This window comes from Oncorhynchus gorbuscha, linkage group LG24 (assembly GCF_021184085.1).
Source record: "Oncorhynchus gorbuscha isolate QuinsamMale2020 ecotype Even-year linkage group LG24, OgorEven_v1.0, whole genome shotgun sequence".
Classification (NCBI taxonomy): domain Eukaryota; kingdom Metazoa; phylum Chordata; class Actinopteri; order Salmoniformes; family Salmonidae; genus Oncorhynchus; species Oncorhynchus gorbuscha.
Genome location: NC_060196.1, coordinates 19235242 through 19307330, shown reverse-complemented (window position 1 = coordinate 19307330; position 72089 = coordinate 19235242). Strand labels below are relative to the sequence as shown.

The following is a 72089-nucleotide window of genomic DNA, read 5'->3' as shown; positions in this document are numbered from 1 at the left end:
ATTTTCAAACCATTTTTGAATACTGCAGCTCACAAATGCATAGCGTGCATCAGGTAAACACGAGTCATATACAGTAGAAAACCTGACAGATTGACCAGGTGAATCCAGGTCAAAGCTATGATCCCTTATTGATATCACTTGTTAAATCCACTTCAAATCATTGTAGATGAAGGGGAGGAGGCTGGTTAAAGAAGGATTTTTAAGCCTAGAGACAATTGAGACATGGATTGTGTACAGTGGGGCAAAAAAGTATTTAGTCAGCCACCAATTGTGCAAGTTGACACAACTGTGGGAAATATTGAGAGTCAACATGGGCCAGCATCCCTGTGGAAAGCTTTCAACACCTTGTAGTGTCCATGCCCTGACAAATGTAGGCTGTTCTGAGGCCAAAAGGGGTTGCCATTCAATATTAGGAAAGTGTTTCTAATGTTTTGTACACTCAATGTAAATAGAGTTAGACCAATGTGGCTGAATGTGTCGAGTGCCACTTTTTCCTCCATAGCCCTTGCTAAGTGATAATCAACGCTTCTGCGTTGTGCTGTTCATTTCTAATAGTTTTCAAAACCTATGAAGATGTCCAGTAAAAGCAGATATGCTTTCACTGTTGACACTACAACACATGAATGCTAATCAATAATATATATTTTTTAAAGTCTTAAATTCGCTGCTGTTTTTCTTGTTCACAGTGGGTCATTTCATAAGAGAACTGTCAGAGGTGCTCTTGTATTGCATCATCAACATTACAAGAATAAAGTTCTCAAGGTTATATGGGTGCTAGCATGGTGGCCATTCTAAAACCTGGCCTAACTCGCTCTCTATATGGCTCTGAGGTAAACACTAAGGGGAAGTTTCCAACCAGACCCAGAATAAATCTATGCCTGGACTAAAAAGCATGCTTATGAAAGAATCTCCCTTGAGTGTGCTTTTTAGTACAATAGACTAGGTTTGGGCCTGGGAAACCAACCTAAACTTGCTTTTCTGTCTAGGACTAGGTTTAATCTGTGTCTAGGAAACTGCTCCAAATGTTTATTTCTGCTTAAATTACAGATACCTAACAATACTTGCAAATGTCACCCATGCTTCTTACCTCTACTCCAGGTGCCATCAGTAGATTTGTACAGCGAGTTTGACTGCCGACCTACGGTTGAAGAGGACGATTTGCGGAGTTTAGATGAGATGGAGTGGTCTCCTACGGGGCCCTGTGGTGAAATACAAAAATACAATATGACTTTATTGTCCAATGTGAGTCCGAAATGTGCATTTTTGTCATATGGTCATCATCCAAAGGTTGTGATAAGGACCAGCTAATTGATGGTGCCGTTGTTTTTGATTACAACATTGTCTGCATTATCTAACTGATCTATTTGCCACAGTTTATTATGACTTCTCCTCAAATATGTTACGATAGTGACAGATGTGATAAGTATAAATCGGAGTTGAAAAAGAACGGCCATTCCTCCCTCCCTTAAGAACTTCTGACAATCTGAAAGGACTGAGACAGGTATAAGCAACATGGCAAAAATCCCATTCTGTCCATCTGCGGCAAAGGTAGAGCTACTTTCAAAATCCATATTGCTTATACCCATCCCAAGGCACTAGGAGCTGTGTCATAGAAATTGACCACTAGTATAGATAGTAGGGATAATAAAGATGTAGACTCTTAGATCATCTATAGGTAAATGCCAAAATAAAGGAAACAAACAGTGTCTTAATTAGGTCGTTGAACCACCATAAGCCGCCAGAACAGCTTCAATGAACCTTGGCATAGTGTCTGGAACTATTCTTCCACGAGAAATTCCATCACTTTGTGTTGTGTTGATGGTGGTGGTGCATAAGTGTTCGATTGGGTTGATCTCTGGTGACTGAGACGGCCATGGCATATCGTGAAACAGTCTTTGTCACTGTAGCTCCTGCCAAACATGCCCAAACAATCACCCCTCTTTCAAAGTCACTGAGATCTCTCCTTCCCACCATGGTAGCAAAAATAATGGCCAACTGGGCCTGTCCAGCATTTTTATACATTCATTTGATTTATTTGACCTTTATTTAAATAGGCAAGTCAGTTAAGAACATACTCTTATTTTCAACGACTGCCTAGGAACAGTGGTTTAACTGCCTCGTTCAGGGGCAGAACGACAGATTTTTACCTTGTCAGCTAGGGGATTCGATCTTGCAACCTTTCGGTTACTAGTCCAACGCTCTAACAACTAGGCTACCTGCCGCCCCATACATGACCCCAAGCATGATGGGATGTCAATTCGACACCTGTGTGGAAGCACCTGCTTTCAATACACTTTGTATCCCTCATTTACTCAAGTGTTTCTTTTATTTTGACAGTTAGTGGGACAAAAAAGTATTTAGTCAGCCACTAATTGTGCAAGTTCTCCCTCTTAAAAAGATGAGGCCTGTAATTTTCATCATAGGTACACTTCAACTATGACAGACAAAATTAGAAAAAAAATCCAGAAAATCACATTGTAGGATTTTTTATGAATTTATTTGCAAATTATGGTGGAAAATAAGTATTTGGTCACCTACAAACAAGCAAGATTTCTGGCTCTCACAGACCTGTAACTTTTTCTTTAAGAGGCTCCTCTGTCCTCCACTCATTACCTGTATTAATGGCACCTGTTTGAACTTATTATCAGTATAAAAGACACCTGTCCACAACCTCAAACAGTCACACTCCAAACTCCACTATGGCCAAGACCAAAGAGCTGTCATAGGACACCAGAAACAAAATTGTAGACCTGCACCAGGCTGGAAAGACTGAATCTGCAATAGGTAAGCAGCTTGGTTTGAAGAAATTTACTGTGGGAGCAATTATTAGGAAATGGAAGACATACAAGACCACTGATAATCTCCCTCGAATCTGGGGCTCCACGCAAGATCTCACCCCGTGGGGACAAAATGATCACAAGAATGGTGAGCAAAAATCCCAGAACCACACGAGGGGACATAGTGAATGACCTGCAGAGAGCTGGGACCAAAGTAACAAAGCCTACTATCAGTGGCTGACTAAATACTTTTTTGCCCCACTGTACCTGTATATCTCTTTACAATTCTATGGTGTCTTAGCCTGGCCCCCAGATCTGCGGTCTTGCCAACTCCTACTGTATTGTCATAGTCAAGCCAAGCAACAATGTCCATCTGACAAAAACAATAGGAGTTGGCAAGATGGCACAAACAAACCTGGCACCAAGTTACCCGTTTCTGGTCCAGGTCAAAGTATCAATAAGACAACATCACGTTACTCACTTGTCGACTATGACTCCTGGCGGATGTTTTGCTAGAAGATGAAGTAGTGGGGGTGCTGGCCATCTCACCCTGGTCAATAGAGGAAAGAGAGATGGACACAGAGGAGGTGGGGGGTCTGCTAGGAGGAGTTTCCTTGTCCACGGCGACAGGCTCCGCCTCGGTTTGACTGCTCACCCTCAGGGTCCTCTGCCTGGGTTTGGGTCTGGGTGGCTCATTATCGACAACGCTGTCTGAATGGGAAAGGGATTAGACAATAATACCTAATAATTCCTAAGACTATAGCTACAAACAGATATGATAGCTGACAAAAATAAGATAACAATGAACCAATGTCGCCCACAAATTGTGTCATGACCATATCAAATACATCATACATAACATTGTGCATATTGATGACAGGAACAAGCTATGAATTGAAGGAGATTTGAAGAAACCTGTCAAGGATGCACATCTGATGAGTGGCAGTGGAGTAGCTAGCTTTCCTTTTCCTCCAGTCCCCGATTCTTTGCTCTCCACACTATTTTCAGACGGCAAGGGCAATGGGGTTTCCAACAGACCACCATTAGATGGCAGGGGCAAGGGAGAATCCCAATGGCTGTTGTTCTCTGAAGTTGATTGTAATGGGGATTCTGTTTGACTTGGTTGCGAGGGTAGGGAAAGAGGAGATTTCAATTGACTGTTCTGTGATGCCGAGGTTTCTGTGTAGCCTTGATGAGGGTTTTTAAAGTGCAGTGAGGAGTCCGAATCCTTCTGGTCGCTGCTACCTCCAATAAAGCCGTCTGTTTGTTCATTTTTATGTGGGTCAGGTGTCGCCAAATCTTGTAAGGGGGAAGTGGCCTTTCGCGTCTTCAAGAACGACACTCTCGTCGGCCTTTTACTTTCCTCCTCATCGTCCGACAGGTTAAAGTCGTTGATCTTGGCTTTGTTCTTTCCAGCCTTGAAGGTATTGATTCTCTTTTTTCTTGAATTGAGAAGTTCTTTCAACACATCTAGGAAAATAATACAAACACATGTCAGTAATTTGGTGGTCAACTTATAACAGTGTTGCCTAATGTAAAATGTAGCTTGCCAATATGAACTGATATTGTGTAATAGGGGAGATTTAAGATCACTGAAGCTCAGATTTCAAGTGATCGATGTATGTGCCACTCATTAGTATGACTAATGTCTTACCATCTTCATCAAAGTCATCCGAATAGGAGTATTGGTCACTCTTTTTTTTACTTGCTCTAGCAGAAACAGCTGCCTCCAGCTCATCCTAAGGAGGGGGTGCAACTCAATATTAGGAAGGTGTCCTTAATGTTTTATACACTCAGTGTATTTCAAAGCACTCTCAGTAGACCATTTAAAAATACTTTTGTTCATAGGCTACTTCTGTCTAATGGCCAGGATAAAAAAGACGCATCTATGCGATACTGCTAAATCAGCCTTGATTAAGAGGAGGGTAGGCTATGCTTGGTTTGGGGAGAAACCAAATGGGGGGGGGAACCAATTGTTTTGTTATGTTTCTAAATACGAGATTCACCGGCACATCTCTCCTTCAATGGACACTGCGCGCCATGGATGGATAGGCTGCACTTCTGCTCTCAAAATCCATGCCATTATCAACTGCGCTACGTTAAGACCTGCTTTTTGTGAGTCTTAACTTCTCATTAGCGCTGCTTGAAATTCTCCCTTTTGCGCTTCTTTGTAAGGACACCTCAAATATTACCACCCCTCCTACCTCAGCGCAAGCGTGTTGATGTTAGACAGGTAAATTATCATACTTGGCGTTGGAAAATTACGAAATTGTAAAACCAACGTGCATTTGACACTTGCGTCTACTTAGCGCCAGCTGAAAATTGAGGCTTAGATATACAGCACACTACCTCTTTTGTATATATATGATTTCGTCACCAACCATTTGAACTCTAACCTTTTTGGGCTGGCCAACTAGAGTCGAGACTGAGCTGGCCCTTAAAGTGTGCCAAGACACTGATTTTGATTCCGATAATTTTGGATGGGAGATAAAGCTTTTTAAATAGGAGTCATATGTGTTGCCATATGATTGACAACGGATCATGACGGATCATGACTGACCGACCCAAAAAAAACGGTCCCTCTTTCAACTCGTCCGATAATAGTTCATTTGTGTTGTACTTTTGATGGACAAAACCAGACAACGATGTACATCATACAATTTTATCCATGTTAATGTGTCTCAGTGGGGCCGAAACCTAACCCAGTAAGTTTGCCGTCTCCAAGGTACACATCAAACACCTGGTGCACATAACAGTATCACGTTAATGCAAACATTCTGACAGATTACAGATCATTTAGCCTTCGTCATGACTCTTTTGGAGTAATTTCATATTCAGTTTGATTAACCAAAGCTCTTTCTAAACCCAAATAGTCCTTGCATTTGATACAGTTTTGGAAACATATGGAACTTAACTTTCAAATCATCGATAAATTATATATATTTTAAACTACTTCACACCTTTATAGGGTTATGGTTAGTGTTCCCTCATGGCCATATCTCCATGTTACAGCCTGTGTTTACGGAAGATAGGCGGAAGACAGAGGGACCACTAGTGCTAATTAGCTTTATTTTGTGTAAAATGCAACTTTTATTTCAGCACCCAAAGAAAAGCTTAAAGTTACACAGGACAAACATAGGTACAAGGTAAGCATTAAATAATGGACATTTTTATAAGTATCGACTGATAGCGGTACACTCCGCAGACACTCATTGTTACTCCATTGAGATTTGGGCCTATAATAGAGTCGTGTTTACTAAGCTAGGCCTATACCTAGACCTATACCTTCAAGCCACAGATGAAAGGTAGGCTCTCTTTGTTCTAGGCTATGACTTAACCTCTTGAAAAAAATTATACAGTTTACCATAGAATACTATAGTACTTACTACAGAATTGCGTAGTAAAGTGTAGTGTACTGTAGAATACTAAAGCAAATACTACAGTATTATCGACTCAAAAATCACTGTAGTTAAACTACAGTAATGTTCGCAAAAACACTACAGTCCGGTTAAAAACACTACACTTGTATTATAATTACTATGGTATTCAATTTGTATAAAGGCCTACCCTGCCCATTCCCCTCCCGCATATCCCAATTTGTGCCACCCATAAGTGAGAAACCTACATACATGCCAAGTGTAGACCATATATTATGTTCCCTACAGGTTATAAAAGAGCAGAAGCTCTTAACTATCTGTTTAGATCCCAGTCCTACCTACCTACAGGTTACGGAAAATTTGCTCTTTTGGTATTTCTCCAGTAGGTTCTTTTTTATTTATTTTTTAACAATAAACAATACACATACAAACAACATCATACATCACCCCTGCCCAGACCCACGAGCACACACTCCCCATCTCCCAGAGCGCGCATTACTTTCTGCCACATGGCCTGAAACTGCACCATTTTGTTTCTCTCCATAGCCCAAGTACTTTCAATATTTAAATAATAATTCATTTGATTTTTCCATTAAGTTAATGATGGCAGATTGATTTCCATGTTTTGAGTATACGTTTTTTTTCAAGATGAGTTATGAGAAGAGAATCGTCCAACCCATCGGGTATCTCACTACACCCCCATATGGCATGTCTTGAAATATGCAGACAAACGGATGAAAAGTACATTTACAAGTACAAGTACTAAATAATTAAAGAGCAGCAGTAAAATAACAATAGCGAGGCTATATACAGGGGGTATCGATACAAAGTCAATATACAGGGGCATCGGTTAGTCGAGGTAATTGGGGTATATGTACATGTTAGTGACTATGCATAGATAATAACAGAGAATAGCAGCAGCGTAAAAAAAGAGGGGGCGGAGGGGCAATGCAAATAGTCTGGGTAGCCATTTGATTAGCTGTTCAGGAGTCTTGGGGGTAGAAGCTCCGGTACCGATTGCCGTGCGGTAGCAGAGAAAACAGTCTATGACTAGGGTGGCTGGAGTCTGACAATTTTTAGGCCCTTCCTCTGACAACGCCTGGTATAGAGGTCCTGCATGGCAGGAAGCTTGGCCCTAGTGATGTACTGGGCTGTATGCACTACCTTCTGTAGTGCCTTGCGGTTGAGGGCCGAGCAGTTGCCATACCAGGCAGTGATGCAAACCTGAGGGGGAATAGGTTTTGTTGTGCCCTCTTCACAAATGTCTTGGTGTGCTTGGACCATGTTGGTTTGTCAGTGATGTGGACACCAAGGAACTTGAAGCTCTCAACCTGCTCCACTACAGCCCATCGATGAGAACGTGTGCTTGCTCGTTCCTCCTTTTCCTGTAGTCCACAACATTCTCCTTTTGTCTTGAGGGAGAGGTTGATGTGCAGGCACCACACGGCCAGGTCTCTGACCTCCCTATAGGCTGTCTCGTCATTGTCGGTGATCAGGCCTATGACTATTGTGTCATCAACAAACTTATTGATGGTGTTGGAGTCGTGCCTGACTGTGCAGTCATGAGTGAACAGGGAGTACAGGAGGGGACTGAGCATGCACCCCTGAGGGGCCCCCCATGTTGAGGATCAGTGTGACGGATGTGTTGTTACCTACCCTTACCACCTGGGGGTGACCTGACAGGAAGTCCAGGATCCAGTGGCAGAGGGAGGTGTACAGTAACAGGGTCCTTAGCTTAGTGATGAGTTTTGAGGGCACTATGGTGTTGAACGCTGAACTGTAGTAAATGAATAGCATTCTCACATAGGTGTTCCTTTTGTCCAGGTGGGAAAGGGCAGTGTTGAGTGCAATAGAGATTGCATCTGTGGATCTGTTGGGGCGGTATGCAAATTGGGGTGGGTCTGGGGTTTCTGGGATAATAGTGTTGACGTGAGTCATGACCAGCCTTTCTAAACACTTCATGGCTACAGACGTGAGTGCTATGGGTCGGTAGTCATTTAGGCAGTACCTTAGTATTCTTGAGCACAGGGACTATGGGACAGGGACAGGTTGAAAATATCAGTGAAGAAACTTGTCAGTTGGTCAGTGCATGCTCGGAGTACACATCTTGGTAATCGGTCTGTTGACCTGTTTTAAGGTCTTACTCACATCGGCTACAGAGAGCGTGATCACAAAGTCATCCAGAACAGCTGGTGCTCTCATGCATGTTTCAGTGTTACTTACCTCGAAGCGAGCATAGAAGCAATTTAGCTCGTCTGGTAGGTTTGTGTTACTGGGCAGCTCGTGGCTGTGCTTCCCTTTGTAGTCTGTAATAGTTTTCAAGCCCTGCCACATCCAACAAGCGACGGAGCCGGTGTAGTATGGTTCAATCTTAGTCCTGTATTGACGCTTTGCCTGTTTGATGGTTTGTCGTAAGGCATAGCGGGATTTCTTATCAGCTTCCAGGTTGGAGTCCCACTCCTTGAAAGCGGCAGCTCAGTGCGGATGTTGCCTGTAATCCATGGCTTCTGGTTGGGGTATCCACATAGTCACTGTGGGGACTATGTCACTGATGCACTTATTGATAAAGCAAGTGATTGATATGGTGTACTCCTCAATGCCATCGGAAGAATCCCGGAACATATTCCAGTCTGTGCAGCTCATTGAGTGCGGTCTTAGTACCAGCATCGGTCTATGGTGGTATGTAGACAGATACGAAAAATACAGTTGAAAATTCTAGTTAGATAGTGTGGTCTACAGCTTATCATGAGATACTCTACCTCAGGCGAGCAAAACCTCGAGACTTCCTTAGAGTTTGTGCACTAGCTGTTGTTGACAAATATGCATAGGCTGCCCATTGTCTTACCAGAGGACGCTGTTCTATACTGCCGAAAAAGCTTAAAACCCGCCAGCTGTATGTTAATCATGTTGTCATTCAGCCACGACTCGGTGAAACACAAGATATTACAGTTATTAATGTCCCGTTGTTAGGATATACATGCTCGTAGTTTGTCTATTTTATTATCGATTAATTGTACGTTGGTTAATAGGACCGATGGTAAAGGTAGATTACCCTCTTGGCGACAGATCTTTACGAAGCACCCGGACCGTCGTCCACGATATCTCCTTCTTTTCCTCCTGCGAATGACGGAGATGAGGGCCTTGTCGGGTATCTCGAGTAAATCCACCTCATCCAACCCATTAAAGAAAAATGATTTGTCCAGTTCAAGGTGAGTAATCGTTGTTCTGATGTCCAGAAGCTCTTTTCGTCATAAGAGACGGTAGCAGCAACATTATGTATATGCGAAAAAACAAACAAAATAACACAGGTTCACTAATGTGAGTGGGCCATTGCCAGAGGAGAGAGAGCGTGACATTTCAGCAGTAGGTATGAAATAATGACAGACAACAGATGAACTAGATAGCCAATTCAAAACATAACTTGTAGCAATTTCTTGCTAGTTAACTACAGCTAAAGTATTGGTGTCATTGTCGCCTTTCCACCAGCACTGTAGATAGCCTAAATAATATAAACGCAACAATTTCAAAGATGTTTCTGAGTTATAGTTCATGTAAGTATATCAGTCAATTGAAATGGATTCATTAGGCCCTAATCTATGGATTATACATGACTGGGCAGGGGCACAGCCATGGGAGGGTGTAGGCCCACCCACTAGAGTGCCAAGACCAGCCAATCAGAATGACTTATTCCCCACAAAAGGGCTTTATTTAAGACAGAAATACTTATCATCGGATGGGATCAGGCACGACAACCTTCCAGTGTCAATAATGCTTACTTGCTCATTAGACATGACATATAATAGTCATTCAAATTTGGTTAAAAGTCATGGGAAATTGGTATAAATCCTTAACAGTGAATAATCAGAAGTCTCTATTGCATAATGTCATTTGTGAATTTTGGTGAACATTTTCTAATGGATCAACATGTAAAAAGACAGCTCCTAGACTTCTTTCATCCCAAGTCAAGCACAGTCTCTTTTGTATAATACATTTGCTTATTAAGTGTACATTTTCGATAACTGTAATTTCGTTATGTTCCAACTTTCTTGTGCCAACATCAGTTCTTGGTTACAATAGTTTATATTTTTTTCAAGGAGACTGTCAGTTGTATATCTTCCCTATCATATAAAAATCATTTAAGGGCGGCAGGGTAGCCGAGTGGTTAGTGTTGGACTAGTAACCGAAAGGTTGCAAGTTCAAGTCCCCGAGCTGACAAGGTCCAAATCTGTCGTTCTGTCCCTAAACAGGCAGTTAACCCACTGTTCCTAGGCCGCCATTGAAAATAAGAACTTGTTCTTAACTGACTTGCCTAGTTAAATAAAGGTAAATACATTTTCTGACTCAAATAAGATTCCCTTAAGATATTTGAAGTCTTTTGGACATGAGAACTTTTAAGATACGTAACTTTTAAGTTGCATGTATTTGAAACTATCGACATTGGTCAGTCCATAATTACTTTTTAATTGCGTCATGGAAATTCATGTATTTCCTGTTAACAACTCATTTAGGGTTTCTATGCCGGTAAATTCTGAAAAGCTATCCAAGGATTGTTCCTTAAGGTTGTGTTTTTAGGAACTGATATTGTTTGTTTTTATAATGATGGCCTACCCCGGCCAAACCCTAATGACGCTGGGCCAATTGTCTGCCGCCTTATGAGACTCCCAATCACGGCCGTTTTTGATACAGCCTGGAATCGAACCAGGGTCTGTAGTGACACATCTAGCACTGAGATGCAGTGCCTTAGACTGCTGCACCACTCGGGAGCCCGTATTCTGGTAGAATACGTTTCATTATCTGCCATGTTGTTAGTGTTCTTATCTATGAAGTTGATCATATTTAACAACTTAACTCCAGTAGGTTTCCTCAAGGAGAATCACTTCTATGTCAAATATAATAAAACAAAAACATTACAGTACATCAGCAAAAACACTCCAGTAAATACTACAATCTGCAAAAACATGACATTTACTATACTAGTTATTTTACTACGGTATTTAGTATATACTACAGTATACAGTAAATACAGCAAAAAATACTACAGTGAATACTATAGTATTTATATCATGGTATACTATAGTATTTTTTAATGTTGGTATAGGCCGTTAGGCATATAACGAGTACGTTAGTAATGCGTGCTGAGCAGAGACAGTAAAAAAACAGGTGTTGAATAAGCAGTTTATAGCTACCTGAAAATGTGTTCTCCTCGACGCCTTCGGGCTCTTGGTGTAAGCCAGTGTTGTGCTGAAGTCTTTATCTGCCATTCCTGGAAATCAAAAAGTTATTTTGAGATGCCAACCATGTGAATAGCTTAGTTAGCATTCATCATTCGCAAGCTACTGTAGCTATTTGTCTTAGACAAAACGCAATTGCCATACAAATCAATGTGACCTTGGTTATCTCTGGTTTTGAATAAGCTAACGTCAGCTAGCTCACCCAGCCCACTATCTTTCTAGGGAAAACGTGATTTAGCTAAAGCTGCAAGAAATATCCTGCTATCTCATGAAAAACAACTAACAAGATGTATGCTAACGTTAGCTATTTCATCTTTATACCTCAGTTGATTTGATCTTGTTTGTCAAGAAGGTAGTTTGTTGCTAAAACAACATGTTTCACTGAATGAGGGGATTCTCTTATACTGGCCTGGGCGCCCGGGTTTTCGTAGTTTGCAGCGGGTAAAAAACGATAGCATTCGTTTTGGAACCAGACTGCCCCCACCCAGCCGTGTCACGCGACGAACCATAGGCCGGTTCAACGCTGGCCAGGGTATTTAACAGAGCCCTGCAATTGTTGGGTCGTCACTAGTTACCACAAACACAAAGTCATACACCGTAACTAAGGAACTGTTTATGGATTACTTCCGTGTCACGTTTTTCCTCAAGGTTGGAATTTCATAATAAAGGTTCCCTATACATAAGTGTAAAACACATTCATGCAACAATATTTTATTATTATTATTTTTTTAAAGGCAATTTAAAGGAAAACACGTACACTTAATGAAGTACTTTGATCTATTTTACTTCCCCAGAGTCCGATAAACTTGTGGATGCCATTGCATGTCTCTGCGTCCAGTATAAAGGAAGTTAGAGGTAGTTTCGTCAGCCAACGCTAACAGGCATTCGTCCAATGACTAGAAGTCTACAGGAACAGTTAGCGTACTATCGGTTCCCACTGGTTACTTAATTCATTAATTCATTAGTTAGTTAATTGCTAGTTAGCAATTGCTCTAACACTACTTAGCAACTTCCTAAAAATGGTATGCACATGGACTGTACATAGAAAAAAAAACATAGAAAAATGGGATCCTAGCCCTATATGATGAATCAGAAATCAGTATAAAATGTATGATATTGAATAAATAAATAAAAATTCTAGAAGTATTGACAACAATAGCGAAGTCCCCTTATACCTAGTATCGCAAGTTTAATGTACAGTAGATTGTTATCGTTGTGATAGTCTCTTTTATGAGGTTTCTGTGTTTTACATTATAGCCATTACCATATATATGATTGAATATTATCTGCTGTTGGCTTGTGTGGATGAATGTATGTGTTATGCAACATAGCTGACTTGAAACATTGTTAAAAGCTTCAGGGCCATGGGCCTTTCTCATGATGGAAAAATACAGAAGCACAGGAACTGTCCAATGAGTTGGGGGAGGGCACATTCAGAGCGTGGGGTTGCAGAACAAGCGGTCTTTTGTTAGATAACAGGAGCCAGGTGCGAGATAACGGTATGGCGCATGAGCGCATGGATGTTCTTCACAGTAACAGTTACATCTATCAACAGAAGCGCCAAGAGGCGGGGACCCGCCTGAGCGCCTGCAATAGGCTGAGCAAGTTTAAATCACGCCCAGTCTCTACTCTGACAGGCCGGCTCCGAAGCCGGAACTACTACTGTCATCAGGGTATATTATAATATATTTGTCAGGAACAAGTCAGTTCTCTGTTTTGCCCTGCGAGTTGAGACAGAGAGCCTGTATATACGAAAATTGCATTTACCACTTCTTGCTTAGCTAATAAAAAATACATAGTATAAAATCGGTGACTCATTGTCATATTTATCCTGATACCAGATTCGAATTGACGCAATTCTAACACTTTGTGATCTTTTTGTGATTGTCTCTTATCACTTTCAAAAAGTACTTTCAGGGAAAATGTGTGGGACATCACTGATCCATACAAAATACTACATCATGTCAAGTGGTGGCCACTTTTCTGCCAATCAATCAATATAATTTTGGATAAACAGGAAAGTGTTATTATTATTCCATTTGGGAAACTCAGAATATTGCAAGCGTACTGTCATTGTTACATGTATCTGCCTTGATTTGAAGACTTGACCATTCATCATGTATCTTTACTGCTTATTCCAAGTCAGGGAATTTGTATTTGTTTTTATTAGGGATCACCATTAGCTGTCGCCACTCTTCCCGGGGTACAAACACACCATATAAAAATTAAAAATAGTACATCATAAAACATTACCACACCACTACATATCCACAATACAAAATGCATAATACCAGTACACAACAATTTTACAATGTGCGTGTGTGTAGGATTTGTGTGCTAGCGCCTATGTGCGTATACGTGTGTCTGCACCTTTGTGTGTTTCTCTTCACAGTCCCCGCTTGTATCAATTACCTGATGTGGAATAGAGTTCCATGTAGTCATGGCTCTATGTAGGACTGTGCACCTCATCTGTTCTGGACATGGCGTGTCATGTTTTGTCATAGATTGTCATGTCTTGTCCCTGTGCTTTCTCTTCTATTCGTTTCCCCCTGCTGGTCTTATTAGGTTCTTTCCCTCTCTCTATCCCTCTCTCTCTCTATCGTTCCGTTCCTGCTCCCAGCTGTTCCTCATTCTCCTAACTACCTCGTTTACTCTTTCACACCTGTCCCCTATTTTGCCCTCTGATTAAGTCCCTATTTCTCTGTCTGTTTCCGCTTCCGTCCTTGTCGGATCCTTGTTTGCTGTGCTGTGTTCTTGTTCCGTCCTGTCGTGTTTTTGCCTTCATCAGATGCTGCGTGTGAGCAGGTGTCTCTGTCAGCTACGGCCTGCGCCTAACCGAAGCGACCTGCAGTCTGTGGCCGCTTCTCCTGTTATTCCCCTCTACAGACTAGAGGATTTCTGTTAGTCCCCGTTTGGACATTTCCTGTTAAGGATTCAGGATTTGTCGTTTTCTGTTTGGACTTGAATAAACTCTGTTTCTGTTAAGTCGCTTTTGGGTCCTCACTCACCTGCATAACATGGCGATTGTGAAGAGACCTCTGGTGGCATGTGTTGTGGGATATGCATGGGTGTACAAGCTGTGTGCTAGCAGATTAAATAGACAGCTCAGTACAAATAGTCTGTCAACTCTTCTTACAAAAACAAGTAGTGATGAAGTCAAGATCTCTTTCCACTTTGAGCCATAAGAGATTGATACAAATCATATATATTTCGGGACACTGTAAAGTCCATGGCGAATAAGAGCACCTCCCCCAGCCGCCCACTGCACGACCAATAAATCTACGATAATAGATCATTTCAAGAAGCATTTTTCTACGGCTGGCCATGCTTTCCACCTGGCTACCCCTTCCCCGGGCAACAGCTCTGTACTCTCTGCAGCAACTTGCCCAAGCCACCGTCCCCCCGCTTCTCCTTCCCCCAAATCCAGACAGCTGATGTTCTGAAAGAGCTGCAAAATCTGGATCCCTACAAATCAGCTGGGCTAGACAATATGGACCATCTCTTTCTAAAATGATCCACCAAAATTGTTGCAACCCCTATTACTAGCCTGTTGGATTGGAAAGCTGCCACTGTTATCCCCCTCTTCAAAGGGGGAGACACTCCAGACCCAAACTGTTATAGACCTATATCCATCCTGCCCTGCCTTTCTAAAATCTTCGAAAGCCAAGTTAACAAACAGATCACCGACCATTTCGAATCCCACCGTACCTTCTCCACTATGCAATCTGGTTTCCGAGCTGGTCATGTTTGCACCTCAGTCACACCCAAGGTCCTAAACAATATCATAACTGCCATCGATAAAAGACAGTACTGTGCAGCCATCTTCATCGACCTGGCAAAGACTTTCGACTCTGTCAATCATTCTTCTCGGCAGACTCAATAGCCTTGGTTTCTCAAATGACTGCCTCACCTGGTTCACCAACTACTTCTCAGATAGAGTTCATTGTGTCAAATCGGAGGGCCTGTTGTCCGGACCTCTGGCAGTCTCTATGGGAGTAACACAGGGATCAATTCTCGGGCCAACTCTTTTCTCTGTATATATCAATGATGTCGCTCTTGCTGCTGATGATTCTCTGATCCACCTCTACGCATACGACACCATTCTGTATACATCTGGCCCTTCTTTGGACACTGTGTTAACAAACCTCCAAATGAGCTTCAATGCCATACAACACTCCTTCTGTGGCCTCCAACTGCTTTTATGTGCTAGTAAAACTAAATGCATACAATTCAACCGATTGCTACCCACACACGCCCGCCCGACTAGCATCACTACTCTGGACGGTTCTGACTTAGAATATGTGGACAACTACAAATACCTAGGTGTCTGGTTAGACTGTAAACTCTCCTTCCAGACTCACATTAAGCATCTCCAATCCAAAATTAAATATAGAATCGGCTTACTATTTCGCAACAAAACCTCCTTCACTCATGCTGTCAAACATACCCTCGTAAAACTGACTATCCTACCGATCCTTGACTTTGACGATGCCCTTTACAAAATAGCCTCCAACACTCTACTCAACAAACTGGATCAAATCAAATGTATTTTATTTTTTATAAAGCCCTTCTTAGATCAGCTGATATCTCAAAGTGCTGTTCAGATACCCAGCCTGTCACGCCCTGACATGAGTATTCTTTGTTTTCTTAATATATTTTGGTTAGGTCAGGGTGTGACATGGATGATGTATGTGTTTTTATACTGTCTAGAGGTTTTGTAGATTTATGGGGCTGTTTACCATCTAGGTGTTTATGTATGTCGATGGTTGCCTAGATTGGTTCTCAATTAGAGGCATCTGTTTATCGTTGTCTCTGATTGGGAACCATATTTAGGCTGCCATCTTCTTTGGGTATTTCGTGGGTTATTGTCTATGTAATGTTGCTTGTTAGCACGGTGGTTCTTTAGCAGTCATAGTTAGTGTGTTAGTGTACTTTAGTTTTTCCATCTTTTCATTAAATCATGCATTCACACCACACTGCGCTTTGGTCTACTCAATACGACAATCGTGACACAGCCTAAAACCCCAAATAGCAAGCAATGCGGGTGTAGAAGCACGGTGGCTAGGAAAAACTCCCTTAGAATGTACTCTATCACAGTGCCATCCATTTTGTCACCAAAGCCCCATATACTACCCACCACTGCGACCTGTATGCTCTCGTTGGCTGGCCCTCACTACATATTCGTCGCCAAAAATCACTGAAGCTGGAGACTTATATCTCCCTCTAACTTTAAGCATCAGCTGTCAGAACAGCTTACCGATCACAGTACCTGTACACAGCCAATCTGTAAATAGCACACCCAACTATCTCATCCCCATATTGTTATTTATCTTCTTGCTCTTTTGCACCCCAGTATCTCTACTTGCACATCATCATTGCACATCATCATCTGCACATTTATCACTCCAGTGTTAATGCTAAATTGTAATTATTTCGCCTCTATGGCCTATTTATTGCCTTATACCTCCCTAATCTTCTACATTTGCACACACTGTACATAGATTTTTGTACATTGTCTTTTTGACTGTATGCTTGTTTAGATAAGTTATATTACATAGATAGACACATTACATACAGTACCAGTCAAAAGTTTGCACACACCTACTCATTCTGGTGTTTTTCATTATTTTTTACTATTCTCTACATTGTAGAATAACGGTGAAGACATCAAAACTATGAAATAACATATGGAGTCCTGTATTGTAGTAACCAAAAAAAGTGTTAAACAAATCAGAATATATTTTATATTTGATATTCTTCATTGGCATTCTCTCAACCAGCCTCACAAGGTTGGAAATACCTGGAATGTATTTAAATTAACAGGTGTGCCTTGTTAAAAGTTAACTTGCGGAATTTATTTCCTTTATGCGTATGAGCCAATCAGTTGTGTTGTAACAAGGTAGGTTTGGTATACAGAAGATAGCCCTATTTGGTAAAATACCAATTCCATATTGCAAGAACAGCTCAAATAAGCAAAGAGAAATGATAGTCCATTACTTTAAGACATGAAGGTCAGTCAATCCGGAAAATTTCAAGAACTTTTAAAGTTTCTTCAAGTGCAGTCGCAAAAACCAGCTAGCGCTATGATGAAACTGGCTCTCACGAGGACTTCCACAGGAAAGGAAGACCCAGAGTTACATCTGCTACAGAGGATAAGTTCATTAGCGTTAACTGCACCTCAGATTGGAGCCCAAATAAATGTTGATTTATTTAGAATTCAAAGCACACTTAACCAGCATGGATACCACAGGGTTCTATAGCGATACACCATCCCATCTGGTTTGCGCTTAGTGGGACTATCATTTGTTTTTCAACAGGACAATGACCCAACACACTTCCAGGCTGTGTAAGGGCTATTTGACCAAGAAGAACAGTGATGGAGTGCTGCATCAGATGACCTTGCCTCCACAATCACCCGACCTCAACCCAATTGAGATGGTTTGGGATGAGTTGGACCGCAGAGTGAAGGAAAAGCAGCCAACAAGTGCTCAGCATATGTGGGAACTCCTTCAAGACTGTTGGAAAAGCATTGAGTGAATGCCAACAGTGTGCAAAGTTGTCTTCATGGCAAAGGGTGGCTACTTTGAATAATCTGATGAACACTTTTTTGGTTACTATATGATTCTATACGTATTATTTTTACAGTTTTGATGTCTTCACTATTATTATACAATGTAGAAAATAGTCCAACTAAAGAAAAACACTTGAATGAGTAGGTGTGTCCAAACTTTTGACTGGTACTCTAAATACAGACATACATTTTTTATATTGTTTGATTATTTGACATTCTTTTAAAATTAAGTTGTGGTCAGCATGGTAGTTTGTTCTGCTCAACAGCGTTGGTATACTGTATAAAAAGGTGTTCTTATTTTAACACAGGCAATATCAGAATCTCTGACTATGGTGTTATGTTGGTGGACAGCCCCCAGGTTAGGTACCTGGGGGTTGAGTAGGTCACAGGAGGTGGGTGGCACCTTAATTGGGGAGGACGGGCGTATGGCAATGGCTGGAGTGGAATAAGTGGAATGGTATCAAATATTTTGCTCCATTCCAGCCATTATTATGAGCCGTCCTCCCCTCAGCAGCCTCCACAGGAGTCAGTAATAATAAAGACCAAATGTAACTTATATTACCCTTTACTCTACAGAAAACCAGCTCAGCTGATTAAAATGCTCAACCTCCAGATAAACTACCTAGGTTATACTAAATATACTAACTTTACATAGGGAACCACTGAGAGACAGTGGGCAGAACAAGCAAGGAGGTGTGCAAACTATGATGAGCATGAGTTAATGAGATCCTATTGGCATATTTTAGCATGTATTTGCATATTTCCGTCAAGGAACTTGAACAACGCAATTTTTGGAAACTTTACCAAAGGGTCAAGTGTAGAAAACGTACTGCACTCTATTCACAACTGCTTTTAGTTCTGGGAACAGAAAACTGTATTGATATTGGATGTTTCATCTAAGAGAAAATGTGCAGAATGTCGGCCCAGTTTCATCTCGCCTCATCTTCTCCCTTTGCCTGCCACTGGACTTTCTCTGTGGAAGCCTCCACCGGATGCTTCAGGTTTTCCCCCCCTTCATCTGTGGTTATACCCTGTCACCTTTGGAGAGGGTTCTTCATGAGAGGATTCTGAATGGCCTAAAAAAATCTGCAGTTCTGACATAACAAACAGTCAATGTAATGTGTCACTCAATGCCTAGAATATACTGTTTATTAGGAAAACCACACAACAGATTATATCAAGAGAGATGGCAATACAGTCTACTACTAATATACTTAACCCTAAGTGCCTTTGGAAAGAATTCACATCCCTTGCCTTTTTTGTTATGTGACAGCCTGCATCAATAAGTATTCAACCCCTTTGTTATGGCAAGCCTAATTACGTTCAGGAGTAAATATATGCTTAACAAGTCACATACTAAGTGGAATGGACTCACTGTGTGCAATATTAGTGTTTAACATGATTTTTGAATGACTACCTCATCTCTGTACTCCACACATACAATTATCTGCAAGATCCCTCAGTTGAGCAGTGAATTTCAAACACAGACTCAACCACAAAGACCAGAGAGGTTTTCCAATGCCTCGCAAAGAAGGGCAGACATTGAATATCCATTTGAGCATGGTGAAGTTATTGAATATCCATTTGAGCATGGTGAAGTTATTAATTACACTTTGGATGGCGTATCAATACACCCAGTCACTACAAAGATACAGGTGTCCTTCCTTGCTCAGTTGCTGCAGAGGAGGGAAACCACTCAGGGATTTCACCTGGAGGCCAACGGTGACTTTAAATTAAAAGAAGGAAGGCTGTACAGAATAAAAATATTCCAAAACATGCAACCTGTTTGCATTAAGGCACTAAAGTAAATCTGCAAAACATTTGGAAATAAATGACATTTATTCCCTGAATTCAAAGTGTTATGTTTGGGGCAAATCCAACAGAACACATCACAGAGTACCGCTCATCATATTTTCAAGCATGGTGGTAGCTGCATTATGTTATTGTTGTGCTTGCCACTGACAAGGACTAAGGAGTTTTTTAGGATAAAAATAAATGGAATAGAGCTAAGCACAGGCAAAATCCTAGAGGAAAACCTGGTTCTGTCTGCTTTCCAACAGAGACAAATTCACCTTTCAGCAGGACAGTAACCTTCAACACGAGGCCAAATATACACTGGAGTTGCTTACCAAGATGATATTGAATGTTCCTGAGTGGCCTAATTACAGTTTTGACTTAAATCCACTTGGCAAGACTTGAAAATGGCTGTCTAGCAATGATCAAAAAACAACTTGATAGAGCTTGAAGAATTTTTAAAAGAATAATGTACAATCCAGATGTGCAAACTCTTCCAAGGCTTACCCAGAAAGACTCACTGTCCTCGATGCCAAAGGTGATTCTAAAATGTATTGACTCAGGGGGTTGAATACTTACGTAATCAAGATATATACATTTTTTGCAAATGTTAGAAATTTTCTTCCACTGACTTTACAGAGTATTTTGTATAGATCATAGACAAAAAATGACAGTTTAAATCCATATTAACCCCACTTTGTCACAACAAAATGTGGAAAAGGTCAAGGGGTGTGAATACTCTCTGAAGGCACTTGTATGTTGTTATGTATTGACATTGTTAATTACACACACAAATCTCAAATCAGGATTTGGCCTATATTGCACACACATTGTGCAATATGGTCCATGAAACTTAAATTATGTGAGTTGTTGAGCAAATTCTTACTCTTTAACTTTTTTTAAGCTTGCCATAACAAAGGGGTTGAATACTTATTGACTCAAGACATTTCAGCTTTTCATTTTTTAATTCATCTCAAAAAATGTCTAAAAACATCATTCCACATTGACGTTATGGCGTTATGGGGTATTGTGTGTAGGCCAGTGACACTAAATGTCAATTTAGATTCAGGCTGTAAACACATCAAAATGTGGAAAAGTCCAGGGGTGTGTATACTTTCTGAAGGCACTGTACATCACTATACTGAGAGCGTGTCAGATTCTGAAATGACATATCTTTGTGTTTTTAAAAAAACATTTCGTTCATGTCCTTTTTGTGCCCTTATAATGCACAACAAGCAATGAGGAAGTGAATCACAAAAACTTATCTGGACCCTTCTTTAACATGACATTCACATCAAACATATATATTTAATTCAGAAATAGGACAATTCTCCTTTAATATGATAACACTTTTTAGGTAAGTTCTGTTTGACATTTAAGGGAATGGTCTCTTGTAAACAGTCCTTTCACATCACTGGAACATTCCTATGAAAATTAACGAGCCTCGTAAGGGAACAATTCTCTAAAGTTGTTTGAACATTTGTTGTTAGCTGGGGAGCAGCTTATTAGTTGAATCATGCATGTTAGAGTAAGTCTGGTACAAAATCATGTAGTTTCTAGGAAAGATGGTGGAAAATGCCTGAGGCCAATTTCTGTGACAAGATGATTTGTAAAAGGAGATACCTAGTCAGTTGTACAACTAAATACATCTTCAGAGAGGTGCAGGGGGTTGCCATGATCAACGTTCAAGTCTTCTGTGAATAGTGTGTTAAACTGCCTTGCTCAGGGGAACAACAGATTTTTTACCTTGTTAGCTCAGGGATTCGATCCAGCAACCTTTTGGTTACTGGCCCAACGCTCTAACCACTATGTTACCTGCCTGTGATAGTGTATGGTGATATGCATACCTCCTATACAGTGTCCTTTCACAACCTCATTGACCAAGTGTGACCAGGTTTTTTGTCAGTGCACCATATAGATGAAAGATCAGAATGTATGTAGATCATGAAAATGTGTACGTGGACTTTACCATAACCATTCTTTAGCTTTCATTAGAGTTATATGATCATTTTTGTGTCAACCAGGGAAGTAGAAAAGGTAAGATTTAAGCAAATTTTGAAATTGCCACCCTAATATGCTTACAGTATAGTATGTTCAAGTTTTGGTCTGATTTCACTCTTACAGTATACAGTATAAGTAGCCTTACGAATAAGATTTTTTATTTGTGAATATCAGTGAATTTTCAGTGTATGTCAGATCAAGTACGATACTTTTCCAGTTGTTCAATTATCATTTTGATTAATGATATACTATTGAAAAAGTATAGTATACACCTCGTTCTAGGTGAAAATAAACTCTAGTACACTGGTGAGCATCCAAGAGGCATCCAAGATCACCCATGTGGTGAAATTAATAATATACACACATTGAATCTTTATGGTAAGAATATAAATACCTCATGAGCTTAGTAAAACTGTTGACCCATCATAAACCAAAATATTAGGTTGACTCTTTGAACGCATGTTTAAACTAACATTTCGATCTCAGACACAGACCCTGCATCCATTGCCCCCCCAGCCTCATTTATAAAAAAAATAGTTTGCCCATTTTGAACTGCACTGATTAAAGATGCACTCCGGGATCTTAAGATCAAGAAATGTGCAACATATTTCACGAATTGGATTCGTGTGTTTTGGCTCGTGAGCACCATTTTCAAAACTACTGACAATTGTGGCTGCTTTGCGTGATGTATTGTTGTCTCTAACTTCTTGCCCCTTGTGCTGCTATCTGTGCCCAATAATGTTTGTACACTGTTTCGTGCTGCTACCATGTTGTGCTGCTGCCATGTTGTGTTGCTACGATGTTGTTGTCATGTTGTGTTGCTACCATGCTGTGTTGTTGTCTTTAGGTCTCTCTTCATGTAGTATTGTGTTGTCTCTCTTGTCGTGATGTGTGTTTTATCCTATATGTTATTTAATTGAATATTATTTTTAATCCCAGCCCCTGTCCCCGCAGGACAGGGGCTGCCATTTGGCAGGCCGTCATTGTAAATAAGAATTTGCTCTTAACTGACTTGCCTAGTTAAATACAGAATCTTTCCAGATCCTTGATTACCTTCGTCTGCTCTTATGTACTGCCATCTTCAATTTAAACATATAGGATACTCTCGTTACCCTGGTTTATGGGATGCGCCTTCTTTGGGCGTCATTTTATAAGTTATTGTAAACCACACCAGAATGGCTGCTTCCGCTGTCAATTACTCCCTAGAGCTTACTTCATACCAGCCTATATTTGGTGTGATTGGTATGATGATTTCCTCCCTTTAATGGAGTAATTGTAGTCTAATCGGGTGTTATAAGATGGGACACACTCCTTTCATGCCATTTCGCCCTGTGGGCGGTGCTATACGTCATGATAGGTGTGGGTTTCGAAGTGCAACGACTGTCCAATGCGCGTCCACGTCCTCCTAATTCATATTTTTTTCACCGACATCACTATGGTGGGTTTATAATTTATATTAGATTATGAATCACCTATGTTACCACAGAAGGGGACCGGTTTCAAAGCTCTCTGCCCCATTCCCAGGTACGTTACAAGGTGCTTTGTCGCCATAACCTATGACTGGCCGGTAGGGTAGTCATTGTTTTCCCCCCCTGGTTCTAATTTTAATGCGTGGGGTTCAATACTGTGTTACCAGAACGCATTTTACCGCCTAAACCAAGTGAGGCCCGTTGTGACAACAGTACCCCCAGTTGGCACTGCCAATCGGGGTACATCACTGATCGTCGGAGCCCTTGTACCCAGACTGGGACGGGCTTTAGGCAGACGGTGGCACATAAACACTTTTTTTCAACCCCAAGTTCCACTGTGTTCACGGGCGTCAAAAGTGTTGTGTCTCCCACATGTGAGTTCAATGAAAAGTGTCCCGTCTCCACATTCAGACACACAGTTGTCAAGAGTGGTGGAAATGGAAGAAGAATTAATCTCTCCTAGTCCACAAGGTGGCGTCCCACACATTCAGATGGCACTTCACGGGATGCTAGCTGTCTGCTCCAACCAATGGTGCGCATGCGCAGTGTTGCCCTGGATCATACGAACAGTGATGACAGACTATTGTTGATGCGGCCCTTCCAGCTCTGAGTACTAGCCACTCACCTGGACGCATCTCGCAACCTAAGCCAGTCGAAGAGCGGTATTAAATAAAAGGAATAGATCCAAACCTCAAACTTATAGCCTGTGGAAGGCCGGGATTCCAGCAAGGCGCTTATTTCACTGGCCTTGTCAGTCGTGATTGTAGATCATTCAATCGAAGTCGCGAAAGTGTGACTCCCCATAATATGTTTACCTTGTTTACCTCTTTGAGGGAACAGTAGTTATATTCATAACGTTACGTTTTTTCTGGCACCAAAATACTTTCTACCATATGTAGAGAACTCACATGTACTCATAAGATCAGACAACATAGCAACTATTGCATAATTCAATTACTGCCAACATACTTCCAATTACTGCTAACATTAAGGAAAAGGCAGTCTAGGATAAAGTCAGAGGATGCAACAGAAAGCCTGCAAGGTTGTTTTTCCTGTACAAACGGGGACATTTTTATAATGGACCATAACCTTGAGAAGTCAGTGTCAGCGGTGACTGCATATATCAATTTCTGTAAGGGCAAAAATGGTGAAATGCTATCCAAATAACAAGCCTTGGATTACTGTGAAGCTTAAACAGACACTTAAGATGAAACAGACAGCCTTTTCTGCTGGCAACCAAGAGGAAGTGAAAACCCTGCAGAGGATAGTAAAAACAACAAATTGACCAGGCTAAGGACAACTACAAAAAGAAAGTGGAAACCATGTTCCATACAGGGAGTCTCAGGCAGGCCTGGCAGAGCCTGGCAATCCCCACCAGGTAAGCCAAGAAGAGAACTCAAGGGAAAAACATAAAGGATGAGGAACGGTTGTGTCAATGAACCCAATACTTTTTACTGTAATTTTGATTATCAAGACGAGCTGGCAGACATCTTCTGCACTCTCTTTAACAGCTCCCTCTCAGAACACATGGTTGGTTCCCTTACTCTGGAATTTGAGACCCAACCAGTACCAAAGAAGAACAATCCAGCAGAGCTGAATGACTATTGTCCTGTGGCATCCTTTTTCTGGACTTCTCTGCTTTAAACTGCATGCAGACTCGCCTTCTCTGTGACAAACTCTGCATTTAGAGCTCAGGGACTAGGAGTAGACGTCCTATCACACAGGTGGCCTTCCTGTCACCTTTATGCGTTTCCCCCATTCCCACACATTCCAACAGGTTAGGGAAGAAAAGTGGGATACCTTGATTCATGTCCCGCGTGTTAAACAGAGATCTGTTGCCTTGGGATCAATCTGGCACCCAGACTCAGGCAGGTTGAAGCTAAAGGGTCTGGCCCCTGAACTGGAATGACTGACGGAGTGAGCTATCCCTTTCTCAGAGATTTTCACTATTCAGAGTGCTGGAGCACCTTCTACTAGGATGCTATAGACTCTCAAATGGGGATTATTTGCGCATTGGTGTAGGACTCAGGGTCAGGACCCGTTTAAGTGTCCTATCGGAGTCACATTACTATTTTTACTGGAGCTATTTGATGAAGGCCGATCGTCATCCACTATTAAGGTAGATCTTCCCGCCATATCGGCAAGTCATGTTGTTATTGATGGTTTATCCCCAAGTAGCCATGCACTGGCATAGGTTATGTCACTCAAGACTGCTTTGTTACTGGCTTTGGCATTGGACATGTGCATAGGGAATCTAATGGCTTTATTAATGAATCGATCATGCCTGCTTTGGAATCTCAGGTGATATTGAGGTATCAGCCTATGGTCATTAAATCCCATTATAGGACTAGAGTTATAGAGGTTGTGGTGTTTTACCCTCCTACTTTTACATCGGTAAGAGAGCATGCTTGAGAGAGCACAGACTTCACACACTGTGCCTAGCTAGAGCATTACTTTATGGTCCATATATCCATCTTTCAAGTGAGACATCACCCCAGTTAAGGTTTTATCATAGTCCAAAACGTGTACGTTTTTACGCACAGCAGTGTTCTAGAATATTGGACTGTTGGCTTTCATACTTTTCAAATTCTCAGCACAGCTCAAGCTATTTGTCCAGCTGTTAGCACAAATAAATAATGGACATGTTCGTTAGACATTTTGGGGAGGTGCGCATTTGGGCTGGGCATCCCCCTCAGATGGTGGTCTCAGATCCGTGTAGCTATGTCATAAAGGGGCGCAAGACAATCATGTCCTAGTGACTGTGGACTATGATTTGTGCTTTAGCCTCACCCAGTCCAGTTGCACTGTAATGTTTCAGAGAAAGAAAGGTGAATGAGGTTATTTCCACTGTCACTGTCTTATATGGAACACACACTTTTTACACCATTTCGCTGGATGGTTGGTGCTATACCTCATGGTGGGCGTAGCTTTCAGCGCCCATACAGGTGTGCACAGCATTGAGCCAAGCACTTGCTCAAGTAAGGATCGTGGAATTTATTTTCAACTCACTGCCTAACTACTGTAGGTCTAATGGATGTTACTGTTTCATCGGGTAGCCACAAAGATGAAGTAATTTTGTCATTTTGTTTGCTATTTCATGCAGCCACAGAATATAAAGAAGCTAAACAATTATTTTGTATAAGAATATCGCATTGTTTAAAGTTCAGATATATCATTCATGCATAGTAATGAGACGGTGTGTAAGTATGGCTCCAGGATAATACACTAAAGTTGTATGTAAATGCCATCGAACAAATTAATAAAGCCAAGGTCAAGGACTTCCGAGGAAAGGTAAGGCTCAGTCTAAACTGGAGAAAGACAGCATGGTCATGTCAAACCCTGCTTGTTCCCTCGACCTTGCTACCAACCACCAATTGCCTAAAGAGCCCATAAAATGTATCACTAGACAACTCACAGGCAGGAATCAGCAATGAATCCACAGGCCACTTGCCATCCGGCCCTCGCACCCTGCACCCCGTCCATTGTTATCACACGACAACACAGAATGGGACCTAACAGCACCCCCTCTGCTAGAAAGTGTGTGTGCCATCCATGGAGCAACAGATGACCAGCTTTTGGCAAAATGTTACCTTGTCTTTGAAAGCAAACCTTCAAATGTTCTGTGTCACGTTGCTATTGGAATGTAGAAGTACGCGTTTGCAGATCTACTGACACACATCAATTGCCCTGACGTATACTCTGGACTAACTGTTTGTAGTAAGTAAGCATGCGAAAGGGTAGCTTCTTTAGGCATCTGTTTAGACGGGGGAGGTCTAGGAATGGTCTGAGACCCCCACCCTTCTTTGGAATCAGGAATCATATGAATAGCTCACTTGGCCAATAGGGAATCTACTTCCTGTTGCAATAGTTTTGATGTCTGCTGTGTTACCGTGGAGACCATGACACCACTGAACCCTGCTGACCTTTATGTGAATTGGAGCATGTAGCTCTCTGTAATCGTACATAGCACCCAGAGTGCTCTGCATGTGCTATGCTACTCTCCCCACAAGAGTAGGAGGAGACGACAGATTTATTTGACCTATCCTTCTCCCAGGCCCAACGATATGTTGTGAATGGCTCATTATAATTTTCTTCTGCGTGCATTTGTGAGGCCAGTGCCGTTTATCAAACTCCAGGCGGTGCTATGGTCAGATGACATGAAAATATAACTATTTGGCCACGCAAATCAATGCTGGGTTTGGCGTTAAAAAAACCCAGAAGCATATGCAGAAAAGTAGCTCATACCTACGGTAAAATATGGTGGTGCATCTTTATGTTAGGGAGCTATTTTGCGTCCACTGGTCCTGTTTCAGTACAATTTTAAAGATCAATTGTTCATTTGACATGGTGGGATCTTTTTGCGTCAGTAAAATTCATTATGCGAGAAATGGTGGTGGAAAAGCCTTTATTACATTTACATTTAAGTCATTTAGCAGACGCTCTTATCCAGAGCGACTTACAAATTGGTGCATTCACCTTATGACATCCAGTGGAACAACCACTTTACAATAGTGCATCTAAATATTTTAAGGGGGGGAGGGGGGGTGAGAAGGATTACTTTATCCTATCCTAGGTATTCCTTAAAGAGGTGGGGTTTCAGGTGTCTCCGGAAGGTGGTGATTGACTCCGCTGTCCTGGCGTCGTGAGGGAGTTTGTTCCACCATTGGGGAGCCAGAGCAGCGAACAGTTTTGACTGAGCTGAGCGGGAACTGTACTTCCTCAGTGGTAGGGAGGCGAGCAGGCCAGAGGTGGATGAACGCAGTGCCCTTATTTGGGTGTAGGGCCTGATCAGAGCCTGGAGGTACTGAGGTGCCGTTCCCCTCACAGCTCCGTAGGCAAGCACCATGGTCTTGTAGCGGATGCGAGCTTCAACTGGAAGCCAGTGGAGAGAGCGGAGGAGCGGGGTGACGTGAGAGAACTTGGGAAGGTTGAACACTAGACGGGCTGCGGCGTTCTGGATGAGTTGTAGGGGTTTAATGGCACAGGCAGGGATTTATGCAAATATTGATATAAAAACCATCATATCAAAGTAAACTTGGAGTCACTTGATGATCTGGTGTGTGGTCCTCCCACTACAACTCCAGAAACGATACAATTTATTAGTCTGCGGATGAAATAAGTTATGATGAACTTTACAGGTTGGGAAAAGGGCATGGTGATCATTATGCTCCTTTCCAATAAATATCAAGGGTCCTATTCTGGTGACAGTATGATCGATGCTTGACTGCCGTTTGACAAGTAGTAATATTCTCGCTCTTATCTATAATATCTTATCATGTAGACTAGCCAACCCGCACAGCCTACCCGCATTGTATCTATGACTTGCTGTTGGCTAAAACCCACGTGCCAAGACCAAAGTAGGCACATCTGCAGTTTTTGTGACTATAGGTAGAGTTGAAAATGCGATGGAAACACATTGAACTTTATATTTGTATTCAGTACATGGGAACATAAATTAAAAATACATGCTGTGTGCACTACGTCATAACACACTGATTTAGTATCTGCAACAAGTCAGTTTGATGGAAATGGGCGACACCTCCCAAATACAGGTGTGCCAAGCTTGTAGCGTCATGCCCAAGAAGATTTGAGTCTTTAATCACTGCAAAAGGTGCTTCAACAAAGTACTGAGTAAAGGGTCTGAAAAATTATGTAAATGTGATTTTTCCGTTATTTTTTTAATACATTTGCAAAAATTTTGAATAACCTGTTTTTGCTTTGTCATTATGAGGTATACTGTGTGTAGATTGATGAGGAAAAACAATTTAATAAATTTTAGAATAAGGCTGTAATGTAACAAAATGTGGAAAAAGTCGAGGGGTCTGAATACTTTCCGAATGCACTGTACATTTGGTTTATGTTCTGTTAGAGTTTCTGTAGTGTTACATTTTTTCTCCTCTAGATCTACACTGAAGATGACTTCAAACCAAATATTTACCTTTACCTTTGCACAACAAATATATTGAATTAATTGTTTTGGAGTAGTTTACAAATACAGTTGAAGTCGGAAGTTTACATACACTTAGGTTGGAGTCATCAAAACTTGTTTTTCAACCACTACACAAATTTCTTGTTAACAAAACTATAGTTTTGGAAAGTCGATTAGGACATCTACTTTGTGCATGACACAAGTAACTTTTCCAACAATTGTTTACAGACAGAATATTTCACTTCACTTAATTCACTGTATCACAATTCCAGTGCGTCAGAAGTTTACATACAATAAGTTGACTGTGCCTTTAAACAGCTTGGAAAATTCCAGAAAATTATGTCATGGCTTTAGAAGCTTCTGATAGGCTAATTGACAACATTTGAGTCAATTGGAGGTGTACCTGTGGATGTATTTCAAGGCCTACCTTCAAACTCAGTGCCTCTTTGCTTGACATCATGGGAAAATTAAAAGAAATCAGCCACGACATCAGAAAAAAAACTGTAGACCACCACAAGTCTCGTTCATCATTGGGAACAATTTCCAAACGCCTGAAGGTACCATGCTCATCTGTGCAAACAATAGTATGCAAGTATAAACACCATGGGACCATGCAGCCGTACTACCGCTCAGGAAGGAGACGCGTTCTGTCTCCTAGAGATTAATGTACTTTGGTGCGAAAAGTGCAAATCTATCCCAGAACAATATTAAAGGATTTTGTGAAGATGTTGAAGGAAACAGGTACAAAAGTATCTATATCCACAGTAAAACTAGTCCTATATCGACATAACCTGAAAGGCCACTCAGCAAGGAAGAAGCCACTGCTCCAAAACCGCCCAAAAAAAGCCAGACTAAGGTTTGCAGGTGCACATGTGGACAAAGATTGTATTTTTTGGAGAAATGTCCTCTGGTCTTATGAAACAAAAATAGAACTGATTGGCCATGCTGCAGGAGGAACTGGTGCACTTCACAAAATAGAGGTTGGAAAATTATGTGGTTACATTGAAGCAACATTTCAAGACATCAGTCTGGAAGTTAAAGCTTGGTTGCTAATGGGTCTTCCAAATGGACAATGACCCCAAGCATACTTCCAAAGTTGTGGCAAAATGGCTTAAGGACAAGAAAGTCAAGGTCTTGGAGTGGCCATCACAAAGTCCTGACCTCAATCCTATAGAAAATGTTTGGGCAGAACTGAAAAAGCGTGTGTGAGCAAGGTCTGCAAACCTGACTCAGTTACATCAGCTCTGTCAGGAGGAATGGGCCAAAATTCACCCAACGTATTGTGGGAAGCTTGTGGAAGGCTACCTGAAACTTTTGACCCAAGTTAAACAATTTTAAAGGCAATTCTACCAAATAATAATTGAGTGTATGTAAACTTCTGACCCACTGGGAATGTGATGAAAGAAATAAAAGCTGAAATAAATTATGTACTCTACTATTATTCTGACATTTCATATTCTTAAAATAAAGTGGTGATTCTAATTGACCTAAGACAGGGAATTGTTACTACGATTAAATGTCAGGTATTGTGAAAAACTGAGTTTAAATGTATTTGGCTAAGGTGTATGTAAACTTCTGACTTCAACTGTATGTCAATTTGTCAATCCATGTTACTGGACTGAAACTTGTGGTTTATAATCTGTACAGCCAACACCACCGCTGACCCCACAACCGGACTGACCACAGGAACCAGTAAGTGTCATCAAATGAGTATTATGTTGTTTTTCTAGGTAATCCATATTCATGTAAATTAGAAACAAAGTGTTACTGCAATATCTATTAGCAACCACTGTAAATGACACTTTTAGAAAAAAAGGTGTGATCTAGAACATAAGGGTTCTTTGGCTGTCCCAATGGGAGAACCCTTTTTGGTTCCAGGTAGAACTCTTTGGGATTCCATGAAGAACCCTTTCCACAGAGTTCTACTTGGAACCCAAAAGGGTTATTCTATGGGGACAGCCGAAGAACCATTTTGGATTCCTTTTTTCTAAGAGTGTACACCATAACACTAGAATAGTGAACACTACTTGTTTTGAGTTTATTCTGTTGTGAAAATTAATCTATTTGTGTTCACTGTCTAGTACTCCAAAGACCTAACAATCTTTCACTACTGTTGATTACCTCTCTCCCTGCTGTAGATTCTGCAATACCTGCACCTACAACACAATTCACCACTGGTATGAACATCCTGTATTCCTTCCCAATCACATTAAAAAGAAACTGAATTGCTTAAAGAAGAATTGTTCTATTTTGAACTTTACACATCCTGTAAAAAAAATGGGTGAGATTACTTGACTGACATTTTCCACGCTTCAACTGGAAAATAAGTGCCTGGCACTTTTTTGTGTTTAAGTGTCCCCACTTGATATTGTCCTTCTACATACATTTTTTTATGGATTCAACGACATCTGTGCCATCACCTAATTTTCTGCCAACAGTTACTCTTTTGACAAATATCACATTTGTGCCAACTATGGAAAAACCACAATAGGAAGTGAGTTCAGTTGTTTTTTACTGTATCGTAGGGGACACGTTTAAATATAAAGTCACTTATGTTTCTAACAATGTGTCAAGAAGCAATTAAGATGTTGGCTACAGCATTTAGGAGAAACAAAACATGTTCAGAGCCATTTAATATAAGTAAGACCAGAAAAGACCTCTTTGGCTGTGTTTAGACAGGCAATCCAATTCTGATATTATTTTCACTAATTTGTATTTTGTCCAATCAGATCTGAAAATGATGTGATTGGTCAAAAGAGCAATTAGTGAAAAATATCAGAATTGGACTGACTGTCTAAACATAGCCTTAGTTACACACATGAAGCATATATGCAAAATAATGTAGCCTACAATTACCAATATATGTACATATTAAAGGGACGTTTGCATTTTCATACCAGTGAGGGGATTCTATTAACCTGTCCAGGGCACCCAGGTAGGCGAAGTTTGCACCAGGTGAAAAGTGATTGCATTTGTTTTGGAACCGGGCTGCCTCCCGGGCATGAGCCGGCAGCCCAATTCTAGCCGATGGCGAAGTCGGCTCAACAGAAAAGTGTCTTAGGTTAGCACGTGGACTAATGAGTAGGATTCTGTGTTTTCACATGCAAAAGTGATTGCTTTTTGATAAAAACGCTTTATCTGTCTTCCTAATGACAATTCAACCATATATGTTATGGAAAATAAATGCATGTTTCTGAACGATGGATCATGCTGCTTTGTTGACAACACAACCAAGTGGCGCAGATTGCTGTTTGATTTGAGCATGACGCTTTGCCCGGTCACATGACAGGCCACAGGCCGACTCAACCCAGGCTAGTTTGTCTACATACAGTACCAGTCAAACGTTTGGACACACCTACTCATTCCAGGGTTTTTCTTTGTTTAGACTATTTTCTACATTGTGGAATAACAGTGAAGACATCAAAACTATGAAATAACACATGGAATCATGTAGTAACCAAAAAAGTGTTAAACAATATTTGAGATTCTTCAAAGTAGCCACCCTTTGCCTTGACATCTTTGCACACTTTTGGCATTCTCTCAACCAGCTTCATGAGATAGTCACCTGGATTGCATTTCAATTAGCAGGTGTGCCTTGTTAAGTGAATTTGTGGAATTTCTTCTCAATGCGTTTGAGTTAATCAGTTGTGTTGTGACAAGGTAGGGTTGGTATACACAAGATATCACTATTTGGTACATTTAACCTGCATGGCTAGCACAGCATTCTGCAGCGATACGCCATCCCATCTGGATTACGCTTATTGGGAGTGCATCAGATGACCTGGCTTCCACAATCACCTGACTTCAACCCAATTGAGATGGTTTGGGATGAGTTGGACCGCAGAGTGAAAAAAAAGCAGCCAACAAGTGCTCAGTATATGCGGGAGGCTGGTTGACAGAATGCCAAGAGTGTGCAAAGCTGTCATCAAGGCAAAGGGTGGCTACTTTGAAGAATCTAAAATATATTTTGATTTGTTCAACACTTTTTTTGGTTACTACATGATTCCATGTGTGTTATTTCATAGTGTTGATGTTTTCACTATTCATATACAATGTATAATATAGTCAGAATAAAGAAAAACCCTTGAATTGTAACGGCGTTCGTTTGTTGAAAGAGAGTCGGACCAAAATGCAGCGTGGTGGTTACTCATGTTCTTTAATGACGAAAAGACGATACATGAAATAACTATATAATAGAAAACAACAAACGGACGCCGTTACAGAATCACCCACCACACACGGACCGAGCGGCGTGGTAACAGGCAGTGACAGCAGGAGCAGCGAAAGGAGGATGAATTGTTCGGAGAAGTTCCCTGGGATCAGCCGGGAGAATATTGCCGCCCCAAAGAAGAACTGGAGGCGGCAAGAGCTGAGAGACGCTGGTATGAGGAGAAACAACAGCGGCAGCAGGAGCTACAATATCAGGAATATACAACGTGGGAAGAAATAGACAGGTGGGCGGTCGACCCAGAGAGAGTGCCGGAACCCGCCTGGGATTCGCTGGAGCAGTGCGAAGAGGGCTATAGGAGAATGGAGTTGGAGAGACAATCACGACGGCGCAGAAGAAAGGCTCAGAGGGAGAGTGGCAGAGTCAGGAGATAGCCCTGAGCCAACTCTCCTTGTTAATCGTGAGGAGCCAGGGAGGAGACCAGAACCAGAGCCGGTGTTAGAGGTGAGCGAAGCAGAGACTGTGAAGGAGTTAATGGGGAAAGTGGAGTGGAGAGTAATGAGGGAGTTGCTAGCTTGGTGTTTTAGGTACAAGATTCATCCGACGGAGAGTGTCGGGGATTTGATGGCACCTGGGTCAGCGCTCCATACTCGTCCTGAGGTGCAGCTCCCCGCACCAGGCTTCCTGTGCGTGTCCTCGATCCAGTACCACCAGTTCCAGCACCAGGCCTTCTGTGCACCTCGCTTGTTCAGCGCAGCCAGCGCTTTCCCCCTCTCCTGCGCTGCTGGAGTCTCCCGCCTGTTCAGCGCTTCCAAAGCCTTCCTCCTCTACAGCGCTGCCGGAGCCTCCTGCCTGTTCGGAGCAGCCTGAGCTGCCAGACTGCATGGAGCAGCCAGAGCAGTCAGCCTGCATGGAGCAGCCTGAGCTGTCAGACTGCATGGAGCAGCCAGAGCTGCCAGTCTGCATGGAGTAGCCAGAGCTGCCAGTCTGCATGGAGCAGCCAGAGATGCCAGTCTGCATGGAGTAGCCAGAGCTGCCAGTCTGCATGGAGCAGCCAGAGCTGTCAGCCTGCATGGAGCAGCCTGAGCTGTCAGTCTGCATGGAGCAGCCAGAGCTGTCAGGCTGCATGGAGCAGCCAGAGCTGCCAGTCTGCATGGAGCAGCCAGAGCTGTCAGTCTGCATGGAGAAGCCAGAGCTGTCAGTCTGCATGGAGCAGCCAGAGCTGTCAGTCTGCATGGAGCAGCCTGAGCTGTCAGTCTGCATGGAGCAGCCTGAGCTGTCAGTCTGCATGGAGCAGCCAGAGCTGCCAGTCTGCATGGAACAGCCAGAGCTGCCAGTCTGCATGGAGCAGCCAGAGCTGCCAGTCTGCATAGAGCAGCCAGAGCTGCCAGTCTGCATAGAGCTGCCAGTCTGCACAGAGCTGCCAGTCTGCATGGAGCAGCCAGAGCTGCCAGTCTACATGGAGCAGCCAGAGCTGTCAGTCGGCATGGAGCAGCCAGAGCAGCTAGATCCGCCAGTCAGCCATGATCTTCCAGTCAACCAGCTTTCTTTCAGTACTGGGCTTCCTTTCAGTACTGGGCTTCCCCTCAGTACTGGGCTTCCCCTCAGTCCCGAGCTGCCCCTCAGTCCCGAGCTGCCCCTCAGTCCCGAGCTTCCCCTCAGTCCCGAGCTTCCCCTCAGTCCCGAGCTTCACCTCATTCCCGAGCTGCCCCTCAGTCCCGAGCTGCCCCTCAGTCCCGAGCTGCCCTTCAGTCACGTGCTGCCCCTCAGGCCAGTGGGGTTCTGGGTGAGGACAATTAGGCCATGGTCGGCGGCGAAGGTGGATTATCCCAGGACGCGAAGGGGAGGACCTATGACATTAATGGAGTGGGGTCCACGTCCCGAGCCGGAGCCGCCACCATGGACAGACGCTCACCCGGACCCCCCCCTATGGTTTTGAGGTGCGTCCGGGAGTCCGCACCTTAGGGGGTGGGGGGGGTTCTGTCACGCCTTGGTCTTAGTATTTTGTGTTTTCTTTAATTATTTGTTCAGGCCAGGGTGTGACATGGGTTATTGTGTTGTCGTATTGGGGTTTTTGTAGGCATTGGGATTGCGGCTGATTAGGGGTGTGTCTAGCATAGGCTTGGCTGCCTGAGGCGGTTCTCAATCAGAGTCAGGTGATTCTCGTTGTCTCTGATTGGGAACCATATTTAGGTAGCCTGGGTTTCACTGTGTATTTTGTGGGTGATTGTTCCTGTCTCTCTGTTAGTTATTCACCAGACAGGCTGTATAGGTTTTCACGTTCCTTTTGTTGTTTTGTATATTTATAAGTTATTTCATGTATCGCTATTCTACATTAAAGATCATGAGTAACCACACGCTGCATTTTGGTCCGACTCTCCTTCAACAGACGAACGTCGTTACATGAATGAGTAGGTACTGTATGTGTGTGCCTTTGTTTGTGTGCCTATGTGTGTGTGCACGGGCCTGTGTTTGTGTCATTACCCATGCATGAAGATGACATCTCCTCCCTCCATAAGCAGACTGCTGCCATGTATACTCAGTGTGCTTGTGGCTCCGGGCACTGAGAGAAACGCTGATGGATTGAGGCATATATAATCAAATTATTCCAGCATCAGTTACCATCCTCTGTCACCCAGATAAAATGCCAAAGCTTTATGCAGTACCTGAAACCATGCTTCAGTTGTCTCCCCCACTTTCTGTGTTCCTACGCTCACTTAATACATTGTCAATCTTCACTTATGTTCTGTCTTTTAATCATTTTTGGGGGGCACAAAATGAAAGGGTTGGTGGAGTAACAGATGGAGAGAGGGGAAATAGAAAATATATACAGTGAGCTCCAAAAGTATTGGGTGAGTGACACATTTTTGTTGTTTTGGCTCTGTCCTCCAGCACTTTGGATTTGAAATGATACAATGATGTTAAAATGATGACTGTCAGCTGTAATTGAGGGTATTATCATCTATACCGGGTGAACAGTTTACAAATTACAGACACACACATATCTTACCCCCTAAAAAATGCTTACCTTTCCTGTTATTGTAATGGTGAGAGGTTAGCATGTCTTGGGGGTATGATATTTGTGCATCTAACTTTCTCACTCATCATTATTCACGATTTAATTTAGGACTAAACGTACTGTAATCATGGTAGCATTCACTTTAATGTAGAAGTGTTTGGAAACTTATTATATTCTTATTACAATAAAAGCTCATCCAAAGTGACACAATACATTATTTACCATTTCATTTCCAAAGCAAATGGATCAAACAAGTTTGATGTCACAAGCTTGATGTAATCATTGCGTGCTAGGAATATAGGACCAAATACTAAACCTTTGACTACTTTAACACGCATATAAGTGAATTTGTCCCAATCATTTTGGTCCCCTAAAATGCAGGGACTATGTACAAAAAATGCTGTAACTTATTTTGGGCCAGAACTGTTGCAAAGGAATATCCAAACATTCTGTTACGCTGTCCTCACAGTTTTCCTTCAGGCCTATCCATGGCAGCCATGCAGACTAAATGGACCCAGGGTTTCAGATATGTTCTGCTACAGTAAAGCAGCTAAGGAGCGTCCTAGTGATGAAGATATGGCCAGCCGATAACAATATTATATTTACTCTACATATCTACTGTATTTGCAGTTATGCTGCAGATGTGGAAAAAAACATGACTTGATATTTCAGCATCTTTCATTGTTGTTTACAGTGACAATAATATGCTGTGTATTTGATAGACCGATACAATACGAACATTGCTGATCTATACATTCTAAATTCTTTTGATTTTTATGCATCACATTTTATGACTCCTGATATGGTAATCTTCAAGGCAAGCACGTAGAGACAAAATGTAATGATATGTTTTACCATTATTTCCAATGGGAATTCAATGTTTTAATAATTCCTAATGAAATGTATAGGTTATTACACATATATATATATAATTACCATTTTATCATATCATTGTGTTAGTTAATATCTCAAATCAAAGTTTATTTGTCACGTGCGCCGAATACAACAGGTTAAATGCTTACTTACAGGCTCTAACCAATAGTTTGGAGAAAAAAAAGTGTGTGTGTGTGTGTAGGTAAGTAAAGAAATAAAACAACAATAAAAAGACATTTGAAAATAAGAGTAGCAAGGCTATATACAGACACCGGTTAGTCAGGCTTATTGAGGTAGTATGTACATGTGGGTATGGTTTAAGTGACTATGCATATATGATGAACAGAGATTAGCAGTAGCGTAAAAAGAGGGGTTGGTGGGTAGTGGAACACAATGCAGATAGCCCTGTTAGCTAATGTGCGGGAGCACTGGTTGGTCGGGCCAATTGAGGTAGTAGGTACATGAATGTATAGTGAAAGTGACTATGCATATAAGAAAAATCCCGAGTAGCAGCAGCGTAAAAGAGGGGTTGGGGAGGGGGCACACAATGCAAATAGTCCGGGTAACCAGTTGGTTACCTGTTCAGGAGTCTTATGGCTTGGGGGTAAAAACTGTTGAGAAGCCTTTTTGTCCTAGACTTGGCACTCCAGTACCGCTTGCCATGCGGTAGTAGAGAGAACAGTCTATGACTGGGGTGGCTGGGGTCTTTGACAACTTTCAGGGCCTTCCTCTGACACTGCCTGGTGTAGAGGTCCTGGATGGCAGGCAGCTTTGCCCCAGTGATATACTGGGCCGTACGCACTACCCTCTGAAGTGCCTTGGGGTTGGAGGCCGAGCAATTGCCGTACCAGGCAGTGATGCAACCGGTCAGGATGCTCTCAATGTTGCAAAAAAAAAACACATAATAGCACAATTGGTTAGGAGACTGTAAAACGGCGGCCATCTCCTCCGGCGCCATTTTCCCTCCGGTCATCTGGTTATTTATGTACAGTAAAATAAAGTCCTACCGGTTTTCCTATAGAATAGTCCCATAAGTGAAAACCCCACCCATCTGGCACGTCAGGCAGACTCAAGAAAATGCTATTTCAACACAGGTCTGATCAGCAGAGGGCAGCTTTGCTGTGCTAATAGAACACAAGTCCGTTTATGGCTGGGACAAACTCGAGACTGTTTCGTAGTATGGTGCAGCACATTCAACCCAATGAATGATTTATGCTTGGTGAAATAAATGGAAAACTGAAAGTCCTGGATGTCCTTAAAATGCTTTGATACGAACTAGCTTTAGTGTCTAGGTGAACGATGCTGATGGTTTGCAGGGCTTAGAAACTATGCAGGAGCCTGCAGTGTAACAATTTTGGACTCTCACACGGAGAGGAAATGGACCATTTTAAATACTGTTTTTTTTAGTTGTGTGGCTCTGCTAGCATTGTCACTGGTTTATATCATAGCCAGAACTGACTTTCCAGCTGTTAGACTTGTGCTAGTAACAGAGCCTCAATGGTTTTCGTCATCACAATATTAGACGATGGTCCAAATTCTATCATAGCAGTTAGTGGATTTTCTGCTCTGCGTTTTATGAAAGTACCATTTGCACAGCAGTGTGTGTAGAGTAAAGGAAGTTGATACTTGATTTAGAAATTGGCTAACTTTTGGCTTGACCTGTTCAGTGCTCAGGTTAGCCTGGCCGACAAGTCGAAAAGAGGGCTGTCGACTCCTAAATGTGAACTCCCTCCGTCTGGAAAATGCTGCAGTGCAAATCAAAGGCACTTATGAAAGCACAGTGCAGGAGAGTCAATACTGTGCATAGTGTTAGTAATGAACACTGACAAAAAACTCTAATAGAGCAATAAGAGATGGCCTCTGAACCGTATTCATCTCTCAGATGGTTAAAATAAAAGTAGCTTAACCATACCAAAATTACTTTTTTTGTCATTTAACATTTTGACTCCCCTCCCACCAAGCATCTACCCAGCCTAACTCACAATGAGAGAGATGAAGGCAGAATGTAGTGGATTGACCAGAATAACAATGTTCATCCCCTCTCGATGAGCCAGCTGGCTTGTGCCAATAACATCCTCACACATCATCACATAATTTCCCCAAACAATCCAGCTTGATTGCCACGTCACTGACTGTAGTCTCTGAAGTGCATCACAAACAGGCACTCGAAGTGGCCCATGAGACCGGAGTTGGACTGCGATTGAACGCTTGACCCTGAAATGCTGTTGTGATTCAATCAAGCACTTTCCCTCATTGAAAGCCAATTATAGGACGAATTGCATGAGAGCTAAGATCATTTTCTGGCACCACAACAATCATGTCTGTTTTCGTATGTATACAATGATCAGTAGCTCGTGAACTGGTTGGTTGTCGAAAAGGGGCATAACCGATGTGTGGGCTTTCTCACATATTTATTACATAGTGTCCTGTGGTGTAAAGTACTTGAGTAAAAATAACTGTATGTCAATTCATAACATGGAACTTGATGTACTGTAAAAACGTGCTATACATTCCCATACAGAGGCTGGGTGAATAGGAATTCTCCAGAGATAGGACTTACCTCAGGGGTAATGAAAGACTATGTCTGTGAACAGTGCACATCTCAACAAACATTCCTTGAACTTGTGTGGCTGTGGACAGCTGTGTCCACACATGAATGTAGTCTTTTTTTCCCCCTCAAATTTCTTTCAGTATTGGATCCCAGTTGCTATTTAAGGAGTCTTTGTAGTCCTGTGTTTGTGCCATCTTAGGGTTCAGTATAAACTAAGAATAGATGGACTCTACTTGAAGCTGTCTGGGCATGTGGCACACACCGTGGGAACCGCCCTGTTTAGCAGACCTACCTTTAAAGAACACATGCAGAGTTTTGCAACCCTGTCAATGTAAACAGGGTAGGGGTTTTACATGACGACAAATGGAAGAGAGACATTTTGCACCCGAATTACATTACAAGGCATGGTGGCAAAATGGTTCTCCGTGTGTTAAGAAAGTAAAATAGATTACAGTTATAAGGTCAATGTAATTGTTCACTTATGATTATTATTTAAGCCATTGAAGTGAAGTCCATTTGTTGTACCTTTACATTACATCACATGAATAGTCTACTGTAGCCTATGCCATTAACACCACAGAAGCCTCAAAAAAGCCTTTTGAGGACAGTCAGGAATTTGCTCTAATCTTCCTGCTAGGTGGCTAACATTAGCAAGATGGCTAATGTTAGCTCGGCTAGGGGTTAGGGTTAGGGATAGAGCTAAGTTTACGAGTTTGGTTAAAGGGTTAAGGGTAGGGTTAGCTAACATCCTAAATAGTTGCAACTTAGCTAAAAAGTAGCAAGTAGTTAAAGTTGCTAATTAGCTACAATGCTAAAGTTGTCAATTATGAGATTTGAACTCACAACCATTGGGTTCTCAACATTCGTATTATACACCTACCCAACCACCCTACATTCATTTTTGGCTTAAGTAACCATCTGTCTTATGTAACCATACAAAATGTAACATATCATGCAGATTTTATATCCTAGATATACATTTACTATGTTACGTCTAGTCTACGAGACCAGGCTGCCTAAACAACAGCCAAACTATGACCCACAGTTTCCATTTGACACCATGTGAAAACTTTTTAACCTACTGATAACCTCCTCAAAACATTTATAGTGATTTATCCTTTTTCCTTTATCGTCTAGATCTTGTTTCATCTGGGAATGAATCCTCAAGGCGAAAGAAAACAGATGGCGATTACTTGCTTTCCAAAGGTTTTGTTGACTATTAATTAGGCATACAGATGATGCTTTTATTCCACAGACTCTCTTAATAATAATATTGCCTTGCATTTGATTAGGACAAGAAAGATAAGAGCATAGGATAGTGTTTCACAATGTAATTCAGGCTCTTTTATTATCTTAATTAGTTGTGCTTTGAAGTCGTGGACTTGTTCTGTTTATGTACTTCGGGAAGGCTATCTGGGGATCCGTGCAGATAGTTAGCCTGCGCCACCAGATTGTTTTAGGCCCCTGAGCTAAAGCCTATAGGGTATTAGCTCAGGGAGCTTACGCAAGTCTTTAGATCTCAGACAAGATTTCTCATCATCATTTACCCAACCACCTCCGCTACACATACATGAGCACACCTAACAGGCTGATTTCTTAAGTGCTCTACATATTAGGATTGGGAAACGAAGAAAAGCAAAAGTGGTTTAATGAAATAGATGTCTGTCTTTGTTTATCACCACGTTAGCTAAAATACCCAGGTGGCCTTCTTTAATCTAAAGTCCCATTGTTTACAAAATAGAGTGCACACCATCAGCCAACGGATGCTTCAATAATTAAAATGGATAGGCTGGCTTATTTGGAGGCTTTGTGAGTGAAATTGAAGTTGAAATAGAAAAAAAGAGAACTCCCAAAACAGCTTCCCTGGCTTTTGTATCTGTTCTGAGGAGTAACAAAGGATGCCGTCCAAATGCTTCCTTTCCCAAGGAGAGATGGGAAAGCTTCCAAGTGCCGGCCCAACCTTCCCTGCTTGTTTATTATTTAAACTCTGAAATGTGTTTTATGTCAGATTTTAAAATGGCTGCTCCAATGGAATTGTCTCTAGGCCATTTCACGCCAAGCTTCCACAGTGACTCATGAGCAAACTGATGACAAGTATTTGTTAGAATTGTGAAGATTTGACACATACTGTATGAGAAGAGCAGGTCACAAGCCATCCATCTTTTGTCACCAAATGACATATTGACCACACATTGACTTCACTGTGATTCCCTGGTCCAAGTCATCGCTGGGCCCAAAGAGTCTGCAAAGCGAAAGAATGACTACATTTAGTAATGTCTATTCACCGCTTAGCATTATCAATGAGTGCAAAATAATGAGAGCTGTATAGGACCCCTGTCATCAAAATATTGTGGGCCGTAACTTGTTGCTTTCAGTTCAATTCAGTTCAATTCTATTCTTACATTTTAGTCAAACCGGCAAAAAATTTCAGTAATTCTGGGAGTCCTAGGATCCATTGGGGACTTCTTGCAAGCTGAATTGTTTGCATTCATCAACATAATTTCAATAACACATTTCAATATTACTACTGAGGCCCGAGGTAAGTCTGGAAAAGATGCGGTAAAGATCCACATTGTAGGATTCTAGTGCCATGCACAAGAGCCCCATCACACAAAAAACACATACCTGTCTGATAAAACTGCATTTTTTCTGGGGAAGTAAGATTAACTGTGAAAGACTGGAGCAGTTAAACACAGATTCTAACCACATCTCCAATCATAGTTTTTATGCAAACATTTTTTTGTTTTGTTAATTTCACATGGTGGGATCATTTAGTGTTTGTCAAATGTAATATGCAATAAATGGCGGCGTAAACACATTCATGTGCAAATATTGATATAAAAACCATCATATCAAAGTAAACTTGGAGTCACTTGATGATCTGGTGTGTGGTCCTCCCACTACAACTCCAGAAACGATGCAATTTATTAGTCTACGGATGATGACATAAATGATGATGAACTTCACGGGTGGTGGGCGTGCACGGTGATCTTGATGCTCCTTTCGAAATAAATATCATAGACGGTCTTATTCTGTTGACATGATGATTGATGTTTGACTGCCGTTTTGACAAATACAATTACAAATATTCTCTTCTCTATAATAATCCCATTATGTAGACTAGCATACCCGCATCAATCTCAGATAAAGCATCCGAGTGAGCAAAACAGCGCCCCTCTGTCTCCGTATGTAGACCATGAATCTGATACTGTCTGGACAAAAGGAGTATTGAATGTCATACTTTTTCAGGCCAAACAGCATCAGACACATAGGCTTTCACCTTATGCCCTTGGGGGAATCCCCGTCACCATCTTGGACGGTGGTCCAAATGATAAGCCAAGCAAGGGAAATTTGCAACATAAACCCCTGAGCCCTCGTTTTTAGTTGAGTTTGCGGGTGTACAATTATGTTCACTTCGGGGCCTGAAACTCCCCATAATTCAATTTGCAACAATTGTACATCCACTAAGAAAAGTCAGCCAAAAATTAAAACCTCAAAGTCAATATGGAGTCAACATACAAGTTTAAGTAAAAACAAATATAAATAAGTTAGAAATTGTGCTACTAATGCACATGACGGCACAAACACGTCACATAAAAGTAATTATGTTTTGTTTGGTTATCTTTTGGAAATGGTAGAAATAAAACATTTTCCTTCTTCAGAAGTTCCAGCTAGGCAGGCTAACGTTATTTAGCTAATTGATTTTCTAGCTATCGTACAGTAGACGTATATTAATAATTATATATTTAATGTAAGTAAACATGCAATCATAATTGACTGTAGCTCTCCCTGAAAACATAATCGTCTCGGGATGAACAAGTGATGAATTTCCGGGCAAGGGTATACTCGGCAGAAGTGTCCACTTCATTTGAAGGCTAAGGGTGTGTCTTTTAAGTGTTTGGACTGCGTCCATAGTCTAGTAAAATAGAGCAGCTCTTTGTCGCTCGCTAGTTTCCGCAGAGAGGAAGAATCGAAGTGAGAGGGCTCACTCTCACCAAAATCTGGTCTGAATAAACTCAATGCATTTCTATGGGCATAATATGCAGACCTAAGTTGTCGCCTGCATTCCTGCCTTTGGGACAACGACTTGCGTTGTTAGGGCGGAAACATGGGCATCTCGTCATTATGTAGACATCTCTGGTTTCAACCACTTGCGAACTAGAAAGGAAAGTTGACGCCTGCAGTGTTCGGATGCAGGCTTCCCCTAAAGTAAATTGATGTTTTGTCAAAATACTTTACCAAAGATATTGACTTACCCAAAGAGTATCGTTAGCTTCTTTAAAAAAACGGTGGATTATTTTAAATCACAAGTGCATAGGCCTGTGCCAATTTGAAAAGCCAGCAATTTTGGCAGCGAGTGTGTCAATAGGCCTAGCTGAATATTGAGTTGCGGCTGTCAGTGAAAAGCATCTACAATGTGTGTGTCTCTCTCCAGAAAGCATGTCTCCCGCCAATTCTTGCACATTCATTATTTCATTGTGTGATTTGTTTTTTAAAATCAATTCCCCATTACATATGTAACCGGTAGGCCTAGTAAATGTACCGTTAATCCCTGTCATTTGGATACATTAATTTCTGCATGTATTAGTCATTTACCGTTCTCATTCTCGGAGTGGAAACGTCGTTTCAATTAATCAATATATAAAATGTATTTATAAAGCCCTTTATTACATCAGCCGATGTCACAATGTGCAACACAGAAACCCAGCCTAAAACATTCACAACAGATTTCACAACACATTATGTCTGTGCCCTCAGGCCACTACTCTTCTACCACAAATCTTCAACACAAAATCAATGTGTACGAGTGTATAAAGTGCGTATGTTATCGTGTGTGTATGTGTGTCTCTGTGCCTGTGTTGTGTCTCTTCACAGTCCCCGCTGTTCCATAAGATGTATTTTTATCTGTTTTTTAAATCGAATTTTACTGCTTGCATGAGTTACATTGATGTGGAATAGAGTTCCATGTAGTCATGGCTCCATGTAGTACTGTGCGCCTTCCAAAGTCTGTTCATGACTTGGGGACTGTGAAGAGACTTCTGGTGGCATGTCTTGTGGGGTATGCATTGGTGTCCGAGCTGTGTGCCAGTAGTTCAAACAGACAGCTCGGTGCATTCAACATGTCAATCTCTCCTCCACTTTCAGCCAGGATAGATTGACATGCATATTATTAATGTTAGCTTACTGTGAACATCCAAGGGCCAGCCAGGCTGCCCTGTTCTGAGCCAATTGCAATTGGCTCAGAAGTCCCTCTTTGTGGCACCTGACCACATGACTGACCAGTAGTCCATGTGCAACAAAACTAGGGCCTGTAGAACCTGCCCTGTTGATAGTGTTGCAAAGAAGGCAGAGAACTGCTTTATTATGGACAGACTTCTCCCCATCTTAGCTATTGTTGTATCAATATGTTTTAACCATGACAGTTTACAATCCAGGGTTGCTCCAAGCAGTTCAGTCAACTCAACCTGCTAAATTTTCACATTATTAATTTCAAGATTTAGAGTTTAGGGTTTAGTGAATTATTTGTTTAGGGTTTAGTGAATGATTTGTTTCTGAAATATTTAGGACTAACTTATTCCTTGCCATCCATTCTGAAACTAACTGCAGCTCTTCAAATCAAATCACATTTTATTTGTCACATACACATGGTTAGCAGATGTTAATGCGAGTGCAGCGAAATGCTTGCGCTTCTAGTTCCGAACATGCAGTAATATCTAACAAGTAATCTAACCTAACAATTTCACAACAACTACCTTATACACACACAAGTGTAAAGGAATTAATAAGAATATGTACATAAAAATACATGAATGAGTGATGGCCAAACGGCATAGGCAAGATGCAGTAGATGGTTTAGAGTACAATATATACATATGAGATGAGTAATGTAGGGTATGTAAACATTATATAAAGTGGCATTGTTTAAAGTGGCTTGTGATACATTTATTACATACATTTTTCATTATTAAATTGGCTCGAGGTGAGTCAGTATGTTGGCAGCAGCCACTTAACCCGGACAAATTGTGCGCCGCCCTATGCACATATAAATAGTCATAATTGGCACATAGGTCAAAATGGTAGGATAAGTTGTGAGCTTATGTCTCTCCGGCCTCTAGGTCACCAGGCTGCTCATTTAAGGCGCACACCTGTCACCAGCGTTACGCGCATTTGCTTATAATGACACTCACCTGGACTCCATCACCTCCTTGATTACCTGCCCTTTATATGTCACTCCCTTTGGTTTCCTCCCCCATTGCCATTGTTTCTGTTTCATGTCGGTGCGCTGGTTGTTTCTTGTTTAGTTAATTTATTAATTAAACATATTCACTCCCTGAACTTGCTTCCCGACTCTGTGTACATTTTACAGCTTCCCCTCCTAGCTGCCTATTGTCTTTATTATAACACCGATTGACACCCACAGGAGGACCTGTGAAAAAACAGGCCTGCCTATAGATCAAATCAAATGGCCATACAACTGATTTGTTCTCAGCGCCAGCCCTGGTTTCACCATTGATTTTATATCATGAAAATTGTATAAAAACATTCAGAAGCATAGTACAGTATATTGAAAAAACAATATTAACCTAGTACTTTACACTATACTGACCTTAATTTTTTGTTCTGTTTTAGCGCTAAATACGTTAGTCTAAAGGAATAGACTGGCACATCACAACAACAAAAATAAGGTTTTCGTCATTTCAAAATTGAGATGCAGAGCCCTAGCTGGATGGACATCCATAAATGGCATTCCCTATGGATGGTTTGTAGCTATGGTGTTCAGCTGTGAATAATTATGGACACACACACACCAAAAACCTAGCTGCAGTGTACGGAATCATATCCCTAAAATGTAGGGCCTAAATGAAGCAGGAAAAAAGGCTGTAGAGACAGGGGAATGAGATTCTGCCTTGGTGGTGTTCAGCACAAAATCTCCTACTCACAGAGTTGGCAGGCTCTTTCAGTCTAGGTCAAGGACTCTGAGAAATTGGCCCCCACACTGCATGCATTTTCTCTGATATCATCATCCATATACTAAGTGGGTCCATTCACCTGGAAGCGACAGCAATTAACTTCTGTCACCTCCTTCTTAAATCTGGGCAATAAGAAGGTATTCTTCGATTGTTTCCGCTTGGGCTTAATCATTCAAGTTCAATTTGGAAGCTGGAACGAGGTGAAACAGACATGCAAACTCTTATTCAAGCACAGACAGACAGACAGACAGACAGACAGACAGACAGACAGACAGACAGACAGACAGACAGACAGACAGACAGACAGACAGACAGACAGACAGACAGACAGACAGACAGACAGACAGACAGACAGACAGACAGACAGACAGACAGACAGACAGACAGACAGACAGACAGACAGACAGACAGACAGACAGACAGACAGACAGACAGACAGACAGACAGACAGACAGACAGACAGTTAGAACACTCCCACGCTCTCCCTCATATTGCTGGAGTGTTAGGGGAAAAAATATTTCCGTGTAAGTGAGAGTGCTTTGTAAACGACAACGCCAGGCTATTTCATTTTCCATTACATATAGCAATACCTCAACACCAGCTTACTTCAGGGAGTCACCAGCAAAATCTAATCAGAGAGGGAAAGCACAATTTTGAGGCCGTATACTTTCCTCGATCAATTCCATCCTTTTCTTGTAAAGGAGAGGAGAGGTTTGACCCTACTAAACTCAAAAATCTATTCCAACTCATTTCGAATTATATACACCTTCATGTGGCAGACTGAGTGCAGCAGCACACATACATTTTCATATTAAAGCTGGGATTGGCGATTTTCAACGAATACGTTGCCACACAAACTTTGAGAACTTTTCACAGCTGGCTTTATGTAAACACAAGTTTGTGAGTCAAGTAGCTGCTGTTTGGCTTCATATGAACTATTGAACACCGCGGACATGTTTGTTTATAATCTTGACCATGTGCTAGCATGGTAGGCTAGTCGACACATTGTTTGTTTTTGAGTGACTGATGATTTTTGACTTTGTAATAGAGAAAGATGGTTATGGGATCCCACAACATCCCACTGGTCAGTGTCCATTTCAGGAAGATATGATGTAAATACAGACTTAAGTTATTAAATACCTGAAAAGGTGGTCAGACAGTAAAGCAGTGATGTAGTTTGACATTTTGAACTGTGAGAACTCATTTCTGATTGTTATTAGGCGGAGGCTGCGGTTCCCGAAGATAACCCCACTTTTGACCTTGTCCCACCCCGATGAAAGCCTCTTCCCCAAAGCAAAACATCTGTATCACATTATGTGCATGCATTTATTTACGCCTTGATCACACCGACAGCGTCATTGCATTTTAGCACACCAGAAGTACATTCATTTCGAATGGAACACTGCGTTTGCCTTGCAGAGGCACTTGCAGTGCGTTCTGTGTGGTGCACACTTTGTATTTGTCGAATGTATGCATCCAATTATATGCGTAGACTGCTTGACAGAAACGGTAGCAGAAGGTGATGTTTGTTGCACACATATCCAGATGATGCTGTATACCATTTTGTGCAATGACGCTGTTGGTGTGATCGAGGCGTTACCTCTACTTTACTTACATATTTTTGTGGCCACCTTCCCTTCGTATTTCTCAGTCTGTAAAGTAGGGAATCCCATACATGTTTAGCTTCCAGAGAATTCAGGACCGCAGCCCCTATTATCACTCAACCATTATTTGACCAGTTTAGACTCTCAAATGTTACACAAGATAAGCATAATGTCAAGAAGATAAACATTTAGTTATCTTAAAAGTATGAGCTTGTGACAGCATTGGGAAGGTAACGGTGTTATACAGTACACCTGCCAAAAGTAAAATTGCAACAAAATTATTTAAGTTAAACTCTATTTTCGGGACCCCACAGCCACTTATGTCTGCTGGAGTGTTTGAGTCTGGTAACGGTTGAAACAGATGGACATTGCCTACTCTGTGTAAACACACTGGACTGTGGTGTGGGCTACATTACATTTCGAATTCCTTAGCAACCTTCACATGCAGCACTATGGTATAAAAAGTATAATGACCAGTCCAGTTGTGAATAGGCCCAAGCATGGGCAAGACATATCAGTATTGTCTCTCGAAACAGATAAAGCCTAGTCCTGGATTAGAAATCACTTTCAATGGAGATTCTCTATTGAACATTCTTCTTAGTCCAAGAGTAATCTGGTCCAGGAAATCAGCCTACAGTGTGTGGGAGTGTGTCGGCTATACCTGTGGGATTCTCAGACAGATTTTGGGCATGGAAGTGGGCATGCAAGATGGGCAGATGATGAGGGGGAGAGGGCAGGCTTGGCTAGGGAGTCGACGTTTGTGCGCGTGTGTGCGGGTGCGCGTGTGACTTGGCAGTCTAGGCAGTGAAGATAAGAAGTGTGATTAAGAGAGGGGGAGATGGTGGGAGGGGCTTTCCATTAGCTAATGGGGGTTGTTACTTCGGTGCCAATACAAGTTGGTGGCATACACATGCAGAACACTAATGGTGATGCTCACAGTAATACTTCATTATAGCCTACATAGCTAGGCATTAACCCAGGGGAGGTACATTATTATTTATGTAATTATGTAAATACATTTGAACATGTAATATGTGGCTCAGTTGGCAAAGAATCTGTCTGGGCCACCTGTATGAAAATGTATGCACACACTACTGTAAATCGCATAAGATTAATGCATCTGCCCACTTTGTCTCCAGGTGTGTCTTGTTATGAGGGTTGGGATGCACTTTGAAACAATAATTAAGACATGATGCACTATGTCACTGTACTGTTAGTGCATTCAGAAAGTATTCAGACCCATTTACTTTTTCCACATTTTGTTACGTTACAGCCTTATTCGAAAATGTATTAAATATTTTTTTCCCCTCATCAATCTACACACAATACCCCATAATGACAAAGTGAAAACAGGTTTTTAGAAATGTTCGCAAATGTATAAAAAAAAAAAATAGAAATACCTGTAAGTATTCAGACCTTTTGCTATGAGACTCGAAAATTTAGCTCAGGTGCATCCTATTTCCATTGATCATCCTTGACATGTTTCTACAACTTGATTGGAGTCCACCTGTGGTAAATTCAATTGATTGGACATGATTTGGAAAGGCACACACCTGTCTAGATAAGGTCTCATAGCTGACAGTGCATGTCAGAGCAAAAACCAAGCCATGAGGTTGAAGGAATTGTCCGTAGAGGTCCGAGACAGGATTGTGTCTAGGCACAGATCTGGGGAAGGGTACCAAAAAATGTCTGCAGCATTGAAGGTCCCCAAGGGAAGAAGTTTGGAACTACCAAGACACTTCCTAGAGCTGGCCGCCTGGCCAAACTGAGCATACGGGGGAGAAGGGCCTTGGTCAGGGAGGTGACCAAGACCCCGATAATCACTGTGACAGAGCTCTAGTGTTCCTCTGTGGAGACGACTCCACCAATCAGGCCTAATTGGTAGAGTGGCCAGGCGGAAGCCACACAGAAAAAGGCACATGACAGCCTGCTTGGAGTTCGCCAAAGGCAACTAAAGGACTCTCAAACAAGATTCTCTGGTCTGATAAAACCAATATTGAACTCTTTGGCCGGAATGCCAAGCGTCACGTCTGGAGGAAACCTGGAACCATCCCTATCGTGAAGCATGGTGGTGGCAGCATCATGATGTGGGGATGTTTTTCACCGGCAGGGACTGGGAAACTAATCAGGATCGAGGCGAAGATGAACAGAGCAAAGTACCGAGAGAATGAAAACCTGTTCCAGAGGTTCACCTTCCAACAGGACAACGACCCTAAGAACACAGCCAAGACAATGCAGGAGTGGCTTCGAAACATGTCTCTGGATGTGCTTGAGTGGCCCAGCCAGAGCCCGGACTTGAACCCAACCCATCTAACATCGCTGAAGAGACCTGAAAATAGCTGTGCAGAGACACTCCCCATCCAACCTGACAGAGCTTGAGAGGATCTGTAGAGAAGAATGGGAGAAACACCCCAAATACAGGTCTGCCAAGCTTGTAGCGTCATACCCAAGAAGACTAGAGGCTGTAATCACTGCCAAATGCGCTTCAACAAGTACTGAGTAATAGGTCTGAAAACTTATGTAAATGTCATACTTCATTTATTTATTTTTGCAAATATTTCTGAAAACCTGTTTTTGCTTTTCATTATGTGAACTGTGTGAAGATTGATGAGGAGAGAAAAAACAATTGAATCCATTTCAGAATAAGGTTGTAACGTAACAATGTGGAAAAAGTCAAGGGTTCTGAATACTTTCCGAATGCATATAGCCTACTTCTTATCCTTGGTAATTCTGTTTTCCAAGAGAAGACCTAAGGAAAGCCTGTGGTGTAATAGACATGGATAAAAAGAAGGGATGTTGACTGGGGCTTGTAAAAAAGAAAGAGTAAGCATCGTGTGCCCAATTTGGAGGACTCACTTCTCTCTGGTCCTGCCTCGTCTTCTCTCATTCTGTCTAAACCCCATAAAATGTACTCTGTGGTTTGCTGGCATTTCCACAGCAACCAGGGTCACTGATATAATTCAAAGCTGACATAGCAAAGAGTTACGGCGAAATAAGTAAAACAGTCCAAATGGTGTGCCATTGCCACAGCTTACATGTTGGTGATTAATTGATAGATATGGGTTATTGTGTGTTATATATTACCATATTATTTACAATAGGAATGTTATTTTGTAAACCGTAATACATTCCAATTTAAATAGACCCTAAAAGGAGTCTTGAAAGAGATTAAAGAGTCTTAATTTGATTACTGTCTGTCTACTATCTTGAGTCCCCATACAGTTCTCCTTGAATCACAAGTAGCCTACACGGTTGGATAACTGTCATTGCTGAATGTGAACATTTTAGAACCAAAATCTTATGAGGCAATTTACTGGCAAGGCTCTCCCCTGTAGGCTTCTGGATGTAGTGATATTTGTTGGTTACAACAGATTCCCTGTTGATACAAGTGGGAAGGCTGATATAATGTCATGTTTTGTCATTTATTATCTTGTCTTGTCCCTGTGCTTCCCATTCTATTCGTTTCCCTCTGCTGGTCTTATTAGGTTCTTTCCCTCTTTCTATCCCTCTCTCTCCCCCTCCCTCTCTCACTCTCTCGCTCTCTCTTCTCTCTATCGTTCCGTTCCTGCTCCCAGCTGTTCCTATTCCCCTAATCAATCATTTAGTCTTCCCACACCTGTTCCCGATCCTTTCCCCTAATTAGAGTCCCTATTTCTTCCTTTGTGTTCCGTTCCTGTCCTGTCGGTTCCTTGTCTAGAATTCACCGTGCTGTGTTTGTGTATCGCCCTGTCGTGTCGTGTTTTCCTCAGATGCTGCGTGGTGAGCAGGCGTCTGAGTCTGTCTGGTTCAAGTGCCTTCCCGAGGCAACCTGCTGTTCACCTGCTGTTCAAGATCGAGTCTCCAGTTTGTCCTCGTCATTTCGAGTGAAAGTTGTGTTTTTTGTTTGTATTTACTTTACTGGATTAAAGACTCTGTTTTCGCCAAGTCGCTTTTGGGTCCTCTTTCACCTGCATGACAGAAGGAACCGACCAAGGAATGGACCCAGCGACTTCAGACGCTCGTTACACTGCCGTCGAGATCCAAGGAGCCATGCTCGGCAGACACGAGCAGGAATTGTCTGCTGCTCGCCATGCCGTGGAGAACCTGGCCGCTCAGGTTTCCGACCTCTCTGGACAGTTCCAGAGTCTACGTCTCGTGCCACCTGTTACTTCCTGGCCTGCCGAGCCTCCAGAACCTAGGGTTAATAACCCACCTTGCTACTCCGGGCAGCCCACTGAGTGCCGCTCCTTTCTCACGCAGTGTGAGATTGTGTTCTCTCTCCAACCCAACACATACTCTAGAGAGAGAGCTCGGGTTGCTTACGTCATTTCACTCCTTACTGGCCGGGCTCGAGAATGGGGCACAGCTATCTGGGAGGCAAGGGCTGATTGCTCTAACAAGTTCCAGAACTTTAAAGAGGAGATGATTCGGGTTTTTGACCGTTCAGTTTTTGGTAGGGAGGCTTCTAGGGCCCTGGCTTCCTTATGCCAAGGTGAACGGTCCATAACGGATTATTCTATTGAGTTTCGCACTCTTGCTGCCTCTAGTGAGTGGAACGAGCCGGCGCTGCTCGCTCGTTTTCTGGAGGGACTCCACGCAGTGGTTAAGGATGAGATTCTCTCCCGGGAGGTTCCTTCAGATGTGGACTCTTTGATTGCTCTCGCCATCCGCATAGAACGACGGGTAGATCTTCGTCACCGGGCTCGTGGAAGAGAGCTCGCATCAACGGTGTTTCCCTGCTCCGCATCGCAACCATCTCCCTCCTCTGGCTCAGAGTCTGAGCCCATGCAGCTGGGAGGGATTCGCATCTCGACTAAGGAGAGGGAACGGAGGATCACCAACCGCCTGTGCCTCTATTGCGGAGTTGCTGGACATTTTGTTAATTCATGTCCAGTAAAAGCCAGAGCTCATCTGTAAGCGGAGGGCTACAGGTGAGCGCAACTACTCAAGTCTCTCCATCAAGATCCTGTACTACTTTGTCGGTCCATCTACGCTGGACCGGTTCGGGTGCTACATGTAGTGCCTTGATAGACTCTGGGGCTGAGGGTTGTTTCATGGACGAAGCATGGGTTCGGAAACATGACATTCCTTTCAGAGAGTTAGAGAAGCCTACGCCCATGTTCGCCTTAGATGGTAGTCATCTTCCCAGTATCAGATTTGAGACACTACCTTTAACCCTCACAGTATCTGGTAACCACAGTGAGACTATTTCTTTTTTGATTTTTCGTTCACCGTTTACACCTGTTGTTTTGGGTCATCCCTGGCTAGTATGTCATAATCCTTCTATTAATTGGTCTAGTAATTCTATCCTATCCTGGAACGTTTCTTGTCATGTGAAGTGTTTAATGTCTGCCATCCCTCCCGTTTCTTCTGTCCCTACTTCTCAGGAGGAACCTGGCGATTTGACAGGAGTGCCGGAGGAATATCATGATCTGCGCACGGTCTTCAGTCGGTCCCAAGCCAACTCCCTTCCTCCTCACCGGTCGTATGATTGTAGTATTGATCTCCTTCCGGGGACCACTCCTCCTCGGGGTAGACTATACTCTCTGTCGGCTCCCGAACGTAAGGCTCTCGAGGATTATTTGTCTGTGTCTCTTGACGCCGGTACCATAGTGCCTTCTTCCTCTCCGGCCGGGGCGGGGTTCTTTTTTGTTAAGAAGAAGGACGGTACTCTGCGCCCTGCGTGGATTATCGAGGGCTGAATGACATAACGGTTAAGAATCGTTATCCGCTTCCCCTTATGTCATCAGCCTTCGAGATTCTGCAGGGAGCCAGGTGCTTTACTAAGTTGGACCTTCGTAACGCTTACCATCTCGTGCGCATCAGAGAGGGGGACGAGTGGAAAACGGCGTTTAACACTCCGTTAGGGCATTTTGAGTACCGGGTTCTGCCGTTTGGTCTCGCCAATGCGCCAGCTGTTTTTCAGGCATTAGTTAATGATGTTCTGAGAGACATGCTGAACATCTTTGTTTTTGTCTATCTTGACGATATCCTGATTTTTTCTCCGTCACTCGAGATTCATGTTCAGCACGTTCGACGTGTTCTACAGCGCCTTTTAGAGAATTGTCTCTACGTAAAGTCTGAGAAGTGCTCTTTTCATGTCTCCTCCGTTACTTTTCTCGGTTCCGTTATTTCCGCTGAAGGCATTCAGATGGATTCCGCTAAGGTCCAAGCTGTCAGTGATTGGCCCGTTCCAAGGTCACGTGTCGAGTTGCAGCGCTTTTTAGGTTTCGCTAATTTCTATCGGCGTTTCATTCGTAATTTCGGTCAAGTTGCTGCCCCTCTCACAGCTCTTACTTCTGTCAAGACGTGTTTTAAGTGGTCCGGTTCCGCCCAGGGAGCTTTTGATCTTCTAAAAGAACGTTTTACGTCCGCTCCTATCCTCGTTACTCCTGACGTCACTAGACAATTCATTGTCGAGGTTGACGCTTCAGAGGTAGGCGTGGGAGCCATTCTATCCCAGCGCTTCCAGTCTGACGATAAGGTTCATCCTTGCGCTTATTTTTCTCATCGCCTGTCGCCATCTGAGCGCAACTATGATGTGGGTAACCGTGAACTGCTCGCCATCCGCTTAGCCCTAGGCGAATGGCGACAGTGGTTGGAGGGGGCGACCGTTCCTTTTGTCGTTTGGACAGACCATAAGAACCTTGAGTACATCCGTTCTGCCAAACGACTTAATGCCCGTCAAGCTCGTTGGGCGTTGTTTTTCGCTCGTTTCGAGTTTGTGATTTCTTACCGTCCGGGTAGCAAGAACACCAAGCCTGATGCCTTATCCCGTCTGTTTAGTTCTTCTGTGGCTTCTACTGATCCCGAGGGGATTCTTCCTTATGGGCGTGTTGTCGGGTTAACAGTCTGGGGAATTGAAAGACAGGTTAAGCAAGCACTCACGCACACTGCGTCGCCGCGCGCTTGTCCTAGTAACCTCCTTTTCGTTCCTGTTTCCACTCGTCTGGCTGTTCTTCAGTGGGCTCACTCTGCCTAGTTAGCTGGTCATCCCGGTGTTCGAGGCACTCTTGCGTCTATTCGCCAGCGCTTTTGGTGGCCGACTCAGGAGCGTGACACGCGCCGTTTCGTGGCTGCTTGTTCGGACTGCGCGCAGACTAAGTCGGGTAACTCTCCTCCTGCCGGTCGTCTCAGACCGCTCCCCATTCCTTCTCGACCATGGTCTCACATCGCCCTAGACTTCATTACCGGTCTGCCTTTGTCTGCGGGGAAGACTGTGATTCTTACGGTTGTCGATAGGTTCTCTAAGGCGGCACATTTCATTCCCTCGCTAAACTTCCTTCCGCTAAGGAGACGGCACAAATCATTATCGAGAATGTATTCAGAATTCATGGCCTCCCGTTAGACGCCGTTTCAGACAGAGGCCCGCAATTCACGTCACAGTTTTGGAGGGAGTTCTGTCGTTTGATTGGTGCGTCCGTCAGTCTCTCTTCCGGGTTTCATCCCCAGTCTAACGGTCAAGCAGAGAGGGCCAATCAGACGATTGGTCGCATACTACGCAGCCTTTCTTTCAGAAACCCTGCGTCTTGGGCAGAACAGCTCCCCTGGGCAGAATACGCTCACAATTCGCTTCCTTCGTCTGCTACCGGGTTATCTCCGTTTCAGAGTAGTCTGGGTTACCAGCCTCCTCTGTTCTCATCCCAGCTTGCCGAGTCCAGCGTTCCCTCCGCTCAAGCGTTTGTCCAACGTTGTGAGCGCACCTGGAGGAGGGTGAGGTCTGCACTTTGCCGTTACAGGGCACAGACTGTGAGAGCCGCCAATAAACGCAGGATTAAGAGTCCAAGGTATTGTTGCGGCCAGAGAGTGTGGCTTTCCACTCGCAACCTTCCTCTTACGACAGCTTCTCGTAAGTTGACTCCGCGGTTCATTGGTCCGTTCCGTGTCTCCCAGGTCGTCAATCCTGTCGCTGTGCGACTGCTTCTTCCGCGACATCTTCGTCGCGTCCATCCTGTCTTCCATGTCTCCTGTGTTAAGCCCTTTCTTCGCACCCCCGTTCGTCTTCCCTCCCCCTCCCGTCCTTGTCGAGAGCGCACCTATTTACAAGGTACATAAGATCATGGACATGCGTTCTCGGGGACGGGGTCACCAATACTTAGTGGATTGGGAGGGTTACGGTCCTGAGGAGAGGAGTTGGGTTCCGTCTCGGGACGTGCTGGACCGTTCACTCATTGATGATTTCCTCCGTTGCCGCCAGGATTCCTCCTCGAGTGCGCCAGGAGGCGCTCGGTGAGTGGGGGTACTGTCCTGTTTTGTCATTTATTATCTTGTCTTGTCCCTGTGCTTCCCATTCTATTCGTTTCCCTCTGCTGGTCTTATTAGGTTCTTTCCCTCTTTCTATCCCTCTCTCTCCCCCTCCCTCTCTCACTCTCTCGCTCTCTCTTCTCTCTATCGTTCCGTTCCTGCTCCCAGCTGTTCCTATTCCCCTAATCAATCATTTAGTCTTCCCACACCTGTTCCCGATCCTTTCCCCTAATTAGAGTCCCTATTTCTTCCTTTGTGTTCCGTTCCTGTCCTGTCGGTTCCTTGTCTAGAATTCACCGTGCTGTGTTTGTGTATCGCCCTGTCGTGTCGTGTTTTCCTCAGATGCTGCGTGGTGAGCAGGCGTCTGAGTCTGTCTGGTTCAAGTGCCTTCCCGAGGCAACCTGCTGTTCACCTGCTGTTCAAGATCGAGTCTCCAGTTTGTCCTCGTCATTTCGAGTGAAAGTTGTGTTTTTTGTTTGTATTTACTTTACTGGATTAAAGACTCTGTTTTCGCCAAGTCGCTTTTGGGTCCTCTTTCACCTGCATGACATATAATAGCAAAATAAATATTATTTTTGTGAGATATAAATATAGGCCTATAGGCTACTTCAAATTGTGTTCAACTCTTGCAATGTAATTGTATGTTGTTGTTCTATAAGATCAAGTCTGTCAACGTGACCACACAATATATATGTAGGCCTTCCAGCAAATAGCAATTCAATTAAAGTAGTCTATGTATTATTCCAGGTACACTATTATAAGCACAATAAATGAGAATTAGAATTTTGGCAGTAATGGGAATTCTTATGCAACATGCATCTGTCATGTCTAGCCTACTATACGCAGTTTTGGGATGGATAAATGGTGTAAAATGAATAGTGTATAGGACTACCATCAATTGTAAAACGGATTTACAAATATGTGCTGGAAGAACAAAACGTTAATCGTATCTCCAACCCAATTTTCCCATTGACATCAACATGGAATTTCGTCGTGTAGGCCGAGAATATACGATTAAATGCACATCTGTAAAAACAAAAAACACAACACCACCCGTCATGATAAATACCTTTACTAAAATAATTAAAAGCCTGAATTTAAAGCCTGTATTTCGGGGTGTCACACCAAAAATACAAATGACAAGTCACAGTTAGTCATTCGTGCGTAACGGTATTGCGCACATTTCATCATCCAAATCTTTAACCGTCCACTGCACGCGCGGAGTAGTCTACAAGGCATTTCATACTGATATATTTTTTTAAGAGCCCAACCTACTCGCGCATCGATTGGCCAGGTCGACTCTTCTGTCGGTTTTCATTGGTTTATGATAATGGTATTTCACTCATCTTTTGCCCATGTAATTTACCATTGATATTGTATGTGGTTGCTGGCATAGGTGCGGATCATTTATAACATACGAAAGGGAGAAAGACAGGTGTCCACAAGAGAGGATGCGCATAAAATAATACCTTTTTTTCTCCTCGCTCCCTTGCGAATGCCATGATGTGGGAATGGAGTTTCCAACTGAGACAGGAGATGCGTGTCCAAAATGTAGACATTTGCATGTAACCAAGACATGAGGATAAGCACTAAGAATGTTTTGCGCAAAATTGAAAGACCTGAAAATCTCTGGAGAATGCCCGTTCTCCGGTATCGGTCGTATGGACGAACCCGGAGACTTTGAGGAATGTATAAGTGACCATACCGGGGATGTACAGGCAATTTCCAAGGATGTGTATGGAAATGTATCAGAGGTGCTACCTCAAAGGAAGACAAGCAAGACTAGAGTCAATCTTCATTCATTAGGGGAGAGCATCCGCAAATTGGCATGTCCGGAGGTAAATTGAGATTGTACTACAATAAAGCAATTTCTCAAAACATTCATCAGAATTGATTTGTGTACTGTTGTTGAGTGTAGTCTCAGAAGATAGCAGTTTACACCGTGGAACATGTACAGTTCGAAGGAAAAAAACGTCTGTTTTGCTGGTTTTATCTCGAACCAAATTATTTATTTGCTGTTGTGTTGATGTGAGTGCAATGGGCCAAACTATAAGATTTCTTATACAAATATATTGTCAATAAACTTCTCGACTTGTTGTTTACAGTTTCAAAGACTGCATACTGCCTTTCTGCAAATGATGAAACAACATACGTTAGACACGAAATGGTAAGAAATAAGTCCAATAAATGTTGGCGAAATGAATGATTTAAACTATGCCGCCCTGATATTTCATTATTATAATAAATGACAATGTTCAGTTCAATTGAATGCGTTCAGATATTATTTTTTATTGAAGACCTATTGACTACATGCCATGCATGGATGCACCATGTATCACGACCTGTATATGGTCAATCAGCAAGATGGCTTTGAAGGTAATACAAGGAATAGGAAAAATAGCCAAACTGTAGGTTAGAAACTTTTTTTCATAACATGCATGGGATTTCAAGGAATAAGATATCTAGACCCATTTCTTAATGTGGAGAGTGCAGTGCTTACTAATATAATACTAATATAACTTCTGTCCACAGCCCTTCTGTGTGTTACGCAGACATCTGTCAAGATAGGAGCTTTGATCGACCAGAGAATTTAAAGGAGATCATGAAGAATTATTCTCTAAAAACAGGTATTGTAAAGCTGATCAAATTCAAACACTGAACATGAGTTGCTTTTATTCCATTTTGGATGTTTTTAAGGTCTGTTATATCCATGCCTCTGTGAAACAAAAAGCACATCTTGTTTTACCTTGTGTGGAAAATAAAAATGTTTTATTCTATTCGTTTGTATTATTTTCTATTCTAATATACAGTATTGCATTTCATTTTTTATTTACATAGTGTTATTATATTCTATTACATTTAATAACTGTTTTTGCCCTGCTTTTTACAACTAGGTATTCACATGGACGCTTTGAAAGTCTCCCTTGGTGAAGAGCTGTTCCAAACGTGCTTCGACGAGGACGGCCATATTCTGCGGGTAGTGGGGGGAGCCCTCAGCGACTTCCTGAACAGCTTCAATGTCCTGTTGAAACAGAGCTGCTGCCCAAACCCGCTAGCACCAGCCGCTCTGCAAGCCGAACCAGACAGGAGAACAGATTATGTCAACAATGAAGAAGCATCGGTGTTGTGCCTGGACAAGGATCTGGGTCTGCTCACCGTCTACTACTTCAACCCCAGGCAGACCACGGAGCTCTTCTTCCCTGGGGTCATCAAGGCGGCCGCCCGCCTGCTCTACGACACCACCGTGGAGGTGTTGATGGACATGGACATGGAGATGGACCTTCAAGGAGGCACCAAGGAGAGTGTAGGCCCCTTGCAGTTTCAGGCTGGGCCCCGGCAGCCCAGCCTGCTCTACTCGGTGGTGGTGAAGAACGGCAAGAGCCTGAGCCCCAGTCCCATGAGGGCCACGTCTGTTGGGACCATGCCCACCTCACTCTTCTCCTCCACCTTCCCCTTCCACCTCTTTCTGGATCAGGACCTGGGCCTGTTACAAATCGGGGATGGCCTCCGGAAGAGACTTAGCCGGAAGGACGGCCCGAGGCGGCCCACTGCCTTCCTGGAGCACTTTGCCATCGTCATGCCCCAGATCAGGTGCACCTTCCAAGGCATCTTGACTATGCTGAACACACAGTTCATCATTCGGATAAAGCACCAAGGTGGCTCCATGGCCGATGACACAGGGAGGGTATGACCCTATTTCGACTGAATATCAGACCTGTGTTCAAATGGTTTGTTGGTTTGAACAGTCCCAAATGGTTTGAACAGTCCCAAAGGTGCAAACCCGCCCATTTGGCAGTACAGTCATGTTTAAGCTAACCTAACATAGCAGCCGTAGAAAGACGACTGAGCGGAGTTCCCACTATCGTTTTTCAGTGGAAAGTTAGGTGGAAAATACTATATCCTTGAAACATCTACTTTCTGTCTGGCTCAAGCAAAGACTCAGTCTTTGATTTCCAAAAACATTTGAACTCAGGTCTGCTGGATATGACCCTTTGGAGTTGAGATGAATGACTCACATGGAATCGAAGGTTGTCTAAATGCAGATTTAGAAAGATTCAGAAAGGCAAAATGCCGCATTGTTAATTCTTATGTGCTAATTAGCGGAATGCTCCCCCTGAGGTAGAGAACAACATAAGCCCAGGATGGAATTGGACAGCCTGGTCTCATAGACTAGATTTAATATAGTAAATTGAAATCCGGGACACTCAAATTAGTATGATTTGGTTACATAAGACATATGGTTACTTAAGACAAAAAACAAAAGTAGGGTGGTTGGTCAGGCATATAAAGCAAACGTCTAGCAACCCAAAGGTCGCGAGTTCATATCTCATTACAGACAACGTTAGCTAATTAGCAACTTTTCAACTAGTCACTACTTTGCAACTACTTAGAATGTTAGATAACACTTCCCTTAACCCCTTTAGCTAACCATTTCGCTAACCCTAATCCTTTTAGCTAACCCTAATCATAACCATTTAACCTAACACCTAAACTTAACTCTAACCTTAACCTCCAACCCTAACCCCTAGCCTAGTTAATGTTAGCAAATGTTAGCCAGCTCGTTGGAATTCGTAACACATCATACATTTCGAAAATTTGTAACATATTGTACATTTACAAGTTCGTAACATAACATCAATTGGAGAATTTTGTTCACTTTGTGCTATCTAGCTACATAAACTACAACGCTTTCGGCAAACTCACCCTTGATTAGTAATTTGGGCAGATGATTTAATCAGATCTGTTTTCTTTGTGTACCTTGTAGTAGTGTCCAGAGCCTGAACAACTAAAGACAATACTTACAGTCATGTCCAAAATGATTGGCACCCTGGACAAAGATGAGCAAAATTGTATAAAGTAAATACACTGACAAAAATATAATAGCAACAAGAAAAAATTTCAAAGATTTTACTGAGTTTATACATTTTGTACCATTATTTTACCAGGTAAGTTGACTGAGAACACATTCTCATTTACAACAATGACCTGGGGAATAGTTATGATGATGATCATGCTGTTTAATCAGCTTCTTCCCACACCTGTCAAGTGGATGGATTACGTTGGCAAAGAGAAATGCTCACTAACAGTGTAACGCACTCTATGCGTAGTGGGTGCTGAGTCAGGCGCAGGAAGCAGAGGGTAAAGAACAATGTTTTATTCCGGCGCAGATAAAATGGTCACGCCAAAACACCAGGCGCAATAACAAGACCGATCCAAAACCAGAGGACCCAACCAGTTCGGAGAAAAACAAAGGAGATCGCACAACCACTAACATGAACAGAGGGGGAGAAAAATAAGCCCGCACAAAGAGCAGGCGGGCATTACCGGCTTAAATAGCCCAACTAAAACCTAAACAAGAAACGGGTGTAACCAATAAGATAAAACCAAGAGAAAAGGGAAAAGGGACCTCCGAGCACCGCCCGAACAGGAAGACGAGCCAACTTCGGTGGGAGTCGTGACAAACAGGGATGGAAATAAATTTGTACACAAAATCTGAGAGAAATAATACTTAGCTGTATTGTATGCACATTTTTTTTGTGAAAATCTTATTATTTTATACTAATACAATTGCTCAGAGAAATAATTTTTCTTTAAGTAATAAATAATACAAGTAATACAAACAAATCATAAAAAGATAGGGGTCCAAGTAATTGGCACCACTGTTTTCCATACTCCGCCACCCTCCCCTTGCGAGGATAATGGCTACTGAGACTTCTTCTCACATGTTTTATGAGATTGAACACATTGGGAGGGACCTCAGACCATTCCTCCATATAGAATATTTCTAGACCCTTCAAATCCTTTGTCTACATGTTTTCAATGGGGTTAATGTCCTGAGATGGCCATTGCAAAAGACTGAGATGGCTATTGCAACATTTTAATTTTGTGGTCAATCAACCTTTTTTTTGTGTGGATTTTGATGTGTGCTAGGGGTTATTGTCTTGCTAGAAGATCCACTTGAGGCCAAGTTTCAGCCTCCTGGCAGAGGCAACCAGGTTTTTGGCTAAAATGTCCTGGCACTTGGTAGTTCATGATGCCGTTGACATTGACAATGGCCCCAGGACCAGTGGAAGCAAAATATCCCCTGTATCCATACTACAGTGCAGGTACCATTGGAAACCTGTGGAAGGAATTGAAGGCAGTCCATAAGAGCAGATGAAGGTGTCACGATCGTCGTATGGAGGGGACCAAAGCGCAGTGTGAATACATTTTTCTTTATTGAAATGAAGAACAAGAACACTTAAACAAAAAATGATTACAACGACCATGACCACTTTATAAACAATGTGCAACATAACATAGACAATAACCCATGAAATACCCAAAGAAGATGGCTGCCTAAATATGGTTCCCAATCAGAGACAACGATAAACACCTGCCTCTAATTGAGAACCAATCTAGGCAACCATAGACCAACATAAACACCTAGATGAAAACAACCCCATAAATCTACAAAAACCCCTAGACAGTCCAAACACCCTAGAAAGAGACAAAAACACACATATCACCTATGTCACACCCTGACCTAACCAAAATAATAAAGAAAACAAAGAATACTTTGGTCATGGCGTGACAGAAGGATATCAAGGATCTGGAAAGATTCTGTAAGGAGTAATGGTCTAAGATCCCTCCCAAAGTGTTCTCCAATCTCATTAAACATTTTAGAAAAAGGCTTTAAATTACTTGTTAAACCAAATCTCTTTCTCTGAGCAATTGAATTTGAGAATACAAAATAGCTCAGTATTTGTATTATTTATTTTATAGTCTTTTTTGCTCAACTTGATCAAGTGTGCCAATAATTTTGGACCTGACTGTGTCTGTACCATTTAGCATGGAGAACCTAGACAAATACATTTATCTCATGCCTTGTTTCCCTCTCTTCTAGCTCATGGACCTGAAAGGCCAGATGATCTACATCTCAGAGTCCAATGTCATCCTCTTCCTGGGCTCCCCGTGCGTAGACAAGCTGGAGGAGCTGACTGGCCGGGGCCTCTACCTGTCTGACATCCCCATTCACAACGCCCTGCGCGACGTAGTCCTGGTGGGTGAGCAGGCCAAGGCTCAGGACGGCTTGAAGAAGCGCCTAGGCAAGGCCAAGGCGGCCCTGGAGCACGCTCACCTCGCCCTGGAGGAAGAGAAAAAGAGGACAGTGGATCTGCTTTTCACCATTTTCCCGGGGACGGTTGCCCAGGAACTTTGGCAAGGCCACACGGTGGATGCCAGGGAGTTTGAGAATGTCACCATGCTGTTCTCTGACATCGTGGGCTTCACGGCCGTGTGTTCACGCTGCACACCTATGCAGGTGGTCACTATGCTCAATGAGCTGTACACACGCTTTGACCACCACTGCGGGGAGCTGGATGTATACAAGGTGTGTGTTACAGCAAGGCCCAAGGAAACTCAGGGAACTTCTCAATCAAAACTGGATTTACCAGATAAAACTAAACATTGTTTAGTGGTTACGCTTTATTTTGCAAAGTGCCTGGTAATTACTTGGACTGATAAAGGTGAAACTAAATTCAGAATAATAACCACTGAATGTATTTTTTTATGGGGATCGATTGAATTAATTGAAACACTACGCAACATTTGGTACAATGCAGTTATCAATTGTGTGGAATTAAGAACCAGAAAGTAACAGGATGTAATATAATTTCTCAGTAAAACACCAGTTAAACAGCAGTTGAAATGAAAAAGCAAAAAGTGCCTTAGAGTGTAACAGCTAAAATGAACATTATTGGGAAAATGGACTCCAAATGTGCCCAAAATGTTTCTTTAGTCTTATTCCACATCCCCAATTACGGGGTTGGATTGAATAGGGAAGGCACTCTATATAATATTATGTTTATATCAACAGATTATTTTTAGAACAACAATTTATGTTGTTGACTGCAGACCCTTGCTGGCATTCCCATATTATGTTCAACCCAGCATGAATACGGCTTAATTTGAATGAATTTAGCCATGGAGGTAATAAGGTTAGATATGCCTTATGTTACTCTTCGATAGCGTTTTATAAGAATGTGTTAACTGATATGAATCATTTGAGAGTGGAGGCTTGTTTACGTCTTTCTTTTGCATAATTTAGCAATAATTCATCAATGTATTAATATAGACAATACTTAGCAGTTATGTCTTGACCAAAGCAATTTAGAGAGAATAATAGTTGTGCATTCTTAACAGTCCATCAATAATTAAAAGGTCTACTCCAAAATAAGAGTCTGCAATATAAAAGAGATGCACATTCTCCAAAAAGGGGAAAGACCATGGTTGTTTTTGACCTTGTCAGGATAAGACTGTTATGTGATTTAGGCACAAAAGTACTTTAAATTCATGTTAGAAAGTTATTTCCGCTGTGTTCTCTCATAGATTACACAAGTCTTGGGCAAAAATGACACAATTCCACCATTTTATCTAGGTTTAATATTTCTTCAAGAACAGACTGTACTTGTCTCATGGCCAAACTTGCTTGCTCTCAGCCAACTGTCCTGTAATCTGCGGGGAGTTTGGCTAATGTAATCAGTGTGTCACTGAAGTATAACAGAGGAGAGCAGCATGTCTGACGGATCATTCGTAAAGTACTGGGAAGTCAGAGGTTCCTTTAGGACCTCTGTTTCCATTCCCGGTCCAAAAATAGATTTGGCTGCTTTCCAAATGGCACTCTATTCCCTTAATTGTGCACTACAATTCACTATATGGAGTGCCATTTGGAACATCGAATTTGACCTCACATTGTTCACTGTCGAGTGCTCTCCTGCTCCGGAGTAAAACATAAACAAACACCTCCCAGAAGAACTATTTTGATGCTAATTCACACTGATTAAATTGGCCCTGATGATTGTTTTAATGTGTTTGTGTTCGAATGTGTCAACATCTACCTGTAGGGGAAGACTGTGTGACAAATTAAAATTGGTACAGTAGTTTTTGCTCACTTGACGTGTTTTCCATTACTTGTGCTTTTCATTAGGAGTATATGAATTGGAATTGTCTAACGCACAAATAAAGGAATTAAGAGGGCTAGAAAAACAATCCTTCAACTTAAAGTCCTATGCATACATCATACAACTATTCTCTCTCTGTACAGTCAATGTAGAAATTAAGATCAGAGGGTCTGTAGACAATGGGGGGGCACATCTTTAAAAAAAAAAGTTGAATGGTTCCCCCTTTCTGATCTATGCTATCTGATATTATACAAATCTTGTGATGAAGTTAACTGTATGCCATGTAGTTTGTCTATGGGATATTAAAGTATTCTTTTCGACTGTATCTAGGTGGAGACTATCGGCGATGCGTACTGTGTGGCCGGTGGCTTACACAAGGAGAGCGAGACTCATGCAGTGCAGATTGCCTTCATGGCGCTGAAGATGATGGAGCTGTCCGATGAGGTCAGGACGCCCACTGGAGAGCCAATCAAAGTGAGTGTTACAGCTTACCTTCTCCACAGTGTGAAACCATCAATGGATAAGCCCTTTTCAGAATGGCACTGAGTAGCACAGGAAGTTGCCTGGGCAAGAGAGTTTTGTACACAAAACTGATTTTCAGGCTTTTCTACTGTTACGCCATTTGCTCAAGATGTAGACAAAGTTGTTCCCCTGGTAGCTGGTTTTTGTTTATATCTAGAATGACAATATTGTTCATCTGAAAGAGAGTGACTCTCCGTTTGTGCTGATCTATGACCCGCTAGCACCTCCCCCGTTAAGAGGGGGATGAGGCAACCTCAAGAGTTTTTATTCACACACACAGACGGAGATGTACATGGGGATAAAGAATGGTAATGGTTCTGAAACAGGAGAAACAAAGGTAATGAATACACTGTACACAATGCAATAAGGGTTCCCAACATTTTCCCCCGGGGCCCCCCTTTTCACATTTGATTAATTCATGTTTATTGAGATAGCCTATATTAAATACAGCTTTTATAATTGATTTTGTTTAACTTGACGGACCTAGGACAATGTTGTAGTTTTGAAGCTCATTTCCTGTAATTCTACGTAGTTTAACAAAACTCATTACATCTTTTGGGTAGGCTAAATAATAATACTACTAATAATAATGGATATGGAACTCTAGACCCGATTTACCCAAATGTTTTTCCGCTACCAAATATGTTTTATTTATAAAACCCTCAATTTAATTATACATGTTCTCTTTTTCAGAAAGTGAATAGATCAATTGGTAGCGACAGTCACACATCGTATAAGATTACTTCCCAAGCAAAGTCCAATTTCTTTGACTCTTCGACTTTAGAAGGTTGTAGCTCAACTTCTGAATATCATAGAGGAACAAAATATATTCCCATTGGCATCAGAGTCGTGTCTTCCTCTGGCATTTCACAGCTTGTTTCTTGCCAAAAGCATCGAAGATTTATGCATAATCTTAGATTGGTATAAACAATCGGGAATTGTAAATGATTTTATATGATTATTATTATTATTACTATTGTTATTTGTAGTCATTTTTTTACCCCCGCAAAACGTTGGTGCCCCCCCAGGTTGGGAATCCCTGCAAAAAGTGATAGCACAAGTAGAGTAACAAGGTTATTAACATGGGAAGGACTGTATGAATGTATATGCTACCTGCACATATTACAATGCAGCTATACACAAAGTCAGCATATAACAACTATAAGAACATCAAGCAGGAATTATATACATGTCACAGTATATGCATGTCACACTCACTTTGGTCATGCACACCAACCCACAAGTCCAGAGATATAGTATGAATGAGTCCAGTTGTTGATGAGCAGAGACAGAGATGTTGTGGGAGACTGTGTATTGTGTGACCTGCAGAGTCAAGAGGATGGGCAGATGTCAGGCCGGCTAGTAACCACCCTAGCAACCTGACAGTGTCTCATCAACATCTCAAATTTGGAGATTATAATGAGAAAGCTTCAGCTGTTCCTGTCTTTCTGTATTTTTATATATTAATTGACATTTGACATTATATTGAAAGCTTAGAGGTAGTTGACCCCATTTTATGAATACCTAGAACACAGATTATGGACCCAAACCATGATTTGGATTTGTTCACTTTGCTACAGTTTAGCATTAGCATCATTGAACACAAAACAAGGGGTATTCTACAAAGCAGGATCAAGGAGTTAGCCAGCTCTTTAAGAAGATAAGCTTTAAATGTGCACTGTCTTATATACTAAACAACCAAAAACACATCTAAGTTTAGCTTTCCTCTAATGAACTAGAAAATCTATAGTTATTTCAGGTTGATTTTCCAAAGTAGCTGGCTAACTCATATATCCTGCTTTGTATAACCCTCTGGTTAAAATGCTCCAGAAAGGAGGCCTAAATCACATTCAAGTAACTTCTAAAATACAACTTTGTGTTCTGGGTGGTCAAGCGGTCTAAGCCGCTGCCTCTAGAATACACAGAGAACACACATACTATGTAATGTTGTGAGCAGGGGTTCAAATCCAACACTCTCTGCTGTCAGTTATGCGACTGCCGTACTCCTTCGGATAGGACGTTAAACGGATATCTTGACTCTGGGGTGACTCTGTGGTCATTACAATTTCATGGCACTTATCGTAAGAGTAGGGGTGTTCTGGCCCCATTTCCATCATGGCCACCTAATCATCCCTATCATTCCTAATTGGCATATATCACTCTTCACCTCTACACCATGCTACCTGATGGTTGCCTTGCATGACCAAAGTGGGTGCCACACATTGATGGTGGTGGATGAGGTGAGTGGATGAGGTCCTCCCTACCATGAAAGCAGCATCTGGAAAATTGATATATAAATTCAATCAATAAATCAATCAAAGTAATAATTTGGCTGAGTAATCCATTCAGAAGTAGAACATGTGGATAAGGTTCTATCACATAAAGCATCACAGTCGATAGCATGGGAAATGTTTTTGAATTATTATCATCAAATTACATTTAAATTATATTTACTACAGTCAAAATGTGATTTCCCCCAAAAAGATAGGAGTTGCAATGACTTGATTGTGATTTCCAAGACAGTCTTTGAAGAACAATCACAATTTGTTGTTCCTTTAAGTCACCTTGGTGAACTTTACTTTTCGAATACACAAACATTTACATTTATATTGGATTAAAGTTGATTTCACCTTATAGCTGTCACTTCAAAGGAAAACGTAATATAATCAATGAAGCTTTGATTTAATGTTGCAATTTTTTCCTTCAATGCAAGCTATCTTTTTTTTATATTTACAGATGAGAATTGGCCTGCACACTGGCTCAGTTCTGGCCGGTGTTGTTGGCGTGATGATGCCGCGCTATTGTCTGTTTGGCAACAACGTCACATTGGCAAATAAGTTTGAGTCCTGTAGCGTACCTAGAAGAATCAACGTTAGCCCCACAACCCACAGGTGACTTAACACTTCTGCACTACCAAAATATTTTGTAGTTAATTTCACTGCCAGATCTCCCTAAGCTCAGCCACTAGCTAATGTTTTATATTTAAAAAAAAATGTTTTGAAGAGTCTTGTGTTTACACTTTGCATTGATGATCACATGTATCATTATGATCTGGTTATAATGCATCGTTGGACATGTCATTAGCATGTATGTATTTATAATGTCTTTATTTGAATGTCTCATTAATTTGGATCACACTGTTTATCGCAAAAGTCACACAGTAAATGATGTGTGGTGTTCTTCAAATGACAAGCTACCTATAACTCGTAATAATGAAAGATGCACTGGCATTCATCAGAAGATAGACCATAAAACCCTATAGTGTCAACAGGTCTTGCCTGGATCTGTACTATTTAGTCTTCGTTCTTACACTACGTCCACTGTTGGGCATAGAATTAGAACCCTGATTTGGATACCCAACATTTGTCATAGTCAATAAAGCCAAGGTCTTTACGACACACATTCTAGGATGTTCAGTGTGGTCTCTTTAGGGGCACAGTTGAAAACAGTTTCACAAAACACTTGATTGGCCAGAAAGTTCACCCACCTGGTTTCCCAAGTCTAAATCTGTCCCTGATTGGAAGGAAAGAATGAAAACCAGAAGGGCTATGGTTGTTCTCTCAGACTGTAATAAGATAGCCCTGGTGTAAGGGCCTCTGAAATGTGTGACCAAAACATTTATGGGTATTTGGTAGCACTTTCAATAAAGTCCTTCTTGCACCTGTGTAATAACACTGTAATTACTACATTAACATTGTTACAAATTTCTGCGTTGCTCTTTATTATTAAAATGCAGTTACTAAAGTAAGATGTAAAAATAAGTTACTACATTGTTATTACTAGTGTAATTACAGTGTACTGGTTGATTATGTTACTGTATATTTTTTGTAAGGAAGGCAAAACATTGTTTGTGTGTTTCAAGAGAACGTGCTTAACTTCCTATCCAGTTGTTGCTTTTTGGTTTCAGACCGTAACTGTGTTATACAATAAATTCATACACACATTCTCACAGTACAAGATAAATTGTTTATGTGGTCTTGCACAGGAAACGGGATCCAATGTTGATGGAATAGAGAGCCCCGTAGCCTCCATTTCTATCTGCAGCACATACTAAAACGTTGTATTTACATTCAAGATGGTTCATTTGTCCTTTTGGGTTTCCAGATTGCTGAAAGATTGTCCAGAGTTTGTCTTCATTCCCCGGACCAGACAGGATCTTCCGCCAAACTTCCCACCGGATATTCCTGGTGTTTGTTACTTCTTGGAGGCTTTTGATCAATGGTCGGGCAAAACCACAAGTGACTGTGAGACCGAAGAACCATGCTACAGCAATACAAACTTCATGGCTGAGCAAACATAGATGGTATGATGAGACACAGCTAAACCTGGGTTCAATGAATATTTTAAATCTTTGAGCGTTTGATTGAGCCTGCCTGGAGCACCAAACCGGCAGAGTTTGCACTTTTAGCAATATTCCATTGGATTCATTGCACAATGCAAGCTCAATCGAGCAGAGCTAAAGTATTTGAAAGAAAACTAATATTTGTACCCAGGTCTAAATACAGCTAGCACCCGTTGCTGTAGATTTCTTTAGGTGATGTAGAAATGTTGATTATTCTCTTACAAAATCGCTAGATGTACATTTTGTATGCTTTCACTGATTTATTCACCTCACCAGATTCACATAATTTCTTACACTGTAATTACTCTACAACTGCCTATGTAACTACCATGTAAATACATAGGAATTAATCACACATTGGGACTTAAAGGGATAGTCACCCAAATTACATATCGGTTTCCTTACCCTGTATGCAGTCTGTGGACAAGGTAAGAAATTTAATTTGAATTAACTGCTCTCCAAATGCAAGTCAATATCCCCGCATTTGTCGTCTCTCACCTTATCCTTAGACTGCATACAGGCTAAGGGCCAAGCATATGTAATTTTGTAATTTGGTTAAACTATCCCTTTAAAGAGAATTACACAATAACTAATGTCACGGCATGGCTAGAACACAATGAATTCCATTACAATTAGCATTTATTACTGTGATTATTTTTGTATTGTCCAAGTGACAATAAATATTGTGATTAACAGGTTTGTGTGTCTACACTTCTACTACTCTGATGTTTGGAATATATTTTCAGTTTTTGCATAGTAATAGTACATGTAACTGCCAAAATAAAGGAAACACCAACATAAAATGCCTTAATAGGGCATTAGGCCACCACGAGCCAGATGCACCCTGGCATAGATTCTACAAGTGTCTGGAAACTATCCAATGCAACACCTTTCTTTCACGATACATTTGATCATTTTATGTTTTGTTGATGGCGGTGGAAAATGTTGTCTCAGGTGACGCTCCAGAATCTCCCGTAAGTGTTCAATTGGGTTGATATGTGGTGACTGAGCATATGGTTGACATAGTTGTCATGCTCATCAAACCATTCAGTGACCAGTCCTACCTTGTGGATGGAGGCATTGTCATCCTACGGAGCATAGCCATGGTAGCCAAAATAATGGCCTGCCCAGCATTTTTATACATGACCTTAAGCGTGATGGGATGTTCATTGCTTTATTAACTCAGGAACCACACTTGCATGGAAGCACCTGCTTTCAATATACTTTGTATCCCTTATTTACTCAAGTGTTTCCATTATTTTAGAAGTTACCTGTAGATTGTGTCGTGGAAAATGTAATCGATAATGAGGAGAGACAAGGTCAATCACCAATCAGGATATTTATTTATTCAAAACATATTAATAACATTGATGAATTATTGCAATAATGAAGCTGGTTGACGAACTACCCGTAGATGATTCATTGAGAGCCCAACGAGCTGATTTGAGCCACAGCATTTTACATCCTCCTGAATGTTCATGACAACCAACAGCTGTGTGGAATGGGTCACAAGGTTAGGATTTATATGAAAGAAATGATACATTCACAGCAAATATCTGCTGTAAAGACTGTTCTCATTTTGTGGAAACCAGGGTCTGCCCCCCAAAACAAAGTTCCTCTCATCATTATCCATACCCTAGCGATCTCCACCCCGGTACCTCCCAGCACACAAACACTAACTATGGAATGCGGTCTTTAGGTTTTATCACCAAAGGCATCGTAAAT

At 42.0% G+C, this 72089-nt stretch overlaps 2 protein-coding genes across 2 annotated transcripts in view; one reads left to right on the top strand and one right to left on the bottom strand.

Moving 5' to 3' along the window:
* The window catches only part of map9 (microtubule-associated protein 9), a 21177-nt gene extending 9206 nt beyond the window's left edge, over positions 1 to 11971 (bottom strand). Inside the window, exons 1-6 of the mRNA XM_046327762.1 lie at positions 11707 to 11971; positions 11341 to 11417; positions 4432 to 4516; positions 3693 to 4247; positions 3259 to 3488; positions 1088 to 1199 (exon numbers count right to left, since the gene is read on the bottom strand). Coding sequence (XP_046183718.1) covers positions 1088 to 1199; positions 3259 to 3488; positions 3693 to 4247; positions 4432 to 4516; positions 11341 to 11415 — 1057 coding nt within the window. The 5' untranslated portion in view covers positions 11416 to 11417; positions 11707 to 11971. The remainder of the gene's footprint in view (positions 1 to 1087; positions 1200 to 3258; positions 3489 to 3692; positions 4248 to 4431; positions 4517 to 11340; positions 11418 to 11706) is intronic.
* Positions 11972 to 57833: 45862 nt separating this feature from the next.
* Positions 57834 to 71061, top strand: LOC124013262 (guanylate cyclase soluble subunit alpha-1-like). The gene is made up of 8 exons (XM_046327521.1): positions 57834 to 58396; positions 58664 to 58725; positions 59091 to 59185; positions 59453 to 60243; positions 63445 to 63930; positions 65831 to 65974; positions 68759 to 68913; positions 70127 to 71061. The coding sequence occupies exons 1-8, from the start codon at positions 58154 to 58156 to the stop codon at positions 70320 to 70322; spliced, it is 2172 nt and encodes a 723-aa protein (XP_046183477.1). The 5' UTR covers positions 57834 to 58153; the 3' UTR covers positions 70323 to 71061.
* The last annotated feature ends 1028 nt before the right edge of the window (positions 71062 to 72089 follow it).

What these genes read in the sequence shown, in the direction of transcription:
- LOC124013262 (XM_046327521.1), top strand. Translation starts at nt 58,154, where the DNA reads ATGTTTTGCGCAAAATTGAAAGACCTGAAAATCTCTGGAGAATGCCCG. An exon ending in GCAAATTGGCATGTCCGGAG is followed by an intron (nt 58,397 to 58,663) that starts GTAAATTGAGAT and finishes TGTTGTTTACAG; the next exon opens with TTTCAAAGACTGCATACTGC. An exon ending in GTTAGCCCCACAACCCACAG is followed by an intron (nt 68,914 to 70,126) that starts GTGACTTAACAC and finishes TTGGGTTTCCAG; the next exon opens with ATTGCTGAAAGATTGTCCAG.